General features: G+C 38.6%; 3 protein-coding genes and 1 non-coding gene across 6 annotated transcripts in view; 3 read left to right on the forward strand and 1 right to left on the reverse strand.

Annotated features, from left to right (window-relative positions):
• Positions 1-9,280: 9,280 nt before the first annotated feature.
• Positions 9,281-9,387, reverse strand: LOC140876949 (small nucleolar RNA R71). Its single transcript, XR_012149174.1, has one exon. It is a non-coding gene; the product is annotated as a small nucleolar RNA R71 (small nucleolar RNA).
• Positions 9,388-18,792: 9,405 nt separating this feature from the next.
• Positions 18,793-20,214, forward strand: LOC140874190 (uncharacterized). Its single transcript, XM_073277472.1, has one exon. It carries the CDS (start codon positions 18,793-18,795, stop codon positions 20,212-20,214), a length of 1,422 nt encoding a protein of 473 aa, XP_073133573.1.
• A 48-nt stretch (positions 20,215-20,262) lies between these two features.
• Positions 20,263-24,733, forward strand: LOC140874191 (uncharacterized). The gene is made up of 3 exons (XM_073277473.1): positions 20,263-20,340; positions 20,905-21,828; positions 24,080-24,733. Exons 1-3 carry the CDS (start codon positions 20,263-20,265, stop codon positions 24,731-24,733), a joined length of 1,656 nt encoding a protein of 551 aa, XP_073133574.1.
• Positions 24,734-50,489: 25,756 nt separating this feature from the next.
• Positions 50,490-72,089, forward strand: part of LOC140869088 (phospholipase SGR2-like) — a 31,772-nt gene continuing 10,172 nt past the window's right edge. For 2 of the 3 annotated variants that reach the window (XR_012146729.1, XM_073272956.1), the window contains exons 1-8: positions 50,490-50,937; positions 52,029-52,129; positions 52,241-52,435; positions 52,773-52,928; positions 53,209-53,280; positions 53,364-53,516; positions 66,014-66,064; positions 69,061-69,231. Coding sequence is in view for 2 of the 3 variants with exons in the window: in XM_073272956.1 (XP_073129057.1) it covers positions 50,733-50,937; positions 52,029-52,129; positions 52,241-52,435; positions 52,773-52,928; positions 53,209-53,280; positions 53,364-53,516; positions 66,014-66,064; positions 69,061-69,231 (1,104 nt within the window). In the remaining variant the exon portion in view is untranslated. The remainder of the gene's footprint in view (positions 50,938-52,028; positions 52,130-52,240; positions 52,436-52,772; positions 52,929-53,208; positions 53,281-53,363; positions 53,517-66,013; positions 66,065-69,060; positions 69,232-72,089) is intronic. The other variant, XM_073272949.1, reaches the window with a different exon arrangement.

Below are 72,089 nucleotides of genomic sequence, written 5' to 3' on the forward strand. Positions count from 1 at the left end.
GAAGAGCGAGTCGATAAGCTAGATTTCCTATCTTTTCAAGAATCTCATATGGCCAAATATATCGTGGAGATAATTTTTCTCGTTTGCCAAATCGAACGGTGCCTCTGAACGGTGAAATCTTCAGAAACACTCTATCTCCCTGATCAAAAGATAACGACTGTCGTCGTACATTCGCATATCTAGTCTGTCTGTGTTGCGCTGTTCTCATTCTTTGTTTTATCAGTTTCACCTTCTCAGTCATTTGTCTGATCATATATGGTCCTAACTCAGGTACCTCAGAAACATCATCTCAATACAAAGGCGATCGACACTTCTTCCCATATAATGCTTCGAATGGTGCCATCTCTATACTCGTCTGATAATTGTTGTTATAAGAAAATTCCACGAGTGGTATAGAATCTTGTCATGTATTACCAAAATCAAGTACTACAGCTCTCAGCATATCCTCAATCGTCTGAATTGTTCGTTCAGATTGACCATCAGTTTGAGGATGTTAAGCAGTACTCAAATATAAGCGCGTACCTAGAGCTTCCTGTAGGCTATGCCAAAAGTGTGAAGTCAATCTCGGATCTCGATCAGAAACTATTGACTTTGGCATACCGTGTAGTCTTACCACTTCTCGAATATAGAGATCTGCCATTTGATCATGACGATAAGTCATTCGGTAAGGAATAAAGCACACAGATTTTGTCAATCTGTCGATGATCACCCAAACAGCATCGCATCCTCGAGATGATCGTGGCAACTTCGTTACGAAGTCCATGTAAATGTGGTCCCATTTCCATTTAGGAATCGATAAACTCTGTAATAAGCCACCTGGTTTCTTTATTTCAGCTTTCACCTGTTGGCAATTCAATCATTTGCATACAAATTCAGTCACGTCAGACTTCATTTGTTTCCACCAGTACTGACTTTTCAAGTCGTTGTACATCTTTCTGCCTCCAGGATGAACACTGAAGCGACTGCAATGGGCTTCTTTCAAAATATTTTGTCTCAAGTCTGCAATATTGGGAACAACTATTCGGTTATTCACATATAAGATATCATCGTCACTAACCTTGTACTCAGACTGATGTCCTGATATGATCATTTCAATTGATTTCTGCACATTCTGATCAGCTTTCTGCACTTTTTTGATACGAATCAGTAATTCTGGCTCAACACTGATTGCATAAACTCTCATCGGCCTTCTAACTGTCTCAAATACATACCCAAAAATACAACAATCTTCAATCAAATTAGATACACCTACAGTAGACAAGGATAAAGCACATACTTTTCTACTCAGGGCATCTGCTGCTGCATTCGATTTCTCTGGATAGTATTTGATTTCACAATCGAAGTCTTTTAATAAATCAAGCCATCGTCGTTGTCTCATATTCAATTTGGATTGTGAGAACAGATACTTCAGACTTTTGTGATCAAAAAAGATTTCAAACTTCTCGTCGTATAAGTAATGTCTCCAGATCTTCAATGCAAAGACAATTGCAGCCAATTCAAGATCATGAATCTGATACCTGACTTCATGCGGTTTCAGTTGTCGAGAAGCATAAGCGACAAAATGTACTTTCTGAATTAGAATACATCCCAAACCCTGGTGAGAATCATCACAATAAACAACAAAATCACCAGTACCTGTAGGGATTATTAAAACTGGCGCTGTAGTCAATCTCTTCTTTAGTTCGATAAAAATCCTTTCACACGCCTCAGACCAAATAAATGGTGCATTCTTCTGTGTAAGCTGTGTAATAGGCTTTGCTATCGATGAAAAATCTCGAATGAATCGACGGTAATAACCAGCTAAGCCCATAAAACTTCGTATTTCTGGCACAGATGTCGGTCTCTGCCAACTGATCACAGCTTCTACCTTGTTCGGATCAACTGAAATGCCATCTCCTAAAATTACATGACCAAGAAAAACAACTCTTTGCAACCAAAACTCACATTTGGATAACTTGGCATGCAATTTCTTTTCTCTTAATGTTCTCAATACAATTCGGAGATGATCAGCATGTTCACATAGATTCTTAGAGTATATCAAAATATCATTGATAAAGATAATCACAAAATCATCTAAATATCTTTGAAATACTTTATTCATCAATCCCATAAAAACTGTCGGTGCATTCGTTAGACCAAAAGGCATGACTATGAATTCATAATGGCCATACCTGGTTCTAAATGCAGTCATAGGAATATCCTCGTCTCTAACCCTCAATTGATGATAACCGGATCGTAGATCAATCTTCGAATATACCGACGAACCCTGCAATTGATCAAATAAATCATCGATACGAGGTAAAGGGTAGCGATTCTTTACCGTTGCTTTGTTCAATTGCCGATAATCAATATATAATCTCATCGATCCGTCTTTTTTCCTAACAAATAATACCGGAGTACCCCATGGGGATACACTCGGTCTGATATATCCTTTGGCCAACAAATCTTCAAGTTGGTCTTTCAGTTCTTTTAGTTCAATCGGTGCCATTCGGTAAGGTGCTTTCGATATCGGCTGTGTACCTGGCATCAATTCAATACCGAAGTCTACCTCTTTGTACGGTGGCAATCCCGGAATCTCGTCAGGGAATACATCTGCAAACTCATCCACCACTGGTAGATCAATCAATTTTGGACTAGTCTTTAGCACATCAACTGCATAGATAAAAAATTCCTCTGCTCCTTTCTGTAACAAATCAGTCATAGCAATAACAGATATCAAGGGAATTTTAGATCTAGCACCCTTACCATAAAATTTCCATTCATCAACCATCACTGGTCTGAACCTCACTATCTTCTGAAAACAGTCAACTGTTGCTCTGTACTTGGTTAGCATATCAATACCAATTATACAGTCAAAATCAGACAAACCAAGAATGATACAGTCAAGCTCAACTTCATTACCTTTGTACTGTAGTACACAGTTTCTAACAGATTTCACTGATACTATACCTTTTCCCAACGGTGAAGATATAGACACTACAGTATTTAATGACTCAACAGGCAATGAATACAATGTAACAAATTGTTCAGAAATGAAGGTATGCAACGCACCAGTATCGAATAAGACATATGCAGGATAACCATAAAGAGAACAGTTACCTGCAATCACATCATCAAGTGCCGCTTGTGCTTGCTCTTCAGTCAATGCAAACACTCTTGCTTGTTGCCTCAGAGGTTGATTTACAGTTTGACTTCCTCCTCTACCGTGTGATACAGGCTGTGGTTGGAAAGAGTGTACTGAAGTTACTTGTCTATCAGTCTGAGCTACTGGTCTAGACGATCCAGTACCCTGAGCACCTTCAGAACCTCGCTGTGGACATACTCTCGCAAAGTGTCCCATCTTGTTGCAAATATGACAACTTCCAAATACACCTCGACATTGTTCATTGGTATGTCGACCACCACACTTGGTGCAATACACATCAGACCTCTTTCCAGCTCTAGACTGTCGGGAATTACCTGAACTAGAAGAGCTACTACCACCTGATCTCTTGAACTATTTGCTCTTACCCTTGAAGAAACTTTTCTTTCCACTGCTGCTACCTCCAGCTTCAAATCGAGGTGGTTGTGGAATCTGTGGCTGCTCTTGTGGCTGTCTCACTGGCTGTGGCACAAACTGTGCTCCTCGTTGTCTCAGTATCCCTGCTTCAGCTCCCTTTGCACGATTTAGAGCATCGGCAAAGGTATTCGGTCTTCCCGAATTTACAAGTATGAACACATCGGGATTAAAGCCATTGATGAATTGATCGGCTTGAGCTTCATCACTAACAGCAATATGTGGAGCAAACTTCAACAGGCTAGTGAACTTTGCAACATATTCCTCGATATTTAACTGTCCCTGTTGCAAACTCGCAAACTCTGCTCCTTTGTCCTTCCGATAAGAAACAGGAAAGAACCGTTGATAGAAAGCAGTTCGAAATACAGACCAGGTAATAACAGTACCTTGATTTTCCAACGCTCTCTTCATCGCTATCCACCAAATTTTGGCAAGGCCATGTAGTTGATGAATCACAAGTTTGACATGATGATCATCTGTATAGTCGAGGGACTCGAATAACTACTCAATATCTTCCAACTAATTCTCACATTCCACAGCATTCTCTGTTCCGTGCAACTTCGGCGGTTTGAATGACTGGAATCGTTTCAGAAATTTCTCCATCGGATTAGCATCGCTAAACTCATCAGTAGAAGTACTACCTTGTCCGGGTTCAAGTACTGTCTCTGGTATCTGTGCAGCATTCGTCTGTTCAGGCTGATTCATAGCCAACGTCTGTCTAACCCTCGGTGCTGGTCGGGGAGGCATATCTGATAATCAAATAGATTAGTGCACAATTCATCATATCATAACACATTTTTGTTTCAGTTCCTTCTCTGATTAGCACAATTATGCCTTCTCAAGAGATCGAGTTCTGATTCATACTCATTCAATACATGCTATTACTTCAATCAGATAATCAGATAGCATGTAATTCAAAACACTGTACAGCAAATTATTCGCAAATTATCACAACATCATGTGACAGTGTAACATCTGTAATCAAGGAATTATATACCATACAAGTATGAAAACAATAAATAAATCAGTATAGAAGACTCGATCTACCCCGCTCATCTATTCTCAGTCCGAGAAACTTAAGCTCTAATACCACCTGTTGTGGGGACCTCGGGTTGCTAATCTCATTTTAGGCAATTAATGATTAATATCATAATTAATCAAGTAAGTAAAAGAATACTCAAACCCAAAAAAAAAAATTTTTTTTTTTAAAAAAACTTCAACACCTCGCTCGATTGGATGAACTCGTCCGATCGAGCGAGCTCAAAATCTCATTTTTGGGGTTTGAAAAGTTCCAGACTGCGCTCGATCGCCCAAACTCATCCGCCCGAGCGCGCTCAAAAACTCAATTCCCTGTTTTGCATTTTTACAAGTCGTGCTCGATCGCGCAAGTTCATGCGATCGAGCGAGCTTCCCTGCTTCAAAAATCTAGAGAATTCTTTTGCTGTCAAAAACTTGGTGCCATCAATTTCAATCACCAAAACATGATATATAAGTTCCAAATCATGCATATAAACGTAAGCAAGGTCGCAAGCATCTATACATGCATTTGTTACACCAAACAAGTCTCTAAATAACGATAAATGACACAACAAAGAGAATCTCAAAAGTGTGTTACAAATTTCTCTAAACTATCATGTTTGTTGCTTCTAAATAGTCTACAACCCAAGTTCTCACATGCTAGACTCTCTCCCCGCTGTCAATGATGTCGATGATCAGCTCCTGCCCTATCTGATGTCATGCACACATACAAAACAAGACAACAGCCGGATAAACTCCGGTGAGAAACAATTCTCAGTATAACCAACATATATAGAAAGCGTAAAATAAATCATATCGACTCTATTTAAAACTCGACTCAACAAATAGAGTAATCAACGCTTCAATAAGAACTGATTCATATAACTTCATTGCCATCAAGATTCGTAAACGATCTTGACATGGATATCCATCTATCGTAGCCATTCTCGGGCTAGAAAATAAGGTTAACCGCAACCTTGGCATAGAATCAATTCAATATACTATCACATCGACTCAAACTTAAAGATCCACTACCTGAGATGATCGACAACATCAAACATAAATCAAATATATCTAGTATGTGGTTTTTGCGGGCCAACTCAAGAATTGTCATTCTTGAGTTTCAAAGTCCCTAACTCGTGATGTCGTCATTATACCTTCGTTTATCTCGATTCTGAACTCTTCAAATCTCAATCAAACTTCTTCGGTACAAAGTTGACGTCTTGATTCGTTGTCCTTCCAAACTCAACTGAAACTGAAGAATAAAAATGTTATAACATTCATATCATCTAGATAACGACTTCAGCTCAGATATAAACCATCAAAACAGTCTAAAAACTCAATTCGACGGCGTAGTGATAGGAGTCGTTTTTATGTGTTTTTATTGCTTGTTTTGTGTTTGTTTTGCTTTCGTTTCGTTTACATATTGTCCGTTCTTTTCCATTCTTGTTCTTTATATTGTTTTATTATGTTCGTATTCACTCCTCTGGTTTATCTATTTTTATGGCAGGAAATCACCAAGAAATGCCGATACTTGGTGGGAAGGTGATGCACAGTAGAGGCCATGCAGATAGAACAAGAAGAAAGGCAAAATTCTGGAAAAGAAGAAGGGCGCGCGGGCGCATACACGGTTGAGAAAAACAGTAGGTTGGAACTTTAGGAGGCGCCCGAGCGGCCATATTCTACCGCGCGGGCGCGGTCACGTATTTTTGAGACAGTAGCGCAAGGAATTTCGAGGCGCCCGAGCGGCCAATTTCTACCGCTCAGGCGCGGCGCGCAGTTTTTTTTATTTTATTATTTTGAGAGTTTATTTCGGAGAGGATTCTGGGGAACTATAAATACAATTATTTCTTTAGTTTTTGAGGGTTACACGGGACGCATATCAGAAGACTACTGGCGGCTGAACGCTTGAGATTTTCTCTTCTCCGTTGGGAGTTTTTTCTTTTCTTCTTCTTCTGAATTTTTATGTTGAACATCTTGGAGATTGAATTTTTGTAATGAATTCTAGTAGCTAAACTATTATTTTGTTGGAATCGAGGGGATCCTAATCCCGAAACACTGTAGTGTGATTGAATCACCGGACGTATTGGGAATTGATTTATGTTTATAATTGATTTTATCATGTTTTTCTTTCTATGTTGATGATTAGCTACCCTTAACATAGATTCGTAAATTATGAATTGCTGTCGAGAGATAGGTTTATAATTAGGACGAATGATATAATCCATGGACTTAAAATATGCATAGAGATATGGTATTTAGTACATGTTGATAGCCATAGACCACTTGTAGTGACCCTTACCCGGATCACCTACTAACAGAACTTAGGCATGCAATTAACTTAATTAAACATATATCAGAATAAAACTGCGGAAACCAAAAACATTATACAATCCCATGTAAAGGAATCTGTAATTTATCCAATAATATACAACCAAATCGAATAGCTGTATAAACCTAAACAACAGTAATAAAAACCTAAGCGAAGCTCCAGCTGGCCAACCACTGACTAGCCCCTCCTGGATCCACCCTCCTCGTCCAATCGCAAACCTGCCCCATGGAATAGGGTGTCCAGAAAATACAGAGTACGAGACGTGAGCATAAAACGCTCAGTGCGAGAGTATGAGTATACATGCATGCAAAGTGAACTCCCTATAGACTCGAGGTCAAGGATTAGATAACAGAGACAGACCGGGCCCTGGTATGTAGCACGCTGTGCCGTCGCTTCAGGAGGTGGCTCCCATACCGAGATAACCGTGGATACGCCGGACCCAAATCGATGGAAGTCCATCCACTAACAGGATAGGGTACAACCCTACTAACAGACATCTCGAAAGAGATACAGCAAGATGCAAATGAATGCAGCATAATATCATGGCATATAAATCATGCAGTCACATAATACATGCATACTCAGTCAGGATATCTCGAACAGTACTTTCGTACCTCAAAACAGTGCAAGCTCTACCAACTCTAGGTCCACGCCTATAGTTTGCTCTACACTGCCAAATGATACTACTATCATTAAAGTGCTCTAAAAGCCTTAACTAAGCTATTGCATACTCCTAAATATTTATAGGAAGCAAAGCTATACCTTCGTCCGTCGTTAGCCCTTTGATGTCGATGCCTCCAGAACTTGGGCACAACTCCGCTACGACTACCGAACGCCTCGCCGACCTCCGGACCAAGCCTAAGAAGACTAAAACAGCTCCACAAGGACTAGAAAGGAAAGGAGAACTCGGAATTGGCAAATGAAAATGAAGCCTCGGCCTTCTATTTATAGACAACGATCGGAACTTCCGATCCTTGATCGGAACGTCCGAACCTCGATCGGAACGTCCGATCCTGCCATCGGAGCTTCCGAAGATCCTGATCTACCACGTGTCAAAATATCTTTAGTTGACTCCGAATAGGGGTGATCGGAGCTTCCGGTCCTGATCGGAGCTTCCGATCTTGCCACACGTCATGCCTGACGTAATATCGATCGGAGCTTCCGATCCTGATCGGAGCTTCCGAACTCACCTTCGGAGCTTCCGAACTCTAGCCAAGTAATTATGATTAATCCCTTAATTACTGCTTTTGGTTACGGGCTACTACACCACCAGGTTGAAAGTTGTAGAATTCATAGAACGCAAAGCAATCAGTCGTGATAAATAATTAGAGAGATTTAATTACTTCACTGATTTGATTAGTTTGGCATCACCTCGAGAGAGAGTGTCAATGTTATAGGAACTTCTGTTAAATTTATAAGAATAAATTAAGTTCCAATCTTCCAGTTCAATTAGGGAAAAGGTGAACCGAAATTCCAACAAAATCATTTTGAATTGTTATTCTTCACTCTGAGAATTGTTGGCTTGGTTGTGAAATTTAAGTTTATTTATATTGAGTTTTAATTTTAGATGTTAGTTAATTCACAAATCACTTTTTCGATACTTTGTGTAGTTAAAAATTGAAAATACAAATTATTTTTGTTAGTCCCTGAGGACGATACTCGTACTCAGTACATTATATTATAACTTGAATCGTGCACTTGCGATTTATTCGAGCTTAATTTATAGATATATTTACATTGATTTTTCGTGGTAGTATTCGCTCGATCAAGTTTTTGGCGCCGTTGCCGGGGACTAAATAGATTTTAATTTGTTTGATTTGATTTTTCTCTATTACAATTTTAATCATTCTTTTCCATCTGTGGACTGCAGGATTCTCTTGCAGTACATGCAACACTCACCTGAAGGACTATTGCCTTTTGATCCAGAAATCGACAGAACCTTTCACAGAAGAAGAAGGCAACAACAGCAAGAAATGGAAGGAGAACACGAACAAGAACCACCAGTTTACAGATCCATGATGGATCTTGCCTTACCAAACATTCAAGGTGCTCGACCAAGCATTATCCGGCCAACTATAGCAGTGAATCACTTTGAGATAAAGCCGGCGATTCTTCAAATGGTTCAGAACACGCTTCAATTTGGTGGAAGTGTCATTCATGAACCCTATGTGCATCTCACAAATTTTTTAGAAATTTGTGATACATTCAAGATACAGGGAGTTTCAGATGACGCTATTCATTTGCGTTTATTCCCTTTTTCACTACGAGACAAGGCGAAAGCATGGCTAACGAATTTACCTGCAGGTTCCATCATAACTTGGGATGATCTGGCTAAAGCTTTCCTCACCAAATACTTCCCACCATCGAATTCAACGAAGCTGAGAGCGGACATCACAACTTTTTCCCAAGGTGAACAGGAAACATTTTATGAAGCATGGGAATGCTACAAGGATCTACTGAGGAGATGTCCACACCACCAATTACCAGACGGTCTTGTGGTACAAACTTTTTACTATGGGCTTTCTCATTCAAATCGTACCATGTTAGATGCAGCTGCAGGTGGGAATCTACTGCGAAAGTCGTCGGAGGATGGTTATGAATTAATCGAGGAAATGGCAACCAGTGGCTATCATCCTTAATCAGAAAGGAGTGGGGCCCGGAAATCAACTGGAATTCATCAAGTTGAAACATTCACATCTGTGGCTGCTCAACTTGAAGTCAGGAACAAAAGGATCGAGGAACTGAGTGTAGGACATTCGGCAATGCGAGTGCAAGAAGTATGGTGTGAAAAATGCGGTGCAGAGCATTTCACGAAAGACTGTCAAACATTCTCTCAACCAGAGGGAGTTATGGCAAGCCACATTGGAAATCAGAATCGCCCCAGGAATGACCCATTTTCGAATTCATACAATCCAGGGTGGAGACAACATCCGAATTTTTCATGGGGTGGACAGAATAATAAGCCGTTGTTGGAGAACGGTGATCAGATCAATCAGAATTGATACCCGGTGCAGCGGAAGTTTAAAAATTTTATATGGAACGATTCCATAATGGGTATCAAAACTTTACGATTAAATTGTGTGTGTAAAAATTAAATAACAATTATAAATTTTTACCTCCAATCTCGAATCGAGATTATGGACACCAACAGATTACTCTTCTCTTGTTGTATCTCCCAGGAACTGATGGACGAACTGTTCTTCAATCAGGTCCACGAACAGAGATTTAATCCCTCTGATAGATTGCACTAGAAAATCTATCAGAAGTTTCTACGAAGAGAATTAACGAATTTGATCCGTTAAACCAGACTGTAATTCAAAATTCACAGACTGGATTTTTTCCCGAGCAGAGGGGAGGGGGGCGGCCACTATTTGAGAGAAAACTAGGGTTTTTCGAAAATTGTGACTCTAATTTCTGTACTGCAATAATTATTTATTATGTAGGCCGCTAACAGCTTAGGGACCATTAGTCATAAGTTCAAGCCTGAAAAGCAAAGCCCGCATGTTCAGAAATTAATATAAAATTCATCGTGACTCTGATTGATAAACCGATTTTACCAATGTTCACAGAAACCATTTCTGCACCTTTTAAAGTCAAGATAAATTTTTCTGAATCCGAATTCAGTGATTTCCAAAAATGCCCATCCCTATGTCATTTTAGGAAATCTTACTCCTCTACTCTTAAATAAGAAGTCCCACTTCTTTGTTCATTAAATTTAACTCTTTAAATTTAACTATCTCAACGGGGATTAAAAATCCATTACTCTGTGTGACCCTCAATGGTTCAGGGATACAGCTAGCCGTGGGCTCACAACTCCTTGTGACTCGGAACAACAATTTCCGACTTGCCCATCGAATCATGGTAAGAGCGCCTAGCAACATCGCCCCATGATTCCCTAGGTATCACTGATAGTGCCTGCAAGAACCAATAGATTTTGGTTAGCGTACAGTATGGTCCCTTCATCCATATATCCCGATCGAATCAACAACCATTGGTAAATCGAGAGTCGTTCTGAGATTCGATAACTATGCAATACATCTTGAAGATCAAATAGTGACATCGCATGTGCTACTAAGAAACCATTTCTTAAAACACATCATGTACTCTGGCCAGAGATTCGTCACACTAATATCTTCTCAGATCGCATAGGATATCCACACTCGCAAGTATGTGGTGAATCCTTGACAACAAAGCATCGACTCCTATATGTGTTGTAACTGTACCCAATCCCGACACCTGATGACCCCAATAGAGTCGGTAAACGAGTCAAAGCACAGTACTAGCATATAGAGTCTCAATGATGTTTCAAGTAGTAAGGACTAATGGTGTACAACCAAAACCGCGGACTTTATCCACTCGATAAGTGATAACCACTTGGAAAGTCCGAATAGGGTAGTTCGATCATTCATCTTATGAATATCCATTTGCATGCTTCGAACATCTCTATGTTCCTTACCAATGAAACGTAGTACTCTGCATCGCAAATGCTAGTCTCAAACTCGAGCGATCCTTATCCTTATTAACGGACGGCTCAATCGACTAGGAACAGTTTAGAATATACAGTGACTATAAGATGTGTTTCATGATAGCCATCCCCATGTGCTACCACATCTTACATACACTATAATATATTCAAGGTCTTTATCAAAACAACAATAGTATATCACAATATAACAATATGAAGAAAGATAAAGTCATTGTCATTATAAAAGTGTAAATTATATTAAACAAAAGATTGTTTATAAAAAGAGTCATCAAAGCCCTTAGCCACAAGTTGGCTCACCGGGCACCCACTCTTTCAATCTCCCACTTGCCCTAAAGCCAACTAGTCATACTACGTAGACCCATTGCTTCGCGATGTTTGTCAAATAATGGTCCTGGCAAGGGCTTAGTAAGTGGATCAGCGATATTGTCTGCAGAGGCCACTCTTTCGACAGTGATGTCTCCTCTTTCCACAATCTCCCGGATGATGTGGTATTTCCTCAGTACGTGTTTGGATCTTTGATGAGACCTTGGTTCCTTTGCCTGAGCAACGGCACCCGTGTTGTCACAGTACACCGGGACTGGATCAACAACTTCAGGAATGACGCCCAACTCTTGGACGAAATTCCTCATCCAAACGGCCTCTTTAGCAGCAGCTGATGCTGCAATGTATTCTGCCTCAGTGGTGGAATCCGCTGTGGTGTCCTGCTTGGAACTCTTCCAAGAGACAGCACCTCCATTGAGCATGAACACAAATCCAGAGGTTGACTTCAAGTCATCCACGTCACTTTGGAAGCTAGAGTCGGTATAGCCTTCCAATTTTAGTTCTCTTCCTCCATATACCATGAACATATTCTTAGTCCTTCGTAAGTACTTAAGAATGTCCTTCACGGCTTTTCAATGCATTTGACCGGGATTAGCTTGATATCTGCTCGTGACACTCAGAGCAAATGCTACATCCGGTCTGGTAGATATCATCCCATACATGATACTACCAATGGCTGACGCATATGGTACATGTGTCATTTTCTCTATCTCTTCATCAGTCTTGGGACACATAGACTTGGATAGAGAAACTCCATGACACATGGGTAGATGTCCTCTCTTGGACCCATCCATTGAAAACCTTTTCAATATGGTGTCGATGTAGGTTGCTTGAGTGAGTCCTATCATTCTCTTAGATCTATCTCTATAGATCTGTATCCCTAGAATATAGGATGCCTCACCCAAATCCTTCATCGAGAATCTACCTGATAACCATATCTTTGTTGACTGCAACATCCTTACATCATTCCCAATGAGTAGGATGTCATCAACATAAAGTACTAAGAATGTCACAGCATCCTTAACTACTTTCTTGTACACGCATGGTTCCTCCGGGTTCTTGATGAAACCAAAATCCTTTATTGTTTCATCAAATTTCTGGTTCCAACTTCTTGATGCTTGTTTTAGACCATAGATTGATCTCTGAAGCTTGCATACCTTATGCTCGCTTCTCATGGATGTGTATCCCTCAGGCTGCGTCATATAGATCTCTTCCTTAATGTTTCCATTAAGAAATGCAGTCTTCACATCCATTTGCCATATCTCATAGTCATACCAAGCAGCTATGGCAATAAGGATTCTTATGAACTTGAACATTGCAACTGGTGAAAAGGTTTCATCATAGTCAACTCCTTGTCTTTGAGTATAACCTTTCGCCTCCAATCGCGCCTTGTAGGTCAATACCTTACCATCAGGTCCAAGTTTTCTCTTGTAGATCCATTTACACCCTATTGGAACAATTCCATCGGGAGGATCTACTAAAGACCAAACTTGGTTTGTATGCATCGAATCTATTTCCGACTGCATAGCTTCAAGCCATAAATTTGAATCCGCATCAGAAATTGCTTCCTTGAAGTTTATTGGATCACATCCAACGTCGGGTTCATCTTGATCCCCTTCAAGAAGAAGACCATATCGAATAGGAGGTCTAGAAGTCCTCTCGGATCTTCTAAGTATAGGTGTGTCCATCAATTGTTCCTGAGGTGTAGGATCATTATTTTGTATTTCGGGTTCTTCTCGAATTTCTTCGAGTTCCATCATCTCGCCTTTCTTATCCAATAAGAACTCCTTCTCCAAGAAGGTGGCATTCCTTGAAACAAACACCTTTGTTTCAACAGGATGATAGAAATAATATCCGATTGAATTCTTCGGATACCCTACAAAATAACATAAGGTGGATCGACTATCCAACTTATCTCCCACTGTCTGCTTCACGTAAGCAGGACATCCCCAAATCCTCAAGTACGAATACTTAGGAGCTTTGCCATTCCATAACTCGTATGGTGTTTTGTCCACTTCTTTGGTGTGGACGTTGTTTAACAACAATACCGCCGTTTCAAGCGCATAGCCCCAAAACGATGGTGGAAGCTCAGTGAAGCTCATCATAGATCGAACCATGTCCAACAAAGTTCGATTACGACGCTCCGATACACCATTCAGCTGTGGTGTCATAGGAGGAGTCCATTGAGAGAGAATCCCATTCTCTTTTAGATAGTCCAAAAACTCGGTACTTAAGTATTCTCCACCTCGATCCGATCGAAGTGCTTTAATACTTTTACCTAGCTTGTTTTCTACTTCAGCCTTGAATTCTTTGAACTTTTCAAATGCTTCAGACTTATATTTCATTAAATATAAATACACATACCTAGAATAATCATCAGTAAAGGTAATGAAGTAGGTGTGGCCATATTAAGTACCAATTCTAAATGGACCACAAACATCTGTATGGATCAAATCCAACAGATTTTGACTACGCTCAGGTTTCCCCTTGAAAGGAGATTTAGTCATTTTTCCTTTCAGGCAGGATTCACAAGTAGGTAGAGAGTTAATATCAAACATATCAAACATGCCCTCTCCCACTAGCTTGTTCATCCTCCTTGAGGAAATATGACCTAGCCTAACATGCCAAAGGTTTGCCGGGTTTTGACTATCGATTTTCCTTTTGTTTGTTGTTGCCGGTTTATCAACATAATTTATTGGAACGTCTTTTAGTTTTAAGTTATATAGATCGTTTTCAAGTTGTCCATTTTCAATCAAACATTCATTCTTGTAAATATTGCAAATCCCATTCACAAAATTACAAGAAAACCCATCTCTATCAAGCATAGAAATAGAAATAATGTTTTAATGAAATCTTTGGCACAAATAAAAATATCTTTCTCATAATACAACTTAAAATTGGTTTGCAAAATTAAACAAATATTTCCCATAGCTATGGATTTAACTCTGGAACCATTCCCGAGCCTTGGCTGGGTCTCACCCATCCTTAGCCTATTACTTCTTGTCATCATTTGCAACTCATTGCAAATGTGAGATCTACATCTGGTATCCAATACCCAAGAAGTAGTATTAAGAAAAACATTTATTTCAATATAAAACATACCCTTTGCAGTTCGCAACTGCTCGAGGTATTCCTTGCAGTTACGTTTCCAATGACCGGGTTTCTTGCAGTGATGGCAAACTTGTTTAGACTTGTCCAATTTTACATGTAACATTTGGCCTTGAGATCATGGTCCAACCATTTCTCTAGTTCGGCCAGCCTTTCGGTAGTTACATCAGCCGGGGCTGTTTTCGGAGAAGCCTTTTCTAACACTTAGAAAATCTTTTCCGAACTTAGGACAATCTTAAATTATGGAATCATTCTGTATTGTTTGCGCCAGTAAGTTTGTTTTGTTCGAGAATTGAAACATGTGGATTACGAAGATTCATCATAATGATATACTGAGATGAAACAGACAATTATCGGTGATTGTTTAATTAATTTACTAAGACATAAAATAGGCGAAATTTATTTTATGAATCTCACTCCCACTATTTTAACGATGTCACTACCCTCTAGTGAAAACGGGAAACTGTTTTCCTTAGTGGGATTATGGAGTCCAATTGACAAACTATGGTCCCGAATAATATCATCCAACCATAATTTTCAAAAGGTAGAGCCCAATTGCTTCCAAAGCAACCTCCACGTTTTTACCTCATGTCCAATAAGGGCCCAATATTATGATGCCGTTTATTGTGACATGTCAAGATGACCCATCAATATTAAGTTGTGATGGACGGTCGCCATGTGGATCCCCCAATAATATGAGCCGATCCCATGGGAGTTTCACCCAACTTACAACATGTGTCGATCCAATGTACAGCTTTTCGACGAACGGGCCCCCCCAATAATATGAGCCGGACCGTATCCGCGGGTAGCATCTCATGCATTGATCGTTGATGGAAGGTAGGAACATTTAAACAATTTTAAATTTCCTTTATTTATCTTGATATCAATTTTAAATCATATTTAAAATGAGGGATTTTAATTTTGAAAATTTGTCTCATCATTTTAAAATTTTGTATGCTTGCCGGATTCACACAATTTTGTCTAAAACATGCATACAACAATAATATCATATATTATATAGGATGATCGATTCCATTTCTAATCGATCTGTGGTTGCCAATCACGAGTCTTAGTCCAATCCTAGGTAATATGCAGGTATGCAATGCAATCCTATTACATTGTGCTTCCAATTTACATTTCTTCTGTCTTTATTGTCTGTTGGGCCCACCTCCGTCTTCAAATCTTCATCTCCCACTAAGTCTAATGTATTTACAATAAATAACCATGACATGTAGGGGATACATTTTAAGGGGTGGGAACGGGCCATAAACCAGGCCCACTTTTATTACATATGACAATTCATATTGGGCCATAAACCAGGCCCATTAATAAATCCAACAACAATAAAAACAAATGTAAATTCCTAACATACACCTACAAAATTGGTCATGGCAATCGATCATCCTTATCCAATAACATTTAATTCAAAATTAATTTATTGGATAACATGCAATGGAAATTTAAATTAAAAGGATAAAATCATATTCCATATATAAAATCTTATTTTACATACAAAATCATATTTTATCTTTTTATCAAAAAAAATCATATTTTACATATAAAATCCAATTTTATACATAAAATCATATTTTACTCAATATTTCCATAAGATCATATCTTATCATCCATTGTACCAAAAATAATTAATTTCATAAAATCTGATTTAACGGATAAAATCTATAAATTTTTCAAAAATTCAAATTTATCCAAAAATCAATTTTAAAATTTTCGGACTCGAACAATTCGATCCGATGCCTCGTGGACCAATCAAAAACAATTTTCGATCGGACCAAAAATAGAATTTTAACATATTAAAATTTTAATTTTAAAATTAAAAATTAATTTTTCGCGGGCCGCCCGGGACACTCCCGGGCTGCCCGCGCCCCAAAGGGCTTGGGCCGGGCAGCCCGGCTGCCCCCCCCGGGCAGCGATCCAATCGCTGCCCGGGTTTTGCCCGAAAAAATTTTTATTTTAAAAAAATTTATTTTGTTTCAAAAACCGAGGCTTAAAAATTTTCGTACAATCGATTAATTTAATCGCTTGATTTGAGCAACCTGGCTCTGATACCACTGTTGGAGAATGGCGATCAGATCAATCAGAATTGATACCCGGTGCAACGGAAGTTTAAAAATTTTATATGGAACGATTCCATAATGGGTATCAAAACTTTACGATTAAATTGTGTGTGTAAAAATTAAATAACAATTATAAATTTTTACCTCCAATCTCGAATCGAGATTATGGACACCAACAGATTACTCTGCTCTTGTTGTATCTCCCAGGAACTGATGGACGAACTGTTCTTCAATCAGGTCCACGAACAGAGATTTAATCCCTCTGATAGATTGCACTAGAAAATCTATCAGAAGTTTCTACGAAGAGAATTAACGAATTTGATCCGTTAAACCAGACTGTAATTCAAAATTCACATACTGGATTTTTTCCCGAGCAGAGGGGAGGGGGCGGCCACTATTTGAGAGAAAACTAGGGTTTTTCGAAAATTGTGACCTGTGTTGTCTAATTTCTGTACTGCAATAAATTATTTATTATGTAGGCCGCTAACAGCTTAGGGCCCATTAGTCATAAGTTCAAGCCTGACAAGCAAAGCCCGCATGTTCAGAAATTAATATAAAATTCATCGTGACTCTGATTGATAAACCGATTTTACCAATGTTCACAGAAACCATTTCTGCACCTTTTAAAGTCAAGATAAATTTTTCTGAATCCGAATTCAGTGATTTCCAAAAATGCTCATCCCTATGTCATTTTAGGAAATCTTACTCCTCTACTCTTAAATAAGAAGTCCCACTTCTTTGTTCATTAAATTTAACTCTTTAAATTTAACTATCTCAACGGGGATTAAAAATCCATTACTCTGTGTGACCCTCAATGGTTCAGGGATACAGCTAGCCGTGGGCTCACAACTCCTTGTGACTCGGAACAACAATTTCCGACTTGCCCATCGAATCATGGTAAGAGCGCCTAGCAACATCGCCCCATGATTCCCTAGGTATCACTGATAGTGCCTGCAAGAACCAATAGATTTTGGTTAGCGTACAGTACGGTCCCTTCATCCATATATCCCGATCGAATCAACAACCATTGGTAAATCGAGAGTCGTTCGAGATTCGATAACTATGCAATACATCTTGAAGATCAAATAGTGACATCGCATGTGCTACTAAGAAACCATTTCTTAAAACACATCATGTACTCTGGCCAGAGATTCGTCACACTAATATCTCCTCAGATCGCATAGGATATCCACACTCGCAAGTATGTGGTGAATCCTTGACAACAAAGCATCGACTCCTATATGTGTTGTAACTGTACCCAATCCCGACACCTGATGACCCCAATAGAGTCGGTAAACGAGTCAAAGCACAGTACTAGCATATAGAGTCTCAATGATGTTTCAAGTAGTAAGGACTAATGGTGTACAACCAAAACCGCGGACTTTATCCACTCGATAAGTGATAACCACTTGGAAAGTCCGAATAGGGTAGTTCGATCATTCATCGTATGAATATCCATTTGCATGCTTCGAACATCTCTATGTTCCTTACCAATGAAACGTGGTACTCTGCATCGCAAATGCTAGTCTCAAACTCGAGCGATCCTTATCCTTATTAACGGACGGCTCAATCGACTAGGAACAGTTTAGAATATACAGTGACTATAAGATGTGTTTCATGATAGCCATCCCCATGTGCTACCACATCTTACATACACTATAGTATATTCAAGGTCTTTATCAAAACAACAATAGTATATCACAATATAACAATATGAAGAAAGATAAAGTCATTGCCATTATAAAAGTGTAAATTATATTAAACAAAAGATTGTTTATACAAAGAGTCATCAAAGCCCTTAGCCACAAGTTGGCTCACCGGGCACCCACTCTTTCAGCCGTATGGAAATTAGAATTACAGCAGGCATCCTCAAGAGGAGAAATCAAGCTTGGAGCAGATGATGCAAAAATTTATATCATCTACTGAAACCCGTATGCAGAATCAAGATGCATCGATCAAAAATCTGGAGAATCAAATAGGTCAATTGGCCAAATCAATTTCCAGCAGAGATCAGGGTACTTTGCCAAGCGACACTGAGAAGAATCCGAAGGAACAGGTGAAAGCAATTGAATTAAGGAGTGGAAAGACGGTGGAGCCTGAACAAAAAAGCGAGAAAGAGCCCGAAATGGGTACATCAAAAAAAACTTCAGGTAAGTCATCTATCTCAACACCCCCACCCACTTCACAATCAAAAATTGTTGTGCCACCACCTTTTCCTGTAGCTCTTAAGAAGGCCAAGCTAGACTCTCAGTTTGGTAAATTTTTAGAAGTGTTCAAGAAATTGAACATCAATATACCCTTCGCCGATGCACTGATGCAAATGCCAAGCTATGCGAAATTCTTGAAGGAAATCCTCTCTAACAAGAGGAAATTGGAGGAGCATGCAACGATAAGTCTGACAGAAAATTGCTCGGCACTGGTGCAGAACAAAATCCCACAAAAGAAAAAGGATCCATGGAGTTTCTCTATCCCTTGTGTAATTAATGATGTTCAGTTTCATAAGGCTTTGTGTGATTTGGGTGCAAGTATAAATTTAATGCCTTACTCTGTTTTCAGGAAACTGAGCTTGGGAGAACCAAAGTCCACCAGAATGTCTTTACAACTGGCGGACAGGTCCATCAAATATCCACGGGGGATTATCAAGGACGTGCTTGTGAAAGTGGACAAATTCATCTTTCCCGTGGACTTCGTGGTGTTAGATATGGAAGAAGATCTGGACATGCCACTCATCTTGGGAAGACCTTTCCTGGCAACAGGAAAAGCACTTATAGATGTCCAGAAGGGAGAGCTGTTGTTGAGAGTGGGAGAGGAGAAAATTTCTTTTGACGTTTTTAATGCTTTGAAATTTTCTCAGAATAATGAAGAATGTTTTCAGTTAGATGTAGTAGACTCACTCTTATTTGATTATGTGCAGGATAATTTTCAGGAACCGTTAGAGGTTGCACTTGTATCTGAACAGTTGGGCGACCTCAGTGACGGAGTAGAAGAGATGACCGCATACTTGAATGACAACCAGTCATGGAGAAGAGGTGGAAAGCTTAGACTTGAAGACCTTGGTGACCGGAAGGATTTAGTTCTTCAGAAACCAAGCATTGAGGAACCACCTACTGTGGAATTGAAACCATTACCCATTCATCTTAAATACATGTTTTTAGGTGAGAACGATAAGTTATCTGTCATAATATCTTCTTCTTTGACAGGTGAGATGGAGGACAAACTAATGGAGGTGCTTAAGAAACACAAGAGTGTGTTTGCTTGGAAAGTGGCGGATATCAAAGGAATCAATCCATCCATATGCATGCACAAGATTTTAATGTAAGAGAGCATCAACCCATTAGTCCAACCACAGAGGAGACTAAACCCAAAGATGCAGGAAGTTGTGAAAGCTGAAACGATCAAACTGTTGGACGCAGGTATCATTTATCCTATTTCTGATAGTCCGTGGGTGAGTCCAGTGCAGTGTGTACCAAAGAAAGGGGGGATAACTGTCATAAAGAATGAGAATAATGAATTAATACCTACTAGGACAGTTACGGGTTGGCGTGTGTGCATAGATTATAGAAAATTAAATGACGCAACCCGTAAGGATCATTTTCCCCTCCCGTTCATTGATCAAATGCTAGAAAGATTGGCTGGGTATGAATTTTATTGTTTTTTAGATGGGTACTCAGGATACAATCAAATAGCGATTGCACCTGAAGACCAAGATAAAACGACTTTTACCTGCCCATATGGTACGTTTGCCTACAGACGTATGCCTTTCGGATTATGTAACGCACCTGCTACTTTTCAGATATGTATGACTGCTATTTTTCATGATATGGTCGAAAATTTTCTAGAAATTTTCATGGATGATTTTTCTATTTTCGGTCAATCTTTTGATGCATGTCTGCATAACTTAAATTCTGTGTTGATGAGATGCGAGGAGACCAATTTGGTGCTTAACTGGTAGAAGTGTCATTTCATGGTGACAGAAGGTATAGTGTTGGGTCACAGAATTTCTGAATAGGGGATCGAGGTGGACAAGGCTAAGGTGCACGTTATTCAAAATCTGCCTCCACCTACGACAGTAAAGGGAGTTAGAAGTTTCCTCGGACATGCTGGTTTTTATCGGCGATTTATTAAAGACTTTTCAAAAATTGCCAAACCTCTGTCCTCTTTGCTCATGAAAGATGCCCTTTTTGATTTTGATTCGAATTATTTGCAGGCCTTTGAGGTGTTGAGAGAAAGACTGGTGACTGCGCCAGTATTGACATCGCCGAACTGGGAGCTTCCATTTGAAGTAATGTGCGATGCTAGTGATTCTGCTGTTGGTGCGGTACTTGGCCTACGAATAGACAAGGTATTCCGAACCATCTACTACGCTAGTAAGACTCTTAATGAAGCTCAGCTCAATTATGCCACCACTGAAAAAGAGTTGCTAGATGTAGTATTTGCACTAGACAAATTTCATTCGTACCTTTTGCTTTCAAAAATCACAGTCTACACAGATCACTCTGCTATTAAACACCTGTTGACAAAGAAAGATGCGAAACCTAGACTGATTAGGTGGATCCTGCTTTTGCAAGAATTTGATTTAGAGATCAGGGATAAGAAAGGTGTTGAAAATGTAGTAGCTGATCATCTGTCTAGATTTGAATGCATTACTGATGATGCACAAAATGAAGTAAAGGATATAGATAATTGGTTCCCTGATGAAAAACTTTTCGCCATAGAGAGTTCACCATGGTATGCACATTTTGCTAATTTTCTGGTCACAAGCACACTCCCACATAATCTATCTTTCCATCAGAAGAAAAAAATTTTATCGGATGTCAAGCATTATTTTTGGGTGGAACCATTTTTGTTTAAAATATGTGCTGACTCAATGATTCGGAGATATGTGGCGGAAGGAGAAATGCAAAGCATCCTCAGTCATTGTCATGATCGTGAGGTAGGTGGCCATACTTGGCCAATCAAAACTGCAACGAAGGTACTTGAATGTGGGTTCTATTGGCCCGACCTTTTTAAGGATGCGCGCCGGTATGTTTTAGCTTGTGATAGATGTCAGCGGACAGGTAATATCTCTAACCAAAATGAAATGCCTATGAATTGAAAGAGTGGGTGCCCGGTGAGCCAACTTGTGGCTAAGGGCTTTTATGACTCTTTGTATAAACAATCTTTTGTTTAATATAATTTACACTTTTATTAATGGCAATGACTTTATCTTTCTTCATATTGTTATATTGTGATATACTATTGTTGTTTTGATAAAGACCTTGAATATACTATAGTGTATGTAAGATGTGGTAGAACATGGGGATGTCTATCATGAAACACATCTTATAGTCACTGTATATTCTAAACTGTTCCTAGTCGATTGAGCCGTCCGATAATAAGGATAAGGATCGCTCGAGTTTGAGACTAGCATTTGCGATGCAGAGTACCACGTTTCATTGGTAAGGAACATAGAGATGTTCGAAGCATGCAAATGGATATTCATACGATGAATGATCAAACTACCCTATCCGGACTTTCCAAGTGGTTATCACTTATCGAGTGGATAAAGTCCGCGGTTTTGGTTGTACACCATTAGTCCTTACTACTTGAAACATCATTGAGACTCTATATGCTAGTACTGTGCTTTGACTCGTTTACCGACTCTATTGGGGTCATCAGGTGTCGGGATTGGGTACAGTTACAACACATATAGGAGTCGATGCTTTGTTGTCAAGGATTCACCACATACTTGCGAGTGTGGATATCCTATGCGATCTGAGGAGATATTAGTGTGACGAATCTCTGGCCAGAGTACATGATGTGTTTTAAGAAATGGTTTCTTAGTAACACATGCGATGTCACTATTTGATCTTCAAGATGTATTGCATAGTTATCAAATCTCGAACGACTCTCGATATACCAATGGTTGTTGATTTGATCGAGATATATGGATGAAGGGACCATACTGTACGCTAACCAAAATCTATTGGTTCTTGCAGGCACTATCAGTGATACCTAGGGAATCATGGGGCGATGTTGCTAGGCGCTCTTACCATGATTCGATGGGCAAGTCGGAAATTGTTGTTCCGAGTCACAAGGAGTTGTGAGCCCACGGCTAGCTGTATCCCTGAACCATTGAGGGTCACACAGAGTAGTGGATTTTTAATCCCCGTTGAGATAGTTAAATTTAAAGAGTTAAATTTAATGAACAAAGAAGTTGGACTTCTTAATTATGAGTAGAGGAGTGAGATTTCCTAAAATGACATAGGGATGGGCATTTTTGAAAACCACTGAATTCGGATTCAGAAAAATTTATCTTGACTTTAAAAGGTGCAGAAATGGTTTCTGTGCACATTGGTGAAATCGGTTTATCAATCGGAGTCATGATGAATTTTATATTAATTTCTGAACATGCGGGCTTTGCTTGTCGGGCTTGAACTTATGACTAATGGGCCCTAAGCTGTTAGCGGCCTACATTATAAATAAGTTATTGCAGTACAGAAATTATACACAACAGGTCACAAATTTTCGAAAAACCCTAAGTATTTTCTTTGATAGTGGCCGACCCCCCCTCCCCTCTGCTCGGAAAATCCAGTCTGTGAATTTTGAATTACAGTCTGGTTTAACGGATCAAATTCGTTAATTTTCTTCGTAGAAACTTCTGATAGATTTTCTAGTGCAATCTATCAGAGGGATTAATTATCCGTTCGTGGACCTGATTGAAGAACAGTTCGTCCATCAGTTCCAGGGATATACAACAAGAGCAGAGCAATCTGTTGGTGTCCATAATCTCGCTTCGAGATTGGAGGTAAAAATTTATAATAGTTATTTAATTTTTACACACACAATTTAATCGTTAAGTTTTGATACCCATTATGGAATCGTTCCATATAAAAATTTTAAACTTCCGCTGCATCGGGTATCAATTCTGATTGATCTGATCGCCGCGTTCTCCAACATGAATAATATCATTGAGTGTGAGATATTCGATGTTTGGGGAATCGACTTTATGAGACCATTTCCGCCTTCTTTGAGTCGATTATGTTTCAAAATGGGTAGAGGCTGAAGCTTTTGCAACAAATGATGCACAGGTTGTACTAAAATTTTTGAAGAAAAATATTTTTAATCGGTTTGGTACACCCCGTGCAATCATCAGTGATGGTGGCACCCACTTTTTCAATAAACTTTTTGACAAACTTTTAAAGAAATATGGTGTCAAGCATAAGGTATCTACCCCATATCATCCTCAGACCAGTGGCCAAGTGGAAGTGTCCAATCGAGAGATCAAACAGATCCTAGAGAAAAGTGTGAGTACTAATCGGAAGGATTCGGCACTTCGACTTGATGATGTCTTATGGGCCTATAGGACGGCATTTAAAACCCCTATCGGCACTTCCCCTTATAGATTATTATTTGGAAAGGCATGTCATTTACCTGTTGAATTAGAGCATAGAGCATTTTGGGCTATTAAGACTCTAAACTATGAATTTGCTGCTGCAGGTGAAAAAAGATTGTTGGAGCTAAATCAACTGGAAGAATTCCGCGACAATGCATATGACATGGAGGTTTCGTACAAGGAACGGACAAAGAGAATACATGACAGGCGTATTCGTCAGCGGGAATTCAAGGAAGGAGAGGCTGTGTTGCTGTTCAACTCCCGGTTAAGACTATTTCCCGGGAAACTGAAGTCTAGATGGTCTGGGCCCTATAAGATCACCAGGGTGTATCCATCAGGGGCCATAGAGATCAAAGATGCCCGCAACGAGTCGTTCACGGTCAATGCTCAAAGGTTAAAACACTATGTGGGGGGTGATGTGGATTCCACGCCAGTCATCACCACATTGACTGACCAAGACTAGTTTGGGGAGGGTGAAAAGTCAAGCTCTCGACTTTAAATTGAGAACTACATTCTACTTTCCCTTTTATTTATTCGCGTTTTTGTTCATTTTAGTTCAAGTGTTAGAATTTTTAGTTAATTTCCTATCTTTCTCGAGTTGAGTTCTGTTTTAAATTTTTTTAAAAAAAAATGGGGTGCGCTCGCGCGGCAGTTTTCTGCCGCCCGCGCACCCAACTCTCGGTCTTAAATTTTTTTGAAAAAAAGGGGGTGCGCTCGCGCGGCAGTTTTCTGCCGCCCGCGCACCCAACCCTCTGCCAAAAGTTTTTTTAAAAAAAAGGGGTGTGCGCCCGCGCGGCACTTTTCTACCGCGCGGGAGCCTCGCGCAAAATCAGAAATTTAAAACACCCGATTCCTTCTTCCCTTCTTTATTTTCTCTCTTTCCTTTCTCTCTAACCCTAATTCCCTCACAGCCGCCATCTCTCTCACTCTCAATTTCTTCTTCTTTTCTCAATTTCGCAGGTAATTCACTCGATTTCTCACATCTCTCGACATGGCGCCAAAGAAACAGAAGATTGCCACCTCTAGGGCCAACCCATCCCACTTAATAGATGGGAAATTTATTTCTGAAGAAGAAAAGGCACGTTATGAGGAAGCCAAGGCCGCTAGGAATCCCATTCCGGAGCAAGGAATTGATCTTTCTGAAAACCGCACCGCCTCCCTTGGCATCGTAGCTCGAGGATGGGCCGAGTTTTGCCGCCAACCTGTCGCGGCATTAGTCCCCTTGGTCCGTGAATTTTACGCCAACGCCACCGAGCGTACCGATATCACTACCTTCGTGCGGGGTAAGATGGTTTCTTTTACTCCCGCTGCTATTAATGCGTTATTGCAAACTCCGGAAGTAGACGATAGCCAATTTCAGGCTTTTAAGGCCAATCCGGATTATAATGAAATTTCGAATGAGTTGTGCTATGAAGCTAATGTGTGGAAGGATTCGGTGAAGTTCATATATTTTAAGGAAAAAAATTTGCGGCTGGAACCGGCCTTGTGGTATGCTTTTCTGACCCACAGGTTGATGCCGGTGTCCCATACACATGTTGTGACAATGAGCAGGGCGGTGCTTCTCTATGCTGTGCACAAACAATGGCCGATTAATGTTGGACAAATTATCAACCAAGAGTTGTACACTTCCATTCGCACGTCCAACATTTCAATTTTCTTTCCGACCATTGTTTCTTTACTGTGTGTGCAAGCTGGTGTCCCATACAAGGACACAGAAGAATGGTTGCACCCAATGCATGCAGTGGATAACACAATTCTGAAAGCAAAACACGCCTTCCGCGTACGCGAGTTTTCACTTCCTGGCCAGGCCAGCTCTGGCCCTGGTCAATCATCACGGACTGCACCTCGGCCACCTCCTGCTCGCCGCACCACACATGATTCATTGAGTGAAATATCGGCATGGATGCAACATCAGGAGCACTTCCAAGCGGTAAACTCTGCCTACAATGAATCCACCCATGCCATGACGCGAGGACTGCTCGCCAATGCTGGGATGGACCCGGCCGTTTATCCTGCACCACCGCCATATCCTCCACCGTTCCAGTTCCAATATGCTCCACCGGTTCGGGATCTGCCCAAAGACATGGATGAGGAGGAGTCTGATTAGTACCAGAGGAGTTTTTATTATTTTTTGTTTTTATTTTCTTTTAGTTTGTTTTAGTTTTGGTGGTGTTAAGTAGCATTGGGGACAATGCTTGTCTTTAGTTTGGGGAGGGTGTGTGTCTTTTGTGTTTTCAGTTTTGTTTTTCGTGTTTTCTTTGTTCGTTTGAGTCGTTTGTAATGTGGTTTCAAGTGTTGTGAATGAAAATCAGAAAAGCCAATGATGAAAAAAAATAAAAAAATTTGGGTTCACCGTTTGTTTTTGCTTAAGTCCATGACTATCTTCTTTGTTTGACAAATCGTTTTGAACTAGTATAACCAAGTCGATGAATAGGTCTCAAAACATTCTGTGAGGTACACTTGAATCTGTATTTGAAACACACAAACTTGGATATGATTGAGGCAATTTGTTTGATTTGTGGGCTAGAAAGAAATCTTTTGTGAATTACCTTTAGATGCCCAATTGAGCCTTCACATTTATATGAGCACGAGAGGTGCATAATCTGGATTTTATGTTGGTGTAATCATCGCTTACTACTGATGATTCTTTTTTCTGCACTGATTGAGATCTGTATGAGTTAACTGTGAATTGAGATTTCTCTAGAATAAGTTCGAACATCCCTCGAAGCGCAATACGGGCATACTGTGATTTAGGAGTGATATAGGCATTTCTTTCTGAATTTCGTTTGTGCCTTTCAAACTACCCTTGATTTATTTTGTCTCTAGTACCTTATTTGAGCTTAATAGAAAACGAATGGCACGCGTGAAAACGTGTGGAAAACCCCCATTTGACATTTTTCAAGAACCTACAATTACTACCCATAGCTTAAACACTCATTCCTACCTAATTGGGAGTAAATTGAATGTAGATCATTGATGTGTATGCTCCTACTGAAAAGCTGAGAAACGAATGGTGTGTTGAGTGTTGTTCAAAAAAAATCAAAAGGGGGTAGCAAGAAGAAAAGAAAAAAGAAGGGATATGTTTAAAAATATGAAAATATTGAAAAAAATGGGGAAAAAGAAAGAGAAGAATGTTGGCAAAAGGCAAGTGAAAGGAAAGAAAAATCTGGAAATCAATGAATGAGAAGAAGTGCAAATTTGTAATTCGAAAAGAGTAGTCTGTATAGAATGATCATTATTTACTCCCTCTTTGAATTCGTGTCCTTCATTTGGAGCCATTAGCCTAGCCTAACATTATAAGCCGAATAAGACCTATTGACCGAGTTACAGTTGCCTAATATACTAGTGGAGAGGGGTTGTGAGAATTTTGCCTATGGACTGTTGATAGACACAGTTAATGAATGTGGATTCTTGATCAAAAACATGCACACACTATTTTTCATTGAGTTATACCAGTCATGAGTGTGTGTATTATTGAATGTTTCAAAATCTTGATCCTGATATACCCGAAAAAGTCCTCATGATTCTAGAATGTGTGAATTGAATTTAGAGTAGAGTATTCCAAAATACGGAGTTGGTAGATTTTGAAGTTTGCAAGGTTTGCTAGTTGGTGTTACATTTTCAAAATGTCAGCATGTTGATTGATTGGATTGTTTATTTTGTGGAAAATATTCTGAGGCTTAAGAAGATTGATTTCACTTCCTTGTTTCGTCGTTCTGTTGTGTCTGCATGTTAGTCTATCACCTATTTTGCTCGAGGGCGAGCAAAAGGTTAGTTTGGGGAGGTTGATAGGAGTCGTTTTTATGTGTTTTTATTGCTTGTTTTGTGTTTGTTTTGCTTTCGTTTCGTTTACATATTGTCCGTTCTTTTCCATTCTTGTTCTTTATATTGTTTTATTATGTTCGTATTCACTCCTCTGGTTTATCTATTTTTATGGCAGGAAATCACCAAGAAATGCCGATACTTGGTGGGAAGGTGATGCACAGTAGAGGCCATGCAGATAGAACAAGAAGAAAGGCAAAATTCTGGAAAAGAAGAAGGGCGCGCGGGCGCATACACGGTTGAGAAAAACAGTAGGTTGGAACTTTAGGAGGCGCCCGAGCGGCCATATTCTACCGCGCGGGCGCGGTCACGTATTTTTGAGACAGTAGCGCAAGGAATTTCGAGGCGCCCGAGCGGCCAATTTCTACCGCTCAGGCGCGGCGCGCAGTTTTTTTTTATTTTATTATTTTGAGAGTTTATTTCGGAGAGGATTCTGGGGAACTATAAATACAATTATTTCTTTAGTTTTTGAGGGTTACACGGGACGCATATCAGAAGACTACTGGCGGCTGAACGCTTGAGATTTTCTCTTATCCGTTGGGAGTTTTTCCTTTTCTTCTTCTTCTGAATTTTTATGTTGAACATCTTGGAGATTGAATTTTTGTAATGAATTCTAGTAGCTAAACTATTATTTTGTTGGAATCGAGGGGATCCTAATCCCGAAACACTGTAGTGTGATTGAATCACCGGACGTATTGGGAATTGATTTATGTTTATAATTGATTTTATCATGTTTTTCTTTCTATGTTGATGATTAGCTACCCTTAACATAGATTCGTAAATTATGAATTGCTGTCGAGAGATAGGTTTATAATTAGGACGAATGATATAATCCATGGACTTAAAATATGCATAGAGATATGGTATTTAGTACATGTTGATAGCCATAGACCACCAGGTTGAAAGTTGTAGAATTTATAGAACGCAAAGCAATCAGTCGTGATAAATAATTAGAGAGATTTAATTACTTCACTGATTTGATTAGTTTGGCATCACCTCGAGAGAGAGTGTCAATGTTATAGGAACTTCTGTTAAATTTATAAGAATAAATTAAGTTCCAATCGTCCAGTTCAATTAGGGAAAAGGTGAACTGAAATTCCAACAAAATCATTTTGAATTGTTATTCTTCACTCTGAGATTTGTTGGCTTGGTTGTGAAATTTAAGTTTATTTATATTGACTTTTAATTTTAGATGTTAGTTAATTCACAAATCACTTTTTCGATACTTTGTGTAGTTAAAAATTGAAAAGACAAATTATTTTCGTTAGTCCCTGAGGACGATACTCGTACTCAGTACATTATATTATAACTTGAATCGTGAACTTGCGATTTATTCGAGCTTAATTGATAGATATATTTACGTTGATTTTTCGTGGTAGTATTCGCTCGATCACGTAGCGATTGAAAATCGATAACCGACAAATTATCAAAATCATTTCTAACTTCAAACCAACTCATACGTGTATTCAAGTCAATAACCAGCTGATATATCATTCAAATCTTCATCTCAATAGCTATAATAACCGATTAACATGCTGGAATCAAGATTGGATACATTAAATACAAACTCCTCAATCCGGTTTCGAGATAGAATCGCATAAACAACGATAAACATACTCAATAACTCAAAACCTGATCTCTGCCCCAAAATGATTTCGAAATTCATATAAAACATCATAATACTTACACGAGATCAAAGCCCTCGTCGTAAGAATTCCAGAACAATTTACGGAATCGAAATCGGATAACCGGAGCAAAAGTTATAAGGATTGAAAGATCACAAATCCAAAGGACAAGAAAGGATCTCGGCTTCTGCTCTCAATTTCTGAATTGAAATGAAGATTACACGTGCACATGTTGATACATCACATAATAATCTGATAACTTTAATTATATTTGCACTTTAGTCCCTCAAATCTTTAATAATTGCAATTTGGTCCTCGGCCCTTATTTTAATTCAATTTCAATCCTAATTAATTTAAGAATATTAGAATTTAAATCGAAACTCTAAATATTCCCAAATTAAATATACTCGGATTAAAATTAAATGAGTTCAGATTAATATTAATTAATCCCGGGCCTTACAACTTGTGTCGTCGGTTGTTTATGTCTTTCACTTTATTTTGTTTGATGTCTGAGTCAGGCGGGTTTTCACTTAAAGAAATAGGTCATGCCGAAATTTTTATAAAATTTTCTGAAAAATCCGCGTTTTATTTAATTATTACTTATGTTGAGTCAGAGTCATTTCAGTTGGTATCAGAGCATGGCTCTGGTTTGGGTTGTGCTTACTGCCGGTTGCAAGAAACTCGTGAAATCTCGCCTCAAAGTCTGTAAGTTTAAATGAAATTTATATGTTAGTAATACCTGAATTGATACTTTAAATGTTTTGATGTCATTCCTTTTATAAAAAAAATATTTTTTTCAAAACTAGATGTTTAATTTATTTAAATGTGTAGCTCAGTGTTTATTTTGTGTAAAAATTTCTTTAGTAGTTTAAAGTGTACTATTTGACTGTCTATTTTATAGCATGCGAATTCAAGTTAAATGGAGTTGGTGTACCAATATTCCTTCCAGTTTTGGACTGTACGTGGATAATGTTTGAGTTATTAGGTAGTGCTAATAATTTTAGGAGATAATAGGAGTTTGTTGGAAATATTAAATGAAATAAACTTAAATTTAAATAATAAAGAAAATACGGATTTATAAAAATTTTGCCATGAATTGTTTGAAAGTAAAAAAGCCACTCTGTCACACACAGCAATTCTAACAAAATGAAATAAACGACTGGTAAAAATCCTAACTGCGATAATCATAAATCACGAAAGGAAAAAGACAACCCCACACGGTTGCAATAATAGCAATAACAATTTGAAGGACTAAAATTTAAGCACAGGGAGAACACATCCTGGCTAAACTGAAAGTACTCAAACTAAAAGTAGCGACAGTCATAGGGCCTTGCACCGGTCCCTAGGAACTCCTCACCTGGCAAACAAACAAGCATAGTGAGTCTAATGACTCAGCAAGTATAAACAGTGTAATAACAAGGGTTTAAAATAACTGCAGTAAATTTCAAAATACAGTACATAATATACTTGAAAATTAAGCTATAAAAATGCTCATGCTACAAGAGAATGAGACAACATGTAAATGATGAACACACGCCAACTCACGCTATGCAACTCTTGAACTTTCTTAACTTATCTGAAACTCATGCATGACTGAAAACTGAATGCAATAAGACGAGTCAACTCATATTTAAACTGAAACTGAGAACTTAGATCCTTGAATTGTGACCCTGTGGTTTCGATCATGATCATGGCTGCAGTGCACTATGCCGCAAGGAAGTCAGGATATCTCCCAAACTCGTCTTGCCCTGTGATTGGTAAGGGAGGCCAAGATTTCTCTTAACCCCACACATACACGTCTATATTTAGTAAGGTAGGCCAAGACGTCTCTCAACCCCACACATACACATCCTTTGGTAAGGTAGGTCAGAACGTCTCCCAACCCCACACATACACATCATTTCTATAGTCACAATCATCTCACTTCGTTCATAAAAATATTTCTTTCATACTTTCTTTCTTGCCTTGATATAAAAACTTAGCATGCATATGAAGATGTAATGTACTTGAAAATATTTACTCAATGGTCATGCAAGAGACTCAAACATACAAGTATGAAACTTTAGGAAATGAGAATCAACACAAAGTTGTGGACATAGGGTGGGAGAGTGGCTGCCCCTAGGTGCTAAGACTCATACTTAACTCTATTGCTCACAACCAAGGCATAACCCGAGAAATCGCACCCAAAAGCCCATATCTCATTCGTACCTTAACCGAATTCGATCCCGCTCAAACCGACACTTTCCATACACTACAAACAACCCCTAGGACCAGATTGTATCCTCATTTGACAGCTTAAGCAATGCATACACAACTCAACTTTGGACAGCCCCTTATTTCTTCCAAAACTTCTGCACCGACACCTCAACTTCAAAGACCCATAACTCATTGAATACTTAACCGAAACGAGCCCATTTTATACCGAAGCGACCACAACATCATAACCTAGACCTAGGAACAGCCCTAACCACGCCCAGACCTCGTTCAGTTCCTCCCCTGCCCCAAAAACAGAACTGCCCTGCCCATGAAGATCACACCTTACAACCCTTCTACTTGGAGGAAACCATCCCAAGCCCTTTTCCCTTGCCTTTAACTCCTTCCAAACCACCAATCACACCTATAAACATGTATTGGGACTTTCCACAAATACTTAGGCGGCCCTCAACCACACTCTAACTCCATATTTTGAAAATCACATGATCATGCACCAAAATGCGTCAAACTCATGAATAATCAATCAAGACCAATGAAAATCATTAAAATTCTTCAAACTCACTTGAATTCCAGCCCTTACACATGCAAAATTTCGAATTCTAGGGCACACAACTTCTGGAAAAATCAAAATTACATCAAACATTCAAAATACCTCATGCCTCCAATCACAAATCACCATACAACAACTTAAAACCCAAGCAAAAGCATAAATTCGAAAATCACACATACAAATTTGAATTTTCAGAGGTAAAATCGAGCCCTACATGTTGAAAAATCACAATCATTTCGAAATTTAAGAAAAAGCTAGGAGCAAGAACATAATAGCTAGCTTGAATGCCCAAGGAATGTTCATACTTGCCTTGCCTACCAAAAACCCAAGAAAAACGAAATGAGAGGGATGAAGGCTGGAAACACTTGACTAAATTCAAGAACAACATCCCTAGGTGGTCCTCCGGCGACGGCAGAAGGCGGCGGCTGGAGCTTGGAGAATGGGGCGGCCGATCAAAAAAGAGAATGGGAGAGGAAAGAAGAATGGGGCGGCTCTTTGATTTGTTTGGAAGACTAGGGTTTCCCAAAAAATGTTTTATTGTGTTTAAAATTGAAGTGTGTAGTGTGTACATGTGTGTGTAAGCATATGTGTAAGTAATTAAAAGTAGGTGTGAGTGTTGCTTTAAAAGTACAACTTTAAAGTATAACTTTGCCTACTAACTTGCACTAATAAAATTCCTAAGTTTAAAAACCCCAAATTAAAATATTAAATTGGGTTTTACTAATCCTGGTTTATGAAAATTCTAACTTTTAAAAAAGTTAAAGAATAAGCTCAATATTGCAATAATAAGAAAAATTATTTCTGATACCCGGAAACTTCTAACTTCCGAACTCTCATCTAATTTCCTCCTACCTCCCTACTAAACTTTTAAAATAACAATCTTGGAATTTATCGCCGAAATCCGCCATCGCCAAGCACCGGAACCGAAAGTCACTGTCTCAAATTTTAAATAATAATAACTTAAAATATTTGAGAACTTAAACTTTAAAGGAAACTTAAGCAATTAAAAAAAATCCAAGCAATTAAAATCATATATATTGAAAATGAATTTAGGCACTATCTTAGGAATTAAAATCAACACTTTAAATATTTTGATGTCACTGCAATAAATGAAATATTTAAAAAAAATTAGCAGAGCGATTAAAATAATTTAAACAAGTAGACAAACGTTTAAAATTAATTTAAATAAATACAAAAGTAGTATAAAAACCTTTAAAATGATTTGGACAGATAAAAAAATTTAACTAAATAAGCTAGACATTTAAAATCATTTAAATAAGCAAGCTTATACCTTTAAAATATTTAAAATAAATAAGTTGCACAATAAAATCATTTGAATAAATAAATGATATTCTATTAACACATAATTCAAATAAAGAATTTAATTCAATTAAACTTAAAAATAATAACCATAATATTTATTTAATTTAATATATGCGAATTAGTAGATTTGGATTTTAGGTACTATATTAAATTTGTGCATCAGGAGATATTGGTATTTGTGTATTTGTTATAATTTATTCTCTTATGGATGGAATTTAGTCGGATAAAACTAAGTGAATAGTTTGCTTAGAAATTGATAGATGTGTGTTTGTCAGTTAAGTTAATGAATCGATTTCGTGCAAAGACGTGGGATACATACTTTGTTTTATATTATTATGGATAGTTTGAGTTTTCTTTTATTATTTGGGCAAATATGATTTTGAGAAATAGTGGGTCGGTTACTATGAGCCTTTCAATTATGTGAACTATTATTTCGATAACTATTTTCTTATTCTTCATTTGTGCTTGTATCTATTGCAACAAATACTTTTGAGTATCCGAAATTTCTTTGCACATCATTTGTTCATTTATGGATTTGTATGACATCAGTCAACTTTGTATTCTGCTACTTTGACCTTGGTTAAACTTCTTAATAAAATATTGTTTATATTTCGCACTTCTTCAAATTTTTCTTCGGTTCTTGAGTTACATGTTGATGTGAGTAAGATCCACTTTTGGTGATCTACTCATGTTGTGGTTGACATCTGAATATGTTTTTGGATCATTGTTTCCCCTAATTATTGACTTGTGTGGACTTCTCTCGACCGAAGTCACACCTATTGCCTTCTTTGTGCTTTGATTGTTTGAGCATGATTTCATTACCCACGGAGGAATGATTACGAGATTTGGATCTTGTTGACTCGTGTTCATTATTCATGGAGCCTTCATTATTATTCATTCACCCCTAGAATTGAATTATGAGTGAGTTATTTTCGCTTATCTAGATTTTTATTTTCAGCTCATTTGTTTGTAATCATTATTTCATTTCACATTAAGCAGCATTACTTGTATGTCTGTTTCCTTTCATGATTCATTATGATGAGGATCTGGGGTGGATCATAATTTCAATTATTATTTCAAATTCTTGTGTAGAGAATTGACTCGTAACCACTTAGTTGTTGGAAAACTGGCGAGTTCCCAGACCAATTACGATTGATACCCGGTGCAGCGGAAGTTTAAAAATTTTCTCATGGAACGATTCCATGGTGTGGGTATCAACCGTTCATCGATTGAATTACGTGTGTGTAAAATTTAAATAACAATTAAATAAATTTTACCTCAAATCTCGCAACGAGATTAATGGACACCAACAGAACAATTCTGCTCTTGTTGTCTCTCCCTGGAACCGATGAACGCCTTCAATCAGGTCCACGAACAGAGGTTTAATCCCTCTGATAGATTGCACTAGAAAATCTATCAGAAGTTTTCTGCGAAGAGAATACACGAATTTGATTCGTTATTCCTTACTGTGATTCAAAATCACAGACCGGAATTTCTCTGTGACAGAGCAAGGGGGCGGCCAAAATATTATTTGAGAGAGCTAGGGTTTTTCGATTTTTGCTCTCAAAAATTATGACCTGTTGTGTGTAATTTCTGTACTGAAATAACTTATTTATAATGCAGGCCACTAACACCTTAGGGCCCATTAGTCATAAGCTGGGGCCCGACAAGCAAAGCCCACTCGTTCAGAAATTAATATAAAATTCATCGTGACTCCGATTGATGAAACGATTTCACCAATGTGCACAGAAACCATTTCTGCACGTTTTAAAGTCAAAATAAATTTTCCTGAATCCGAATTCAGTGGTTTCCAAAAAAATGTCCATCCCTATGTCATTTTAGGAAATCCTACTCCCTTACTCTTATTTAAGAAGTCCAACTCCTTAGTTCATTAAATTTAACTCTTTAAATTTAACTATCTCAACGGGGATTAAAACTCCATTACACTGTGTGACCCTCAATGGTTCAGGGATACAGCTAGCCGTGGGCTCACAACTCCTTGTGACTCGGAACAACACTTTCCGACTTGCCCAACGAATCATGGTAAAGCGCCTAGCAACATCGCCCCATGATTCCCTAGGTATCACTGATAGTGCCTACAAGAACCAGTAGATTTTGGTTAGCGTACAGTACGGTCCCTTCATCCAAATATCCCGATCGAATCAACAACCATTGGTATATCGAGAGTCGCTCAAGATTCGATAACTATGCAATACATCTTGAAGATCAAATTAGTGACATCGCATGTGCTACTAAGAAACCATTTCTTAAATCACATCAAGTACTCTGGCCAGAGATTTGTCACACTAATATCTCCTCAGATCGCATAGGATATCCACACTCGCAAGTATGTGGTGAATCCTTGACAACAATGCATTGACTCCTATATGTGTCGTAACTGTACCCAATCTCGACACCTGATGACCCCCTCAGAGTCGGTAAACGAGTCAAAGCACAGTACTAGCATATAGAGTCTCCATGATGTTTCAAGTCGTAAGGACTAATGGTGTACAACCAAAACCGCGGACTTTATCCACTCGATAAGTGATAACCACTTGGAAAGTCCGGATAGGGTAGTTCGACTATTCATCCTATGAATATCCATTTGCATGCTTCGAACATCTCCATGTTCCCTACCAATGAAACGTGGTACTCCGCATCGCAAATGCTAGTCTCAAACTCGAGCGATCCTTATCCTTATTATCGGACGGCTCAATCGACTAGGAACGGTTTTAGAATATACAGTGGCTATAAGATGTATTTCATGATAGACATCTCCATGTTCTACCACATCTTACATACACTATAGTATATTCAAGGTCTTTATCAAAACAACAATAGTATATCACAATATAACAATATGAAGTAATATAAAGTCATTGCCATAAAAGTGTAAATAATATTAAACAAAAGATTGTTTATACAAAGAGTCAACAAAGCCCATAGCCACACAGTTGGCTCACTGGGCACCCACTCTTACAATCTCCCACTTGCCCTATAGCCAACTAGTCATACTACGTAGACCCATTGCTTCGCGATGTTTGTCAAACAATGGTCCTGGCAAAGGCTTAGTAAGTGGATCAGCGATATTGTCTGCAGAGGCCACTCGTTCGACACTGATGTCTCCTCTTTCCACAATCTCCCGGATTATGTGGTATTTCCTCAGTACGTGTTTGGATCTTTGATGAGACCTTGGTTCCTTTGCTTGAGCAACGGCACCCGTGTTGTCGCAGTACACCGGGACTGGACCAACAAATTCAGGAATGACGCCCAACTCTTGGACGAAATTCCTCATCCAAACGGCCTCTTTAGCAGCAGCTGATGCTGCAATGTATTCAGCCTCAGTGGTGGAATCCGCTGTGGTGTCCTGCTTGGAACTCTTCCAAGAGACAGCACCGCCATTGAGCATGAACACAAATCCAGAGGTTGACTTCGAGTCATCCACATCACTTTGGAAGCTAGAGTCGGTATAGCCTTCCAGTTTGAGTTCTCGTCCTCCATAAACCATGAACATATTCTTAGTCCTTCGCAAGTACTTAAGAATGTCCTTCACGGCTTTCCAATGCATCTGACCAGGATTAGACTGATATCTGCTCGTGACACTCAGAGCAAATGCTACATCCGGTCTGGTAGATATCATCCCATACATGATACTACCTATAGCTGACGCATATGGTACATGTGTCATATTCTCTATCTCTGCTTCAGTCTTGGGACACATAGACTTGGATAGAGAAACTCCATGACACATGGGTAGATGTCCTCTCTTGGACCCATCCATTGAAAACCGTTTCAATATGGTATCGATGTAGGTTGATTGAGTGAGTCCTATCATTCTCTTAGATCTATCCCTATAGATCTGTATCCCAAGAATGTAGGATGCCTCACCCAAATCCTTCATCGAAAATCTACCTGATAACCATATCTTTGTTGACTGCAACATCCCTACATCATTCCCAATGAGTAGGATGTCATCAACATAAAGTACTAAGAATGTCACCGCATCCTTAACTACTTTCTTGTACACGCAAGGTTCCTCCGGGTTCTTGATGAAACCAAAATCTTTTATTGTTTCATCAAATTTCTGGTTCCAACTTCTTGATGCTTGTTTTAGACCATAAATTGATCTCTGAAGCTTGCATACCTTATGCTCGCTTCCCATGGATGTGTACCCCTCAGGCTGCTTCATATAGATTTCTTCCTTAATGTCTCCATTAAGAAAAGCAGTCTTCACATCCATTTGCCATATCTCATAGTCATACCATGCAGCTATGGCAATAAGGATTCTTATGGACTTGAACATTGCAACTGGTGAAAAGGTTTCGTCATAGTCAACTCCTTGCCTTTGAGTATAACCTTTCGCCACCAATCGCGCCTTGTAAGTCAATATCTTACCATCAGGCCCAAGCTTTCTTTTGTAGATCCATTTACACCCTATTGGAACAATTCCATCGGGAGGATCCACTAAAGACCAGACTTGGTTAGTATGCATCGAATCCAATTCTGACTGCATAGCTTCAAGCCATAAATTCGAATCCGCATCAGAAATTGCTTCCTTGAAGCTTCTTGGATCACATCCAATGTCGGGTTCATCTTGACCCTCTTCAAGAAGAAGACCATATCGAACTGGAGGTCTAGAAGTCCTCTCGGATCTTCTAGGTGCAGGCGTGTCCAGCAATGGTTCCTGAGGTGTGGGATCGTTATTTTGTATTTCGGGTTCTTCTCGAACTTCTTCGAGTTCCATCATCTCGCCTTTCTTATCCAATAAGAACTCCTTCTCCAAGAAGGTGGCATTCCGTGAAACAAACACCTTTGTTTCAGCAGGATAATAGAAATAATATCCGATTGAATTCTTCGGATACCCCACAAAATAACACAAGCTGGATCGACTATCCAACTTATCTCCCACTGTCCGCTTCACGTAAGCAGGACATCCCCAAATCCTCAAGTATGAATACTTAGGAGCTTTGCCATTCCATAACTCGTATGGTGTTTTGTCCACTGCTTTAGTGTGGACGTTATTCAACAACAATACCGCCGTTTCAAGCGCATAGCCCCAAAACGAAGGTGGAAGCTCAGTGAAGCTCATCATGGATCGAACCATGTCCAACAAAGTTCGATTACGACGCTCCGATACACCATTAAGCTGTGGTGTCATAGGAGGAGTCCACTGAGAGAGAATCCCATTCTCTTTCAGATAGTCCAAAAACTCGGTACTCAAGTATTCTCCACCTCGATCCGATCGAAGTGCTTTAATACTTTTACCTAGCTTGTTTTCTACTTCAGCCTTGAATTCTTTGAACTTTTCAAATGCTTCAGACTTATATTTCATTAAATATAAATACCCATACCTAGAATAATCATCAGTAAAGGTAATGAAGTAGGTGTGGCCATGTTGAGTCCCTACTCTAAATGGACCACAAACATCTGTATGGATCAAATCCAACAGATTTTGACTACGTTCAGGCTTCCCCTTAAAAGGAGATTTAGTCATTTTCCCTTTTAGGCAGGATTCACAAGTAGGTAGAGAGTTAATATCAGACATATCAAACATGCCCTCTCCCACTAGCTTGTTCATCCTCCTTGAGGAAATATGACCTAGTCTAGCGTGCCAAAGGTTTGCCGGGTTTTGACTATCGATTTTCCTTTTGTTTGTTGTCGCCGGTTTTTCAATACAATTTACTGGAACGTCTTTTAGTTTTAAATTGTATAGATCGTTTTCAAGTTGTCCATTTCCAATTAAACATTCATTCTTGTAAATATTGCAAATCCCATTCACAAAATTACAAGAATAACCATCTCTATCAAGCATAGAAATAGAAATAATGTTTTTAATTAAATCTGGCACAAATAAAACATCTCTCAACAATAATTTAAAACCATTCTGCAAAATCAAACAAACATCTCCAATGGCCGTAGCTTCAACTCTGGAACCATTCCCGAGCCTCAGCTGGGTCTCACCCATTCTAACCTGCGACTTCTTGTCATCACCTGCAAATCATTGCAAATGTGAGATCCACATCCGGTATCCAATACCCAAGAAGTTGTATTAAGTGACATGTTTATTTCGATATAGAACATACCCTTTGCAGTTCCCAACTGCTCAAGATACTCCTTGCAGTTGCGCTTCCAATGACCCGGCTTCTTGCAGTAATGGCAAACATCCTTGGATTTTCCATTGTTTGAAGCCTTTGTCTTTTGCTTCTTCTCGGGTTCCACTTTCTTGGGTGGGGCAGAACGTTTCTTGCCCTTCATACTTGGCCCCTTCTTAGCAGAAGATGAGGAGCCCACCAAGAAAGCTGGCTTATCCTTCTTAAGTGTGGATTCATATGTAACGAGCATATTGACCATCTCTTCAAGGGTGGCCTCTATCTTGTTCATATTAAAATTTATCACGAATCCATCAAATGAAGAAGGAAGAGATAGAAGCAGCAAGTCCACATTGAGTTCATGCTCCAACACCAAATCAAGGGTCGCCAACTTCTGTATGAGCCAAATCACTCGTACCCCATGATCACGGACCGAAGTCCCTTCACGCATGCGGCACGTCATCAACTCCTTAACAGTAGAGAACCTTTCAGCCCTCGACTGAGCCCCAAAAAGTTCCTTGAGTTGCGTGTGAATGTCAGCAGCATTCACCGTGTCCTCAAATCGCCTCTGGAGTTCATCAGACATCGAGGCTTGCATATAGCATTTGGTCTTGATGTCATGGTCACACCATGCATCAAGTTTGGCCAATTCCTCCGGACTTATGTCAGCTGGTGCTTCCTTCGGAGGTGCTTTCTCTAACACGTAGAGCATTTTCTCCGAAGTTAAGACAATCTTCAACTTCCGGAACCATTCCGTATAGTTGGCGCCAGTCAGCTTGTTTTGTTCGAGGATCGAGAATAAAGGATTTCGCGAATTCATTGTATGAAATACTGAAAAGGAAAAACAGACATATATCAATGATTGTTTAACAATTTACTAAGACATAAAATAGGCGAATTTAATTTTATGAATCTCACTCCCACTATTTTAACGATTTCACCACCCTCTAGTGAAAACGGGAAACTTTTTCCTTAGTGAGAACATGGAGTCCAATTGACAAACTTATGGTCCCGAATAATATCAGCCAACCATAATTCTCAAAAGGTAGAGCCCAATTGCTTCCAAAGCAACCCCCATGTATTTACCTCATGTCCAATAAGGGCCCAATAATATGACGCCGTTTAAAGTGACATGTCAAGATGACCCATCAATATTAAGTTGTGATGGACGGTCGCCATGTGGATCCCCCAATAATATGAGCCGATCCCATGGGAGTTCCACCCAACTTACAACATTTGTCGATCCAATGTACAGCTTTCCGACGGACGGGCCCCCCCAATAATATGAGCCGGACCGTATCCGCGGGTAGCATCACATACATTGACCGTTGATGGAAGGTAGGAACATTTAAACAATATTTAAATTTCCTTTATTTATCTTGATATAAATTTTAAATCATATTTAAAATGAGGGATTTTATTTATAAAAATATTTGTCTCATCATATTTAATTTATTGCATGCATTGCCGGATTCACGCAATTTATGTCTAAACATGCATACAATCATAATATCACATATTATATAGGATGATCGATTCCATTTCTAATTGACCCGTGGTTGCCAATCACGGGTCTTAGTCCAATCCTAGGTAATATGCAGTATGCAAATGCAATCCTATTACATATGCTTCCAATTTACATTTCTTCAGTCTTCATTGTCTGCTGGGCCCACCATCTTCAAATCTTGATCTCCCACTAAATCTAATGTATTTACAATAAATAACAATGACAAGTAGGGGATACATTTTTAGGGGGTGGGAACGGGCTATAAACCAAGCCCACTTTTATTACATATGACATTCATATCGGGCCATAAACCAGGCCCATTAATAAAACCAACAACAATAAAGACAAAATGTAAATTCCTAACATACACCTACAAAATTGGTCATGGCAATCGATCATCCTTATCCAATAACATTTAATTCAAAATTAATTTATTGGATAACATGCTGTGGCAATTCAAATTTAAACAAGATAAAATCATATTTTATATATAAAATCACATTTCACATATAAAATCATATTTTATCTCCATATCAAATAAAATCATATTTTATCTATAAAATCCAATTTTACAAATAAAATCATATTTTACTTAATATATCATAAGATCATATCTTATCATCAATTGTACCAAAATAATTGATTTCAAAATTCAATTTACGGATAAAATTAAAAATTTTCCAAAAATTCAAATTTATCCAAAATCAATTTTAAAATTTACGGACTCGAACAATTCGATCCGAAATCTCGTGAACCAATCAAAAACAATTTTTGACCGGACCAAAAATAAAATTTTTAAATATTAAAATTAATAAAAATATAATTTTTCCCGCGGGCCGCCCGGGACACTCCCGGGCCGGCCCGCACCCGGGGCGCGGGCCGGGGGCAGCCCGGCTGCCCCCTTAGGGCAACGCCTGGCGCCGCCCCTGGGCGGCGCCGAGCGCCGCCCTGCGCAGCGCCTGGCGCTGCGCTGGGCGGCGCCGAGCGCCGCCCCTGGGCAGCGCCGAGCGCTGCCCTGCGCAGCGCCCAGCGCTGCGCTGGGCAGCGCACAGCGCTGCCCTGGGCGGCGACGGTCGCCGCCTTGGGCGGCGCCGTGCGCCCCCTTTGGGCGGCGCCGTGCGCCGCCCGGGGCAGCAACAATTGCTGCCCCACCGGGCAGCGATCCAATCGCTGCCCGGGTTTTGCCCCGAAAAAATTTTTTTTTTATTTAAAATATTTATTTTGTTTCAAAAACCGAGACTCAAAAATTTTGTACAATTGATTAATTCAATCGATTGATCTGAGCAACCTGGCTCTGATACCACTGTTGGAAAACTGGCGAGTTCCCAGACCAATTACGATTGATACCCGGTGCAGCGGAAGTTTAAAAATTTTCTCATGGAACGATTCCATGGTGTGGGTATCAACCGTTCATCGATTGAATTACGTGTGTGTAAAATTTAAATAACAATTAAATAAATTTTACCTCAAATCTCGCAACGAGATTAATGGACACCAACAGAACAATTCTGCTCTTGTTGTCTCTCCCTGGAACCGATGAACGCCTTCAATCAGGTCCACGAACAGAGGTTTAATCCCTCTGATAGATTGCACTAGAAAATCTATCAGAAGTTTTCTGCGAAGAGAATACACGAATTTGATTCGTTATTCCTTACTGTGATTCAAAATCACAGACCGGAATTTCTCTGTGACAGAGCAAGGGGGCGGCCAAAATATTATTTGAGAGAGCTAGGGTTTTTCGATTTTTGCTCTCAAAAATTATGACCTGTTGTGTGTAATTTCTGTACTGAAATAACTTATTTATAATGCAGGCCACTAACACCTTAGGGCCCATTAGTCATAAGCTGGGGCCCGACAAGCAAAGCCCACTCGTTCAGAAATTAATATAAAATTCATCGTGACTCCGATTGATGAAACGATTTCACCAATGTGCACAGAAACCATTTCTGCACGTTTTAAAGTCAAAATAAATTTTCCTGAATCCGAATTCAGTGGTTTCCAAAAAAATGTCCATCCCTATGTCATTTTAGGAAATCCTACTCCCTTACTCTTATTTAAGAAGTCCAACTCCTTAGTTCATTAAATTTAACTCTTTAAATTTAACTATCTCAACGGGGATTAAAACTCCATTACACTGTGTGACCCTCAATGGTTCAGGGATACAGCTAGCCGTGGGCTCACAACTCCTTGTGACTCGGAACAACACTTTCCGACTTGCCCAACGAATCATGGTAAAGCGCCTAGCAACATCGCCCCATGATTCCCTAGGTATCACTGATAGTGCCTACAAGAACCAGTAGATTTTGGTTAGCGTACAGTACGGTCCCTTCATCCAAATATCCCGATCGAATCAACAACCATTGGTATATCGAGAGTCGCTCAAGATTCGATAACTATGCAATACATCTTGAAGATCAAATTAGTGACATCGCATGTGCTACTAAGAAACCATTTCTTAAATCACATCAAGTACTCTGGCCAGAGATTTGTCACACTAATATCTCCTCAGATCGCATAGGATATCCACACTCGCAAGTATGTGGTGAATCCTTGACAACAATGCATTGACTCCTATATGTGTCGTAACTGTACCCAATCTCGACACCTGATGACCCCCTCAGAGTTGGTAAACGAGTCAAAGCACAGTACTAGCATATAGAGTCTCCATGATGTTTCAAGTCGTAAGGACTAATGGTGTACAACCAAAACCGCGGACTTTATCCACTCGATAAGTGATAACCACTTGGAAAGTCCGGATAGGGTAGTTCGACTATTCATCCTATGAATATCCATTTGCATGCTTCGAACATCTCCATGTTCCCTACCAATGAAACGTGGTACTCCGCATCGCAAATGCTAGTCTCAAACTCGAGCGATCCTTATCCTTATTATCGGACGGCTCAATCGACTAGGAACGGTTTTAGAATATACAGTGGCTATAAGATGTATTTCATGATAGACATCTCCATGTTCTACCACATCTTACATACACTATAGTATATTCAAGGGCTTTATCAAAACAACAATAGTATATCACAATATAACAATATGAAGTAATATAAAGTCATTGCCATAAAAGTGTAAATAATATTAAACAAAAGATTGTTTATACAAAGAGTCAACAAAGCCCATAGCCACACAGTTGGCTCACTGGGCACCCACTCTTACATTAGTAAGTGTCTAGACTGTTGGAATTTAGTATTAGTACTAGATAAAATCCTAAGTTATTGTTGTGATCCGAGGAATGGCGACTACTAATTATATTTAGTTTTAACGAGAAGACTGCTAGTTAAGTGAATTAATTGAATGTGTGTTTCATTTCAAATAGGATCGTTAAGAGTAACAGATGATTTCGGTAAGCTAAATGGGTGAACAATTGCGAGATAGGAAATAGAGTTGTCCCTAAAGACTTCTGGGTACTTTACATTTGTATTCTAATATTTTGTGAATATCAACTGGTAATGCTATTGCACCAACTATGGGAACAGAATGACGAATATAATATTCCGGCAGTTTTTCGGAAAAGCTGTAGATTTATTTATCGGTGAAATGCTAAGGTACTTGAGGAAGAAAGAGAAAGCATTTTCAATCGAATTACAAACTCTTCAAGGTGCCTAATTGTCTATTAAGTTCTTGAAATATAAATTCAGGTTGTACATAAAATAATTTGGGAATTTTTGGATTCTCAGACTTGCTGCCAAGTTGAACTAGGGATTTGAAATATGTCTTCAGGAGATATGTAGGAATTGTTTGGTACTTAGAGAACCATCTAATCCAATAAGTGGATAATAGCTCGTAGTATATTTTGACTTGAAGTGTAATTATGGATTTCTTAGTCATTGCATCTGGGATTGGACATAGTCCAGGATCTTTAGCACTGCTAATAAGTGGCGTAGACCTTTAGAATCTCAAAATGGACATTAAGTTGTTCTCGAAGGTATCATTATATTACCGATTTGGGAATATAAGGAAATTAACTCTTTTTGTCCATCCTTGTACGATTGTTGAGGAGATAAGTAATTTGTTTTATCGTTTAGGCATGCCGTAGAGAATTGTTGGGGGAGTTTGTGTCAGATCCATCTCATATCTTGAGGTTTAACGAGGTAGAATTGTATAGTCCCTTAGCTATCCTATTTAGAAAAGTTTAGTGTTTAGTCGCTAAGTATTTTGGAAACTTGTGAATTTCTTAAGAGCTCGAGTTCTATATTGTATGAGTTAAGTTTAATTGGTAGATAAACGTTAAGAGTAGTTTCGTTGTTAGAAAGTTTTTAAGTTATGAGTAAGATCGACATAAATTCTTTAATGGGTATACAGGAACTTTAATTCTTGAAATTGCGATCCAGGATTTAAGGTTATCAAACTAAGGAAGATATCAGATATTTTAGGAGTTTAGGTGGCGAATTGAAAACTCTTACAGTTACATGGGAACATTGATTAGAAAATTCTCTTAGGCTACAATCATTCGGGGATAAATAGGAGTTTGCAAATTTATTTTTGCAGTGGGAGTTAGTTAGCCCCCTTGCTTTTTAGGTGTTGATAAACATCAGAGTGCGCAGTGAAAGCTGATTTGGGCCAACTCTTGTGGTGCAAAGTTGGAAAACTTAGTGTTGATCTGGTCTAAGGTACCCGGACATAGTTAGTGAGTCTTGAATTTCGAGAACGAAAATCCATTTAAGGGGGGAAGGAATTGTAGCACTTAAAATTTAATCTACTAAATCACATGCATTAAATTTAATAAATATTATGATTTTTATTTTTAATTTTATCTGATTTAAATTCCTTATTTTAATTGCGTGCTAATAGAATATTTTATTATTTATTCAAATGATTTTTATTGTACTAACTATTTAATTAATATTTTTAATTGTTTAAGGTAATTTTTCAAATGATTTTTATTATGAAATTTAATTTTTTTTAATATTTTAAAGGTTTAAGCTTGCATATTTAAATTATTTTTAATTGTTTGGTTTATGCTTTTAAATGATTTTAACTGTTTAGCTTATTTTTTTAAATATTTTCGAGTGTCCAATTTTTTTATTCTAAATAGTCTAAGTTTAGCGGTCAGTTATTTTAAATTATTTTAAACTATTTTCAATGTCTAGCTTATTTATTTAAATCCTTTTAATTGTCCAAAATCATTTTTAATGTTTTTATTTCTGTTTGTGTATTTATTTAAATTGCTCCTAAACGTTAGTCTAGTTTGTTTAAATTATTTTAATTGCTCTGCTCGTTATTTAAATATTTTACTCGTTGTCGTGACATCAGAATATTTAAAGTGTTTAATTCTTGGATTTTCAAGCTTGTGTTCTATTTAGTGCAATTAAATTCATAGTCCTAACTTGCTAAGTTTGAATAGCACTTTTAAAAGTGTGTAGAACTTTTCTCATTACACTCACATACTCACATATATACATGCTTACATCTATACATACACTCTCAACCTTACACTTAGACTCAAGACTTAACCCTAGCCTCCAACATTTTACACCCAAAATACATACACAAAACACACACACCACATGCCAAACACACACACACCTCACGACATAATTTTTCCCCCTCTTCTCCTTCAAGCGATTCCATCGGCTATCCCATTTCCCTTCTTCTTCAAGCTTCCCGTCGCCGCCAGCCATCCTCCTCTCCGGCGAAGCATCTTCTCGGACAGATTGAGCGAGCTGTTCCTCTTCCTTTTGAGCTCGATTCCAGCTTCATTTCCAGCTAGGGCATTTCGGCCATAGCCCACTCAAACTTTGGTTTTATTTCGATTTTTTTCCTAAGCTAGGCAAGGATATGGTTCTTTCTCTTTCCCATGTAGATTTGTATATTTTGTGCTTTGCATTCCTTGGAATTTTTTCGAAAATGTATATATATATATATATAAGGGTGCCCTGTTTCGGTTCATGGTTGGCCGAGAAATTCTTTTTTTTTTTATTATTTTATGCTTGAGTTATTATATGTGCTTGATGAGGTGTTAAATGAGTATTGGACTTGGGATGTTGATGCTTGTGGTTCTCAAAATTTTCAAAAAATGAGCATTTCTTGTTGCATTCGAGATTTTCAGAAAATGAGAATTCCTTGTTGCATTCAAAATTTTCAGAAATGAGCTTGCCTTGTTGGAGTTGAAATTTCAGAAATTTAAATATGGCTTGTGGTTCAAAATTGTGGTGTTTTATTGTGTTGATTTTGATGGTGAATTAGGGACCTACCATGAGTGAAATGTAGTTCACATGGTAGTGTCTAGAATGGTTTGAGGTTGGCTTGTAGGATTGGGTTGAGGGACACTCGAATTTGAAGAGAAGAGGGCTCGATTTTGATGGTTGTTTGGGGGCTGTTGTCGAGCTGTTTTAGGCTCGAGGAGGGGCTGGTTTATTGGTGTGAGTAAGTCTAAGCATTTGGTCATGGTCCTAGCTTATTGGTTTGGGAGATGGGAGTCAAATAGCTAAGGTCGTGATTGAATATAAAACTAGGACATGAGCAGAATTTTGGCTACGTTGGGGCTTTACAGAAACTGGTTTTAAAACAGGGGTTAAACTCGGGTTATGGTCAAGGGCTCGGGTCTGGAATTATCTAAAATGTTAGGAAGATGTCGGTTCAAGTTGGAATCATTTCGGTTAAGGTTTGGTCGAGTTCTAGATTTTTAATTGATTAGGTGCAGAATTTTTAAAGTAAAACAGGGCTGCTGCCCGGAATTGTGTTTTTTGTAAAATGATTGCTTAGGAAATAAATTTCGAGGATGATTTTTCTACTTAGTTCTAAGTGTCATGGAGTCGTGGTTTCAAGCAGAATCCTTTTTGATTAAGAATCGAGCGAGTTACAAATTTTACGGGCGAACCGCTCCAATTTGTCTTAAGCGCTACACCATGGTTTAGTTTTATTGATTAATATTTACATGTACGTCATATTTACATATGCATGCTAAGTCCATATTCAAGTATGAAAGAAAATATTTTTAGGAACGAAGTGAGATGATTGTGACTATAGAAATTATGGGTTTGAACGGGCTGGGAGACGTTCTGGCTTCCCTTACCAAATTTATGAGTTTGGACGGGCCGAGAGAAATCCTAGCTTCCCTTACCAATTATGGGCAAGACGGGTTGGGAAAAATCCTGACTTTCTTGCGGCATAATGCACTGCAGCCATGATCATGATCGAATCATTGTGTCACAATCCAAGGATCTAAGTTTTATTATCAAGCTATTTTTAATCTGCGTGTGCTTGTATTTACGTAGTACTCGTTATCCCCCCCCCCCCCCCCCCATATTCTTGCTGAGTCTTTTAGACTCACTACACTTATTATTTTCAGGTGAGGAGTATTTCTTTTAGATGGAGGGGCAAGACTATCGAGTAAGTTGCAATGCGGGCACGACACATCCCTCCGACCTATGCTCGTCTTCCGCATATTTATTAGAATTTATATGTTATGAAGCATTTATTTTGCTTATTTGTCAAATGTATATGCGATGTTTAGTTAGAATTGTTTTGGTGCATGTAAACATTAGTATTTTAAGCACTTTTAGATATTTGTTATGTCGAATCTCTTCCTTGGGTTCTCGTTATTTTCTCGATTTAGTTTACTTATGTCGTCGGTTGTTTATTTCTCTCACTTTATTTTGTTTGCTGTCTGAGCCAGGCGGGTTTTCACTTAAACAAATAGGTCATGCCGAATTTTTTATAAAATTTTCTGAAAAATCCGCGTTTTATTTAATTATTATTGCTTATGTTGAGTCAGGGTCGTTTCAGTGGGTGTCACATGGTACCCGATCGTATAAAGAAACCCTAAGGCTGAGCGACCTAGAAACAACAGGCTATTTCGAAAGAATACACATGCTCAACGTGATATGTCAATGCCGCATATAAATCATGAACAGTAATATCACGCATCTTATGACATATAGTAATGCAACACATAAACATGCATACTCTCTAGCTATCTCAGTCAGTACTTAAGTACCTCAACTAATGGTCTATGTGAAATAACTGTCTACAGTCCAATACTGCGTCCGTCGTCAGCCTGATGATGTCGAAGACCTTGACCCAAGCACAACCTCGCCACCAGACCTGTAGCACCTCACAATCGTCCGACCCTCGAGAATACGACTAAATCCTTAAGAAATAGACATTGGCTCAAAACCCACACCTAAAACATGCACTAACTATAAGAAATTGGGCCCTTATTTATAGACGAAGATCGGACCTTCCGATCGTCATTTCGGACGTTCCGAACGCTCTTTGAAGCTTTCAATCGTCCTTCCGATCTCTCACTACTGAACAAGTGTCCCTGATTGGACAACATACTATTGTCGACACAGTTTGGATCTTCTGAACTCTAGTTTGTAGCTTCCGAACTCTCTCAAGTCAAATCACCAATCAAAACTCATACCGTGCTCTGACTAATTGACTTCGAAACTTTAAATCGTGGGTTCGGAGCTTTCGAACTCACCCTCTGCTTTCGAATTGCCACGCCCCTTCCGAACACTTGGGAACCACTGATCTTCTTAGATTCCAAGTTCGGACATTCCGAACCACTCGAGTCTTTGGAACCCTCCGAACGCTTTCCAGGCGTCTTGAATCCAATTTTCTAATTAATAAACCCAAATTTAAATTCCTTGATCATGTTTTAACCATTCTAAAAATGCTTAGTCTTTATAATTACTGAAAACAGGATCGGGTTACTACACATAAAATATCATCTATTTTTTTTAAAATATCTTCTGCATATATAACAACCCCATATTGAAATAAAAAAATTAAATTTTGTTTGAACAAGAAAAATACTATTTTAAATTTTATTTAAATTCAATCGTATTTTATTTATATTTTAAAATTTTTAGATTGAACAATCTATCATTCGTAATATCATTTTTTTTAAAAAAAAAAATTCAATATTATTGTAATATATAATTTTAAATTTAATTATATTTTTATTTGTGTTTTTAAATTTAATGATGATGTCTTTGCTATCAGGAGAAAAATACTTTTTTTAAAATTTTGTTTTAAATTTAATCTTATGTTTATCAATATTTTAAGTTTTTTTATTTTCCCGGCTTGGCCATGTGGGTTTTTGCTAGAATATTCCTTTCGTTTCTTCCGAGTTCTATGTAATCAGACTTTGGCCCCAGAACACAAACATTTCCTACCAGCTCAACATTTTGATCGCAGGAGCCGAACTTGAACCAACAAAAAGTGAAATTTCCCTTCCCCCCTTCAAATTGTACTCCATTGATAATTAATCGATCAGGGTGTCAACTGTTGTTGATTAAGTTGATATTTGAGAAATTCTGATCACCCAAAAAAGGTGGCAGTGTGCTGTATAGGTGAAAGAGAAGGCAACAATGATGCAGTTAAATACCTGGGCTGGTTCTGGTGGTGAGGAGACCTCACCGGACATGTTGAGGAACACAGCGTCGAATATAAGAAGGTTGGCTGGTGAAATTGAGCAGCATGCTGGCCGGCGGAAGTATCTTGCACACACTAGGAGTCCTTCAGATGGCGGAGATGTGCGCTGGTACTTTTGCAAGGTCCCCTTGACAGTCAATGGTCAGTTCCTAGTTCCTACTCTATTTAAGAGGACTTTTTGATGTATGTGGTAATGATTTAATGTAGATATTTTAGCTTGTGTTATGTTTTAGTGCATCTGAAAGCTTATATTGTTGTATGATCATACATTTTTGGGTGACGAAAAACTGCGGTTGTGGCTTTGGAGACCAGAAAGGGTATTTATGAATACTGTGATAGTTCTCTGTGCTTGATTCAAGGATATATTCATAGCAGTCTCAAGCGACAGGCTTTAGATGAATGTTATTTGAAATTCATAGTAAAATAAATGCCCTTTTAGTCATGAGAGAAAAGACAACAGTGTCCAGCCACATGTTGTTTGCTAAGAGTCTCAGTCATTTCCCATGCATTATAAAATTTCAACGACTGAAACACGACTAATAATTCACAGGGAGGGAAAAAAGATGTTTGACATGAGTTACGATGCATAACTGCACTATAATTAGTAGCTATCAAAGAAAAAAGATTTGATAACTCTATTAATTGCAAAAATGCAAACTATCTAAAATAGATTGGAGCAGTTGTTTGGTTGTAGAGGCTCTCTGGCAGAGTGGTTATTGCTGAAACTCTTTAATCTCCACGTTCCAGGAGAATCGATGTGTCCAATTTTAAGACCATTGTGCAGGAATGGTGTTCATGTATTGTGCTGCTTTCATCTCATCAAGCACCTTCTCATTTTTGTGTTCTTCAATGAAATTATACTTTACATTTCTGGACCTTTTTAACCAAGTGGCTAGATTGATTTGCTACAGGATTACATTGCCAAGAGATTAATGTAATTGATGAGTTGTTTGGAAAAGTACAGGGAAGGATGAGGGACCTTTGGGATGCATAAATTGTGTTGTTGCACCGATCAGATTTTGACAATTTTTCATTCCTTCAGTATTTTATCGTTACATAAACCAGGTTTACTCCAGGATGATACTCTTCATGTCTATAAACAATGAGCTGAATGCAACCACTATGTGCATTTTTTTAAGAAGACATGTCTATTGATTGACTCCTTGAGAAATGATTTAAGCTTATGATATATGATTATACTTAACGCATATCACTTTCTTTATTTGTGGCAGAACTAGCTGCATCTGTCCCTCATACAGAAATTGTTGGAAAAGGTGATTATTTTCGATTTGGAATGAGAGATTCTCTTGCGGTGGAGGCATCTTTCTTGCAGGTCATACCCCTTTCAATTCTAACGCGCCCATGGTGTTTAAACTTGATGATGAATGCCATTCACTGTTTTCCGCAAGTGTCAAGTTACTAAAGTTTCGTTAACATTGGACAGAGGGAAGAAGAGTTGCTTTCTAGTTGGTGGAAAGAATATGCAGAGTGCTGCGAAGGTCCAAGTGGACAGCCTAGTATTACTTCCAGTTCCACGCTGCAGAAGGATGAACTATCCCAAAATTCTCCTGAACGTATCCAGCTTTATGAGATTGAAGAAGATAGGGTTGGTGTTCCCGTGAAGGGAGGGTTGTATGAGGTATATTTTTAATTTGTAGCCCCTGTTTTCGCCCGTTTGTATGGTAAGTTTTAATTCACTGTTGTGCATGAATTTCTACTGGATTATTTTGTGTCAGAGAATTATATTTTGATAGGAATGTTGTCTACCCCATTAAATTTTTTGTTGTTCTTCTATGTTAGATATCCATTCAAATAGTCTTCTGTCATTTGTTGATGTTCTGTCTCATCTTGCATCATATGATGCCCTTGGTATTTGGCGGGTACAAACTTTCGGAAGGTCGAACCATCCTTCCCCAACTCTCAGATCACAGATGTGCTCTCTGAATGTGAAGTGTTGCATGGCATCATTATTGCAGGTAGATTTGACCAAGAGGCATTGTTTCCCTGTTTATTGGAATGGAGAGAATCGACGAGTGTTACGAGGCCATTGGTTTGCTCGTAAAGGTGGACTTGACTGGCTACCAGTACGCGAGGATGTTTCCGAGCAATTAGAGTATGCATATCGCTGTCAGGTGCTCATTGGTTCTTTCTAAATAAGCATATTTGAGATGTATTTGAATGAATACTTTTGCCCTTTTTGTCAATGAAAAGATGCTAGAGAACCTTTTATTTATAGCACAAGCTTTTCTATTTTCCTTTGTTCTTTTAGGTGCCAGTTTAGTAGGATTTTATTTAACCTTTGTGTTTGTTCTTCATAGCATGGACTTCCATTTATTTGTCATTTAGTTTTTGGATCAGTTGTGGCTGGTGATAGTAAGAGTAATTAATCAAACAAAGGTGCCCTGGTTTTAGGTTTGGCATCGCAGAACCTTTCAAGAGTCGGGTTTGTTTGCTGCCCTTGTTGAATTACAAGGTTCCACTCCTGTAAGATCCTGACGTTTATGTTTAAGTTATCTCTCATTGTTATGGAAGTAACACATTCCAAATTGCAAACTTCCTCTTTTCAGGGATTGCAAGCACTCTTCACTGGGGAAGATGATACATGGGAAGCTTGGCTAAAGTGTGATGCTTCTGGATTTTTTAGGGTTATGGGTTTTGGAGGGAACACCTTTAAATTGAGACGTGGATATGCTCCATCTGAATCGCAAAAACCGACTCAGGTGCTGTGTTTGATGTCCAAGTCCGAGCTTCCCTTTTTCATTAATGTTGATTGCTATCCGTGAGGTGCTTTTTTGTTTTTTAGTTGTTTGAAAGCTGGAGGATTTGAAATAAATGAAGTGTGTATGTGTCAGAAATTTGGATGTAGATAAATTAATAAACATATTAACCCTACTTTTGGATGAAAGCATATGAAAAAAGAAATGTTAGGATGATTGTGCTAATTTTTGTCCCTAGTAATATACATATACACGTGAATATATGTGTGAGAAATTTGGATGTAGTAAATGAGTGAACATATGAACCCAACTTCAAGATGAAAACACATGCAAAATGAAATGTTAGGATGCTTGGGCTAATTCTTGTCCCTAAGCAAATCGAATTATTTGATTTGGGATCCAATTCAGGTTTCCAGCAACACCTTGAAGAATCTACTATTTTGACTTTGCGTAGACGAATGCCATTCTCTATCTTTTCCGTATAATTAAGAGCATACACCTATGATATTAGGTTACTAAAATCAAAGAAACGGGTTCAGGTGATGCAAAAAAGGCTATTTCATTTCCAAAATTAGTTTCTCATATTTTTGTGGAGATCTAAAATAGGAAACTGAAAGGGTATGATTACTCCTAAAATCTCTAATCTTGGTTATATGCATTTACTTACACATTATCTTTGTTGAGATATAAAAAATGAAGATATGGAGTATCTTAAGAGTCGATTGAAGTTGTGGTATCAAGTTAGAGTTAACACGAGTATCTGGAAGACCGTACCTTGGATTGAGATTGGATAATTGCTAGAGGCATAGATATATCAACAGTATTCTGGCATACAAAAGCACGGAATTCGGAATATGCTCATCCTTGTTTAATTATTTCTCCTGCATATATCAATCTTGGCAATTGTTGGCTATGAATCTCCAAGTTTCCTATTTTTTAACATCAATCTCACTTTATAGTTTATTGCATCATCCAAAATCATCTTCTTCTGCATTTTTCTCGCTGTAAAAGTAATTGTTGTAGATTTTTTTCACAAAAATGGATCCACACATGCATGGATCGTTCTTTTTCCCCCCTTTCTGTTCTTTCCGTCTTCTTTCTTTCCCCCCTCCTTCCTTTTTTTTGGCTTATTAAAAATTTATACCCTTTTCTGTTTTCAGCATACCCAGTTAAAGCACACTTTCAACTTTCAGATCTAATTTGTACAAAGACTTGGGAATGAAGACAACACAATCGCATGAAGGTTTAAAATTTTATATTTAAGTTTAGCCAGAAGGTTGGGAAGTTAGTTTGAGTTTGTTTAAAGGGAGTTTTCAAAACTTATGGTGCAGGTGTTCTTTTTACCAAATGATGTATTAAAATTCTCCAAAAGACAATTTTGAATACATTACCTGTTGACATACCATATCAAAGAAACATGAACAAACAAAGAACATTCTATTGGCTGTATCAAGAATAATTCTTTTCTCTATGAAATAACGTTACAAGGTGCCTCATTATATACACAACTAGCAAACCTAAATTTAATGACAGAATATTAGCTATCCTAAAATAACTCAACACATAAGGTAAAAATATTTCCTAATAATTCTGTACAAATAATATATTTACTTCCATTTCTTGACGCTCCCCCTCAAGTTGGTGCAAAGATATTCGACATGCCCAACTTGCTCGTAAAATCTTCAAACATAGGTCGAAAGTGACCTTTAGTTAAGCCATCAGCAACCTGCTGATCAGTAGGAACAAAAGGCATACATATCACACTACTTTCCAACTTCTCCTTGATGAAATGACGGTCAATCTCAATATGTTTAGTTCTATCGTGTTGGACTGGATTATTTGCAATATTGATTGCTGACTTGTTGTCGCAGAACAGTTTCATTGGAACTTGTACTTGTAACTTTAGTTCTTCAAGAACTCTCTTAAGACACAGTAGTTCACATACCCCATTTGCCATAGCCTCAGTTCTGCTTCAGCACTACTTCTTGCCACAACATTTTGTTTTTTGCTTCTCCAAGTGACCAGGTTTCCCCAAAAGAAAGTACAATATCCTGAAGTTGACTTTCTATCCACCTTTGATCCAGCCCAATCAGCATCTGTAAAACACTCTATGCTCTTTTGACTACTTTTTTTGAACAATAAACCTTTTCCAGGAGTACTCTTCAAGTATCTCAAGATCTTGTAGACCGCCTCCAAGTGCTCCTCATAAGGTGAGTGCATGAATTGACTCACCATGCTCACAGCAAATCCAATATCGGGTCGTGTGTGAGAAAGATAGATTAATTTTCCTACAAGTCTTTGATATTTCCCTAACTCCACTGGAGTTTCTTCGGTCACATTTCCCAATTTCAAGTTCGGGTCTATAAGAGTATCACTGGGTCTGCAGCCGGTCATTCCAGTTTCTTCAAGCAAGTCTAGAATATACTTCCTCTGTGAAACATAAATTCCTTTTCTCGATCTGGCAACTTCCATTCCCAGGAAATAACGCAAATGACCCAATTCCTTGACCTCAAATTCTGATGCAAGGCATTTCTTTAATCGACATACACGATCAGAACTGCCACCTTTTCGTCACTGGTATGCTTCACAAACATTGTGTGATCTGATTGTCCTTGGGTGTAGCCATGTTTCTTGATTGATCTGGAGAATTTTTCAAACCATGCTCGTGGCGACTGTTTTAGTCCATAGAGGGACTTTTTTAACTTGCATATTTTTCCTCCAAATTGATCTTCAAAGCCAGGTGGAGCATCCATATACACTTCCTCTTCCAATTCTCCATTGAAAAAATCATTTTTTACATCCAACTGGTGCAACGGCCAATCTAGATTCACAGCAGCAGAGAGTAAAATTCTGATTGTATTCAATTTAGCTACAGGAGCAAAAGTTTCCTGATAATCAATTCCATATGTTTGAGTAAATCCTTTGGCAACAAGTCGGGCTTTATACCGCTCCAATGACCCATCAGAGTTAAGTTTCACATTGAACACCCATTTACAACCCACTGTTTGCTTTCCTTTCGGTAAAGCCATTAGCTCCCAGGTTTCATTCTTTTTTAACGCTTTCATCTCCTCAAGCATAGCCTCCTTCCAATGTGGAACAGATAGAGCCTCCTGTACAGACTTAGGAACCTCTACACAATGCAACTGAGAGATAAAGCTGGAATAGGATTTAGAGATATTCTGGTAAGACATATGGTTAGACAAAGGATGTTGGGTACATGCTCTAGTACCTTTTCTAAGTGCGATGGGAATATCCAGGGTGACAAGAGACTCAATGCTATTATGAGATAGATCAGAGTTCTTACCTGGATCAGGAGAGACTAAGGCGTCAGATTCTTTCCTCGGTTCAGACTCATGGTCGTGTGGAATCATGGGGCCTTCTTTCTTCCTTTGAGGTTGTCTTCTCGCATAGACATAGTCAAACATTTTCCCAGTTTCATTTTCTTGTTGAGTGGACTCTAACTCTTGTGTTGGTGGGTCTTGACTTATGTGTACATCAACAAGTCTAGGAAACGAATCTTCAAGTAGATTCTCCCCCTGAAGAGGAGTAAAATAGGCTTGTGACTCAAAGAATGTGACATCCATTGTCACAAAAAACTTTTTTGTTCGAGGATCAAAACATTTATATCCCCTCTTTGTAGGGGAGTACCCTACAAAAACACATTTTAGTGCCTAAAAACGTAGAGAAAGGAGAAAAATTTCTGCTTTTTATTGAAGAATATGTTAGATACATCTTTTATAGATTACAGCAGGAAACAATCCCATAAATTAAGGAAACAAAAAGATATTATCCTATCATTCTAAAAGGATAAAAAATCCTATCAAATATTCTAATTCTATTCTTAATCTATATTTACAAAATATAAACAATTAAGAATCTGTTCTATAAACAATTTAAATATTTTCTTCACTCCCCCTCAAACTTGGCTATAGATGTTGATGAGACCAAGTTTGCCGATAAGAAACTCTTGAATTTGTTCAGTTAATCCCTTGGTAAGAAGATCTGCAAGTTGATGAGATGTAGGCACATATTCAATACAAAGGATTCCTTTGTCCACTTTCTCTCTAATAAAGTGTCGATCCACTTCAACATGCTTAGTTCGATCATGGTGAACAGGATTGTGAGCTATGCTGATTGTTGATTTATTATCACAATACAGTTTCATAGGACCTTCAAACTGGATTTGTAACTCTTCCATCACCCTTTTTATCCAGATTAGTTCACATACCCCATGAGCCATAGCCCTGAATTCTGCTTCGGCACTGCTTCTTGCGACAACCGACTGTTTTTTGCTTCGCCATGTTACTAAGTTCCCCCATATCATCGTACAGTACCCAGAGGTCGACTTTCGATCATTGATGGAGCCAGCCCAATCTGCATCAGTGAAAGCCTTCACACTTCGATCATTAGTTTTTTCAAAAAATAATCCTCTCCTAGGAGTTTGCTTCAAATATCGCAGAATTCGATATACTACATCGAGGTGACCTTGACATGGTGAATGCATGTATTGGCTTACTAAGCTTACTGCAAAAGCAATATCAGGACGAGTGTGTGAGAGATAGATGAGTTTCCCTACTAGGCGCTGATAGCTTCCTTTGTCAACTGGTCTTCCTTCAAGAAATTTTGCTTTATCTCCTAATTCAATTGGGGTTTTGGCTGGTTTACATCCCAACATACCTGTTTCTTGTAGAAGATCTAAGGTGTATTTTCTTTCGGAGACTGAGATACCCCGTTTGCTCCTAGCAATTTCCATTCCCAAGAAATACTTCAGTGCTCCTAGATCTTTGACTTCGAATTCTCTTGCCATCATTATCTTGATTTTTTCCATTTCTTCACCATTATTTCCGGTTAGAATGATGTCATCAACATAGACTATCAGAATGGTGATACCCCTTTGTAGAGTGTTTGAAGAAGAGAGTGTGATCTGATTGACCTTGGACAAATCCATGCCCCTTTATTGCTTTGGAAAATCTGTCAAACCATGCACGAGGAGACTGTTTTAGCCCATATAGTGATTTTTTTAGTTTGCACACTGTTTTCACCCCTGGTTCTTCAAATCCCGGAGGCTGACTCATGTAAACTTCTTCATCGAGCTCCCCATTCAGAAATGCATTCTTTATATCAAGCTGCTGCAGATTCCATTCAAGGTTTGCTGCCAAGGATAGAAGTATTCTGATTGTATTCAATTTTGCAACATGAGCGAAAGTCTCAGTATAATCAATCCCATACGTTTGAGTGAAGCCTTTGGCTACCAAGCGTGCTTTATGTCTTTGAACAGAACCATCTGCGTGATACTTGACTGTGAAGACCCATTTGCAGCCCACAACATTTTTCTCGGGAGGTAATTCTACCAAGCTCCAAGTTCTGTTTTGTTTCAAGGCACGCATTTCTTCAAGAATTGCAGCTTTCCACTCAGGGATAGATAATGCCTCTGTGATAGACCTGGGAATCAATATATTGGAAATTTTCGAGGTAAAAGCACGAAAGGAAGGTGAGAGATTAGAATATGACACAAACTTGGAGATAGGATGCTTGGTACACGATCTTACACCTTTTCTGACTGCAATTGGGATGTCAAGATCAAGAACAGTACCTGATTTGTTTGAAGACTGAGGATCTACCACCGGTTCCTCTTCATGGCTGTAACTAGGATTCACGACTTCTCTAATTGTTTGAGGTTTGACTCTTCTTGAGTAGACTTTAATTTCTTGCTGACCCTTTGAAACTCCCCCTGATCCCGAATCCTCATTGTGATTTGGAGTGAAATCATTTCTTGAAGTGGAACTATCATGGGTTTGGGGGTGATCACGTGAAGGAATGGCTGTGGGAATGACGGTGGTATCGATAGTAGTATAAAGCAGGGGAATAGTGTCCCAGGAACAACGAGCTTCATCATGATTGTGAGTATTCTCCCCCTGAAGTGAAGTTGAGGGAAAATAGGGAGCATCTTCGAAAAAAGTGACATCACACGAGACATATGTTTTTTTGGTGCGAGGACAATAACAACGATAACCCTTTTGAGTTGGAGAGTACCCGAGGAAGACGGTTTTTAAAGCTCGGGGATCAAGTTTACTGCGCTGATGAGCGTGAACATGCACAAACGCTGTGCAACCAAATGTACGTAAAGGTAGGTGATGGGATCGGGTAAGATGTGGATATGTATCTTGAAGAAGAGAGAGAGGTGTTTTGAAAAACAGTGAGCGACTTGGAAGGCGGTTTATGAGATAGGCAGCTGTAAGAACGGCATCCCCCCACAAATATTTTGGGACATTCATGGTAAACACGAGGGAGCGAGCCACTTCTAAGAGATGACGGTTCTTTCGTTCAGAAACTCCATTTTGTTGGGGAGTATCCACACATGAACTTTGGTGGATAATTCCGTGTTCCAACAAATAGTTTCCCAAGGTGGAGTTAAAATATTCTTTTCCATTATCAGTGCGAAGAGTTCGGATATTGGTTTGGAATTGGGTTTGTATCATCTTATGAAAGGCTTTAAATGTTTGGCACGTTTCAGATTTGTCACGAAGAAGATAAACCCATGTAACCTGTGTATGATCATCAATGAAAGTGAGAAACCATTTTTTGTCATGAGACGCGGTGATTTGTGATGGCCCCCACATGTCATTGTGAATTAAAGTAAATGGAGCAGAAGGAGTATATGGGGTAGGAGAAAAAGAAGAACGAGTATGCTTAGCTAATTGACACACTTCACATTGAAAGGAATTAGGAGTTTTATTACCAAACAAAGACAGAAACAGACGCTTTAAGTACAAAAAACTAGGATGGCCAAGTTTGTAATGCCATGACATTATTTTCCTAATACTAGAATTGGAAAAAGCAGAAGTAACAAGAGACATCGGGGACTGAGGAGTGCCCACTGAAGTATCCTCAAAGTAGTAGAGTCCATCATGAATCCTAGCATTGCCAATCGTCATCCCCGAAGGTAGGTCCTGAAAGTGACACGACAGTGGTAGAAATTTAGCAACACAATGATTATCGAGTGTGATTTTGCTAACAAAGATCAAATTGCATTTCAAGGCAGGGACATGAAAAATAGATTTGAGAATAACCAGTGGAGACAATCTGATATTGCCAATTCCAGCAACAGGAGTTAGAGACCCATCAACAATTTTTACCGTGGTTTGACGAGAACAAGGAGAATATGAACAAAATAAACGTGAATCACCTGTCATATGATCTGAGGCCCCCGAATCAATGATCCAAGGGTCTGTAACAGGAAGAAATGAAGACAAAGGAGTTTTACCAGATTGAGTAACTGAGCATGTTCCGATGGTGGAGCTGGACTGAGGATATATCGACCCCTGAGTGAGGAGCCGGCAGTACTCCTCGATCTGAGCAATCTGCTTTTTGCTAAATGGGGCAGAAGCGCCCACTGGACTAGTGTTCTCTTGGCTGGATTGAGTGTGAAATCCTCGGCCATCAGGTTTTTTTCGAGGCTGCCAGTTAGCTGGTTTACCGTGGATGTCCCAGCATTTGTCTTTTGTATGGCCTGGTTTGTTACAGTGTTCGCACCAAGGACGTCTGCTTGGTCGTGGTCCTTGTGCAGGCTGTTTGTTGGACACTAAGGCTGATGCTTCAGGGGCTGACGGAGGTGGATAGATATCATCAGTTAGCATCACCTTGCGGCGAACCTCCTCACGTCGAACTTCTGCAAATGCGTCTTCGGGAGAGGGGAAAGGATCACGGGCAACAATTCTGCCACGAACATCGTCCAGATTCCGATTAAGACCTGCCAGAAAATCGAACACCCTTTCTTTTTCAAGATTATTCTTCAATTTGGTGCTGCATGTAACACATGTGGATTGATCATCAAGAAATAGATCCAACTCCTGCCACAAATCTTGAATTTCAGTGAAGTATTGGGTTACAGATTTTAACCCTTGCTTCATTTCTTTGAGTTTGGACCGAATTTCAAATATTTGAGACGTATTTCCGAGATCCGAGTACATGCGACGGGCTGCATCCCAAACATCTTTTGCTATCTGGAACCATAGATAACGACGACTTATTTGTGGTTCCATGGAGTTGACCAGCCACGCTAGCACAATAGAATTTTCAGCAATCCAGGTTTTATATGATGGGTCAGATTGCTTGGGAGAAGGAAGATCACCAGTGAGATAACCCAATTTTCCACGTCCACAGACAACAATCTTTACAGATTGTGCCCATTGTAAGTAGTTCTTCCCGTCGAGCTTGTGTGCAGTAATATGAAGAGATAAAATATCGCTCCCGGACAGAGGTGCGATCGGAGCTGCTTCGAGGGATCAGAAGTATCTGACTTTGTTGAATCCATCGACATGGTGGTAGATGTGAAAAGAACGTGAAAAAAAACCTAGGCTTTGATACCATAAAAACGTACAGAAAGGAGAAAGATTTCTGCTTTTTATTGAAGAATATGTTGATACATCTTTTATAGATTACAGCAGGAAACAATCCCATAAATTAAGGAAACAAAAAGATATTATCCTATCATTTTAAAAGGATAAAAAATCCTATCAAATATTCTAATTCTATTCTTAATCTATATTTACAAAATATAAACAATTAAGAATCTGTTCTATAAACAATTTAAATATTTTCTTCAGTGCCCTAGGATCCAATTTATCTCGATCATGCAGATGAACAAAGGCTACATATCCAAACACCCGAAGCTGTAAATCAGAAGCTAAATGTGACGTGGGAAAGCAATCTTTAAACATTGATAAAGGTGATTTAAAATTGAGGATTCTAGATGGCATTCGATTAATTAAATAGGTAGCAGTAAGAATAGCCTCTCCCCATAAGTACTTGGGTACTCCAGTAGTGAACATGAGAGACCTAGCCACTTCCAGGAGGTGCCTATTTTTTCTTTCTGCTATACCATTTTGTTGGGGAGTCCGGACACATGAACTTTGATGAATTATCCCATTTTCATGAAAAAATGCCCCTAGAAGTTTATTAAAGTACTCTTTCCCATTATCACTTCGAAATACTTTGATATTTTTCTGAAATTGTGTTTGAACCATAGTATAAAATATTTTAAAACCTCGTTCAACTTCTGCCTTTTCAGAGAGTAAGTAAACCCATGTCATTCGTGTATGATCGTCAATAAATGTGAGAAACCAATTTTTTCCAAAAATTGCAGGAGTTTTAAATGGTCCCCAAACATCACTATGAACATGAGAAAAAGGTGTAGATGCTTTATATGGTCGTGCAGGAAAAGTGGTACGATGATGTTTGGCATACTGACACACTTCACATTGAAATTCAGGAAAACTTTTATTCTTAAATAAAGCTGGAAACACATGTTTTAAATATGGCAAGTTTGGATGACCTAGTCTACGATGTAACAACATGATATTATCAATACATGAACTTGGTTCCATGCTAGATTGTTGTGCTTGCCCATGCGAGTTAGAATTCTCAAAGTAGTAAAGTCCCCCTTTCTCCCTAGCACTGCCAATCATCATCCCCGAGTCCGAATCCTGAAATTCACATGAATTTTGAGAAAATTTAGCACAACAATTAAGTTCTCGTGTTAACTGACTAATTGACAATAAATTACAAGACAGATTGGGGACATGGAGAACATTGTGAAGATTCAAGGTTTCAGAAATAGTGATTGACCCTTTTCCAGCTATTGGGGATAAAGAGCCATCTGCTATTCTGATTTTCTTGTTTCCTGCACATGGGGTGTAAGATAGAAACAACCTAGATGAACCTGTCATGTGATCAGTCGCCCCGGAATCTATAATCCATGGTTCCTCGGATAAAATACATGTAGAAAAGGCTATATGTTGAAGCATATTACCTTGTTGAGCTAGGGAACTAGAGGGTGGCACTGAGGTGGATTTAGAAAACTGTATAGATTGGAAAAGTTTATACAATTGGTCTAGCTGTTCCTTACTGAAAGAAGGTGTCCCTGTGGTGGCAGCAACTTCATCCTCGGTTTCAGATTGATTGGCTCTTGACTCGCGACCCTTTGACTTGGGAAATTTTGGCTTCCAATTTGGTGGTTTACCATGCAAATCCCAACAAATTTCCTTTGTATGGTTTGGTTTGCCACAATATTCGCACCTGATTCCCTCTCCTTTTTGGCCTGGTCGAAGCTGCTGGTTGCCAGGGAACCTGCTAGTATTTTTGGACACCAAGGCAGAAAGTTCAGTTGCAGAAAAAGTCTGGTCGTTTAACATTACCCTGCGTCTGCCCTCTTCTCTCCTTACTTCAGCAAATACTTCACTAAGTAATGGCAAAGGCTTCTTCCCCAGAATTCTGCCACGAACATCATCTAGTTCTCGATTTAATCCAGCAAGAAAAACATATACTCGGTCGTTCTCCATGCGCTTCTGGTATTTTACGCTGTCATTCTTGCATTCCCAAGTATCTTCATAACACAAATCTAACTCTTGCCATAGAGTTCGCATCTCGTTGTAGTATTCAATCACACTTTTTTCCCCTTGTTTCGAATTCCACAGCCTGGTTTTAAGCTCAAAAATCTGAGAGGAATTCTCCAAATCAGAGTATGTGTCCCTCACGGCTTCCCAGACATCCTTCGCAGTGGGCAAGAATAGATAGGTTTTCCCAATCGGCGGTTCCATGGAGTTTATCAGCCACGCAATCACCATGGAATTCTCGGACTTCCATGAATTCCACTTTGGATCTGTTTTCTTCGGTTCTTCTGTATCTCCCGTCAGATATCCCAGCCTTCCTTTACCATCGATAACTAATTTAATGGACTGGGCCCATTCTAGAAAATTTTTTCCATTCAATTTATGAATGGTAAGATGGACCAATGAGTTTTCAAGCCCATTAGGGTTTACTGCATACTTCTCTTGTATTTTTGGGCCCATAACTTGGTTAGCGTCTTCCGAGCCCTTTTCTTCCCTTCCAGACATTGTTGCGGCTTCCTTGGCCTGCAGGTACTTCGGATTTAATGCCCAGGAGTGATCGGCTTTTCACAAGGTACGCACAACTTTGATTTTTACCCAAAAAAAAAAGAAAAAGATCGTTTCTTCACCAGGTCTACGTTGTCAAAACCTTACGGCTCTGATACCATGTTGACAGACCATATCAAAGAAACATGAACAAACAAAGAACATTCTATTGGCTGTATCAAGAATAATTTTTTTCTCTATGAAATAACGTTACAAGGTGCCTCATTATATACACAACTAGCAAACCTAAATTTAATGACAGAATATTAGCTATCCTAAAATAACTCAACACATAAGGTAAAAATATTTCCTAATAATTCTGTACAAATAATATATTTACTTCCATTTCTCGACATTACCATTAAGCAGATGCCTGTATTTTTGTTTGACATTTCCATGTTGTGAGGGGTTTTGGGATATGCAGACCAATGCGAGATGCCATTGCCTAACCATTCACGAGTTTTTTCCATTATCCTAGCAAATAACTTGGATACTAGAATTAGCTTGTGTTTCATTCATGTTCTAAAAGTGCTTGAAGAATATTACGACTTCAAATAATCTTGTGTGATCAGTAATCGAAGTTACAAATAATCTTTTTCTGTGAAATAAAACGGTTTTGGAGGATGTTGAATGAATTTTAGCCTGATCTTTTGACAAATGGTGGTCCATGCAAAGAACTATCTGTTGATTTAAATGAAGACGGGAATAAAGATTTTGGATAAAAGTAAACTGGGACATTCTGGTTTAAGTTGCTGTTATGTTGAGTTTGAGTGGGCATTACTCTAGCCTCGAGCTCTTTTATTACCTAAGGAGGTCTAATAAAAAATAACATTGTCCATGCATCTCTCTATCACACCCAATCTTCATCCCTGTAGTCCTGAGATCTGAATTATAAATCAATAATTACACAACAGCTCAAAGTCTCTCAGAATTTCGATGACAAATAAGTTTTTACAAGCAAATTAATGCATATTTATAATCTATGCTGCTACAGTTGGCAATATCTTTCTGAGAAGTGGGTGAGAAACTTCCTTTGGCAATCTGACGTTTTTTGTTACCAGAAGGAGACTATATTATGTTTCGGAAGCCCTCCCAACTTGGTTATCCAGGTAGTGAAATTGAGGAGAGTAGTAGACATGGGAATAGAATTAATTGACGTTATACAGAGCTGTAGGAGCTTTCTACCTGTTTAGGCCAATGAAAAATTTGGAACCAGAGTTGGATTTATTTTTATCTTGTATATTTTGGTTTTATTTCTGAAAAATAATATGAATGCAAGATTTGTAAACAGAATTATATGGCACATCTTTGGTAGAGATGATGTTCTTCATCCTAGCAGCATCTGCATACAAGTGTTTGAAGTTTATTTAGCCTTTTTTTTGACGTCTTTGTCCAAGGATCTGATCTGCTCGAATTCAGTGGCTGCCAAACTCACAATCTTTAGATTATGGACCTTTGTCTCTATTATCATTTAAAAGAACAAATCGTTCTTCCTGGGAAATTTTTCCCATTCTCATACTAAATCGGGACCGACACAACAAATAGTCTTTTTTATATTTTTTTCAGGATGAGTTGCATCAGCAGCAGGAGGAGGAAATGGATGACTACTGTTCGCAGGTATGCTAAGCATTTCATGTGGGATCATATGCACTTGTATTATAATATTTCATGGTTCATGCAAGTGAGAGACACATGTTTGCAAGATTGTTGTGAAAATTCCTCGCAAGCGTACGAGTGTCAAGTTTTAATATAGTGATAAAATCAGATATCGATCCCACAGGGAGTAAAATGAAAATATTCAGTGCTTGTAATTAAAATAGTCTAAACTTTATCTAGAAAATCAAACTTTCAGAAATTTTGCAGAAAAATAAAATAGCAATGAAGTTTTGATTAGCACGCACACAACTTTTAGATAAAATTCAATCATAGAAAAATGGTCTAGAGGTTTAGATTTCACCTGGTTTCAACAACAATCAATCCTAATTAATTTAGTTTCATGAATTCCAATCAATTAATAACCAAGAACACTTAAGTTTATTATTTCCCTCTCCCGAGCAACAAATAATTTTTATCAACTACAATTAAATTCCAATATCCCTATTAAGAATTTATCGCAGTGATCTATCACAAAACAATGTTCTCTTTAAAAGCTCTGTTAAAATTATACACTCTCCCGAGCTGTATAAATAATTAACAGTGTATTTTCTATTGATCCTATTCAAAATCTCCTCTCCCGAGTGCCAGAATTCAAATAAATATTACAATTCAATTATTGATCAGATAATTGAAAAGACAATCAATTCTAGAAAAAACAATTAATCTAGAAGAAACTCAATTCAATAAAATCAAAAATTCATGAAAGTGTCTACACCAGGTTCCATCCGACCTCTAAACTCTAAAAAATTAGTTCATAACGAAATTCTGAATAAAACAATAATTCATAAATCGAGACATAAATTCAGAATTAAATAAATAAAAGATAAGAATCAAATCCGTCGTCGACGCCGTGTCCGGACTATCGATCTCCGTCTTCGTTCTTCGAGTAAAGCACAAAATTCTCCTTCAGAAAATATCACGATCAAGCTCCAAAATCTCTTATCTGATGTGTACGATATGTGTGTGTGGCGGCTCCCTTCCTAATTCTGATCAGAAAATCCCTTATATATATCGCGTAAGAAAAGCCCAAGAATAAAACCCATAAAAATTTCCTGAAATAATAAAAATCTGAGATGGCAGCGATCGGGGCGGGCGCTCAGTACACGGCGCGGGCGCGCCTTAAGTTCGCTGATAAACTTCCACTCCTCTCCAATAACAAGCGCGATTGCTCTTCCTTTTCTCTCTTCAGCGCTTGTTTTAGCGCTAAACTTGAGGCCCATTAACAAAAGCCCACTTCAATTCTCTCCTTTCTTCTCTGATCGTTCCTTTTCTTCTTCTTTTCTTTTAATGTCTTTTCCTTTAATTCTTCTTTTCTCTTTTTATTTTTCTTCTTCTTCCCAAATAAATTCAATAATTCTCTGTAAGCACAAAAACAACAAAACACCACATAAATCTGCTCGAAACAAACATTTAACAATTAAAATCATATATAAATTAAGTGTATAAAATACACTTATGAAAGATTTTTTAGAGTTCTGATAACATAGGCATAGATGTGCATGCATACTTTACTAACATGAATGGTTAATGCATGAAAAAAATTTAGTATTGCTATCGCAAATCTATCTATGCACATAAGTTAATTGCCTTATCAAATTATTATATCATTTTATGCTAGGCTAAGCTAGTTGATGGACCCAGTCTACAAGCACAAATGAACTGAGTTGAGTCGAGTATTAATTTTCTTATTTTCCAGCTCAACGTCAAAAGTTTTGCTGGTGCAAGCTAGGAAAAAAAACTAATTTGGACTTGAATTCGGCTTGATTAGAGTTTGACTTTGAATTCCAACTCAATTTGTTTTATTCGAACTTAAACACCTGTCTTTATAAAACAAATGCCCAGAATATGCATCAAATGTGCAAGTCCATTTAATTTTCAATATATTTATAAAATATCATTAGATATTTGGAAGCTTAAGAGTTGTCAGACAAATTAATTTGAAGTTGAATTTGATCTGAAGATATATTCGAATATGGTGAGTCTCAGCTCAAGTTTGATAACTCTAAATATGAATCAAATTTCATTATAATTAGTTTTAGAAGCTCACAATTTGGGTTGATTCATTTGTATTGCTATTATATCCAATGAAGTGAAGGAAGAAATTAGTTGCAATTTTTATTTTGTACTTCTGCTTGTGTGTTTGTTAGTTGGTTTGAAGATGTTTCTCTCATCCTATAAATTTTATTACCTCTTGATTGTGATAGTTCATTTGTCAATAGATTGTCTATTCTGAGACGAAGTGCCACAAGGCCTTGGAGACCTTGAATAGTTTATCAATTATCTAGTTAGTTCTTTGCACAACTTGAGTGCTCATTATATTAAGCTCAACCTAATCCATATATCACATCTCATGCCATGACAATTGTGTTTTTGGAGCTTCATTTTTTTCTACTCACTGATATTAACTGATGAGATCAAACCCCAGATGCATATGCACTCTGGTGTTTACTAAAACACATATGATATAAATATTGTAGTGAGAAAGATGAAGTGAATTCAGAACTTTTTTAGGCTTCATGTCTCAAGTTTCCTTGATGTTGGGAAACTCACTGAGAAATTAGCGAGATGTGATGCGTTTTGATTTTGAATGCATCAAATTTCTTTTTTAGTTTCCCTTTTTAAATACCCGTCTGTTGCGTGAAAGAGAGAAATGAGAAAATAACGCAGAAATTAGCGAGGTGATGTGTTTGATTTTGAATGCATTTTCTTTCCCAGTTTACCTTTTCTAACTCCCGGCTGTTGCTGTGAAAGAAAGATGAGAAAAATAGTGGTTCTCTTTTAAATAATCTGTGAGCTATTGATATGCATTTACTTTTGATTTTAAGTGACTTCCTCATAGTTTCTTTGTCTTTTAAACTTTTTATCACATCTTGTCATCTTGATTGATGATATCATAAAGCAGAAAATTTACACTTGGTTGTTGGTTGCAAGCAGTATACCATATTTTTCTTGTGTAGGTTCCTGTCCGGCATTTAGTATTCATGGTTCATGGTATTGGTCAAAGGTTGGAGAATTCTAATTTGGTGGATGATGTTGGAGATTTTCGCCATGTAACAACACGACTTGCTGAAAGACACCTGACTTCACACCAACGTGGCACTCAAAGAGTTCTTTTTATTCCATGTCAGGTGCATATTGCAGTTCCTCATTTGTATAATATCATGTGCTTTCTTCTCTGATTGCCGGTTTGTATTTTTCTACTGGAATGGACACCTGAATTTTCTGGTGATATTTGGACATTGGATTTCCCTTGTTGCGTTTATTGTTCTTGACTATCTCATTAATACCTCATGTAAGTTATTGTATAAATAAATAAAATAAATGGTTTTTGTCGTCGTTGATGTAGAATTCCTCTTCTTATTCCTACGATTGGTGATACTCTAGTTTACTTTTTGAATTTTTTAAAGCTTGTGGCTAAGAATTGGGAGAAATTTTGAGTAGTGTTGAATATTCTATTTGTTAATTTCTAGGATCCTCAATTTTGCATTATGGTATAAATTAGGTTGTAGTCTTCATTCTTGAATTAAGGAGAATAATATTTTTCTCTGCAAACACTTTCTTTCTATATTTTTTACATGGTATCAGAAGATCCGGGCAAACCCTGGCCACAATCTCGTTCGGCAGTATGGCGTCCTTCGGTGACGATTCGCAACCCAAGCTGCCGCCGCCCAACCCCACCGCGTTACCTCTTCCCGACGCCATACCTTTCTCCTCCGTCACATGCCATAAATTAACCGGCCACAATTATCTCCAATGTTCTCAGTCCGTCAAGATGTTCATCTGCGACAAGGGAAAGGAGGATTATCTCTCGGGTGCCTCAAAGTGTCTCGCTGCCGGTGATGAGAAATAAAGATTTGGAATGTCGAGCACAATATGATCATGTCATGGCTCATTACTTCTATGACCCCTGAGATCAATGAGAATTTTTTTCTCAACCGTACCGCCAAGGTATTTTGGGACTCTGTCCGTGATACATACTCATCTAAAGAAAATACGTCCAAGTTATTTCGCATCGAGGGCCTGTTCTATGGTATGCGGAAAGGCGATGACAGTGCCAACACCTATTTTAACGCTCTCACTCGCTTGTGACAGCAACTGGATTTGTTCGAGTCTCATGCCTGGACGTGTCCCACTGACGAAGCTCTCGTCCGCTTGATATTTTAAATTAAACAAAGCGTGTATTCCTGTTTTTGTTGGGCTTGAATCAATCTCTCGATGATGTGTGCGGTCGTATTTTGGGCACCAAGCCACTACCTGGTCTTCGTGTCGTTTTTTCTGAGGTGCTTAATGAAGAGAGCAGGCGCCAATTGATGATGGGCTCTCTTGGTTCATCCCCTTCTGTAGATGGGTCAGCCCTTGCCTTTCACCAACCATCTTTCAATACTAGCATGGGGCCTCCTGCCCATCCACCGCCATCCGTTGCCTCCCTTGGGGATAACCACATCCGCAATGGTCGACCATGGCGTGCAAAGTGTAAGAAGCCGAATCACACCCTCGAGACTTGCTGGCGCATCCACGGGAAGCCATCCGATTGGAAGCCGACTCGAGTTCGACAAGCAACAGCCGCTGCTACTGAAAGTTCCTCCTCACTCCGTTGCCCTTTGCCAAGGAACAACTGAAGATGCTGAAATCCATGTTTGGTCAGCCCTCGGCTCCTTCCCCTTCACTTGGGTCTGGTAACATTGCCCATCACTCTGGTATTGACCACTTTCCGAGGGCTTTGCTTTCGAAACAAGAATGATCTACTGTTTGGATTGTTGATTCGATTCGGGTGCATCCGATCGTATGACTGAAAACTTGTCTTTATTTGACTCATATCGTCCTTGTGGGGCTTCACGTTCAGTTCGCATTGCCATTGGGTTTAGCTCCTCGGTGGTTGGTATTGGTTCTGTTACTCTAACTCGGGATATTTGTTTACAGTCTGTTCTCTTTGTGCCAGATCATACTTGTAATTTATATTCTGTCAGTCAACTCAATTCCACTGTTAAATGCAACACTAAATTTATAGGCTACTCTTGCATCTCTTAGGATCTGGCATTGGGCAAGGTGATTGGCAGTGCTGATCTTCGTGCTGGTCTATGCCTTCTCCGAAGATTGAACCTCTGAGTGTTCTTGACTCCTTGTTTTCTACTTTGTGCTCCGTTTTTCATTCCAATAAAGATAATGACTTGTTATTATGGCATTATCGATTAGGGCATTCGAATTCTTTGTATCTAACCAAGTTGTTTCCTTATCTTTTCAGTAATAAAATTTCAAAATAATTTTTGGAGATTGATATTTGGTAGTTTTTTAAATAAACACGTCACTCTTTTACCACACAACCTTACAAACCATCTACCCCTTCTCCCTTGTCCACAATCATATATGGGGACCATCACGCGTAAAAAACTATCACAGGTGCCGGCTGGTTCCTCTTATTTGTGGATGATCACACACGACTCTCTTGGGTCTTCTTGATGATGGAAAAATCGGAAACATCCCTGTTCAAACATTTCCACACCATGCTCCAAACACAATTCTCCACCAATATCCAGATACTCGGTTCTGATCGCGCACGTGATTATTTTTAACTCTGTGTTCGGTGATTACTTTGCCACTCATGGCATTATGCATCAAAGCTCTTGCGTAGACACCCCTCAGCAGAACGGGGTCGCTGAACGCCTTTTAATCACCTCCAAAGTCCCTCAGCAATTTTGACGCGAGGCAGTCCTGATTGCCACGTACCTGATTAATCGTATGCTTTCTCGAGTGCTGCAATTCAAATCCCCTGCCGGTTCCTTACTTGCATCCTTTCCAAATACGCAACTTCTTCATTCTCTTCCACTCAAAGTCTTTGGTTGCTCCGCCTTTGTTCACATCCATTCCCAACACCGCAGCAAACTCGAACCCTGGGCAATCAAATGCATTTTCCTCAGGTACTCAAATCAGAACGAATACAAATGTTGTTCCCCTACAACCAAGAAATTCTACCACTCCATGGATGCTA

This window comes from Henckelia pumila, chromosome 1 (assembly GCF_033568475.1).
Source record: "Henckelia pumila isolate YLH828 chromosome 1, ASM3356847v2, whole genome shotgun sequence".
Lineage (NCBI taxonomy): Eukaryota > Viridiplantae > Streptophyta > Magnoliopsida > Lamiales > Gesneriaceae > Henckelia > Henckelia pumila.

What these genes read in the sequence shown, in the direction of transcription:
- LOC140874190 (XM_073277472.1), top strand. Translation starts at nt 18,793, where the DNA reads ATGATGCAAAAATTTATATCATCTACTGAAACCCGTATGCAGAATCAA.
- LOC140874191 (XM_073277473.1), top strand. Translation starts at nt 20,263, where the DNA reads ATGCAGGAAGTTGTGAAAGCTGAAACGATCAAACTGTTGGACGCAGGT. An exon ending in CTATTTCTGATAGTCCGTGG is followed by an intron (nt 20,341 to 20,904) that starts GTGAGTCCAGTG and finishes ATTTCTGAATAG; the next exon opens with GGGATCGAGGTGGACAAGGC. An exon ending in GTCATTGTCATGATCGTGAG is followed by an intron (nt 21,829 to 24,079) that starts GTAGGTGGCCAT and finishes AAACTTTTAAAG; the next exon opens with AAATATGGTGTCAAGCATAA.